The sequence below is a fragment of the Pezoporus flaviventris genome, unplaced genomic scaffold (assembly GCF_033815535.1).
Source record: "Pezoporus flaviventris isolate CSIRO_AGI_PZ_B2104156 unplaced genomic scaffold, CSIRO_AGI_Pfla_v1 ptg000029l, whole genome shotgun sequence".
In the NCBI taxonomy this organism is placed as follows: Eukaryota; Metazoa; Chordata; class Aves; order Psittaciformes; family Psittacidae; genus Pezoporus; species Pezoporus flaviventris.
In genome coordinates, this window is record NW_026892577.1 from 2,179,014 (window position 1) to 2,249,981 (window position 70,968).

Below are 70,968 nucleotides of genomic sequence, written 5' to 3' on the forward strand. Positions count from 1 at the left end.
GAGGGGAAGTTTAGATTGGATATAAGGAGGAAATTCTTTCCTGTTAGGGTGGTGAGGCACTGGAATGGGTTGCCCAGGGAAGTTGTGAATGCTCCATCCCTGGCAGTGTTCAAGACCAGGTTTGACAAGGCCTTGGGTGGCATGGTTTAGTGTGAGGTGTCCCTGCTCATGGTAGGGGGGTTGGAACTTGATGATCTTAAGGTCCTTTCCAACCCTAACTATTCTATGAGTCTATTCTATGATTCTATGATTTGAAGAATTAAGATTCTTTTGACTAGTTTCTCATGGGAAACAGGAAAACAGTCTGGAAGTACATGAAAATTGCTGGAAAGAGGACAAAAATAATTTGTTTCTTTGTTCACTGTCGCTGAATCATAGAATGGTTGAGGTTGAAAGGAACCTGTGGTACAACCTTTCTGCTCACTGCAGGCTCAATTACATCCGGTTGCTCAGGATTATGTCCAGTGGGATTTTGTCTGTCTCCAAAGATGATGACTCCACAGCCACTCTGGGCAGCCTGTGCCAGTATTTGACCTCCCTCACAGTGAAAAAGTTTTTTCTTAACTTCAAGTGGATTTCCTTTATTTCTGTTTGTGCCCATTTCCTCTTGTCCTGTCACTGAATACTACTGAGAAGAGTCTGGCCCCATCTTGTTTTCATCCTCCCATCAGGCGTTTACACACACTGATAAGATTTCCCCTTAGCCTTTTCTTTTTGAGGCTAAACAATCCCAGGTCTTATCCCACATAAGACATAGTGAGCATAATTGACAGCAACTAAGAATTTGGATAAATAAGCATGGGAATAGACTGCTCACTGACATTAGCTGGCCAATATCCACTAGTGATTTTTAAGAAGAGGTTAAGCAAGGCCCGAATGAGGTAATGTTATCTCTTCCTAGTCACAATTTGTGGCACCCTTATTTCTTTGAATTTCAGTCTCTTTGCCCATCTCCACATTGCCTTAACTTTTTTTCCATCCATCACACTCTGTCTTCTCTTGTGCATGTGTCAGTGTCAGTGCATGTGTCATCAAGCAGTGTCAGAAGCTCCTGTCAAGGCATCACACCACCACAGAACTACAAACACTTCCTAGGGAATCAGAAATTGCAAGATTCATCCTGCTTACCTCCCTTTGCTTGCTGCCCTTCCAGCTGGGTTCTGAGTCTTCAGAGTGATGGCCTTAGTGTCATGTCCTGTGCTCAGGTCTTGTGAGGTTATTCAGTTTAAACCTGCCTCATTGTAAATAACAAACTGAACTTAAGCTCCAGATCCACCTGAGAAGCAGTAGGATCCATAGTGTCCCAATTTCTTGTTTTAATTAAGAAAAACAACCTCCTTCACAGGAATTTTGTTTCTTTCTGTGCTGTTTACTGATGATTTTTTCCTTTGTATCTGTTGCCCAAATGTACTTTCAAACTTGAGGAAGTTATTGTCAATTTTTACCCAAAAAAGGCAATGAAAGAGCAAAGTAAAGAAAAAGGTTCACACACAGAACAGGATAAAAGAGAAAAAAGGCTGGCATTCCATTTTTCCCCACTCAGCCATGCTTACTTCTTTACAGAAGCTGTAACTTTGAATGTGCCAAAAAACTCCAAACCCCTAAAAAATCATAGAATCACAGGATGGTTTAGGTTGGAAAGGACCTTAAGATCATCCAGTTCTAACCCCTTGCCATGGGCAGGGACGCCTCACCCTAGACCATGTCACCCAAGGCTCTGCCCAACCTGGCCTTGAACACTGCCAGGGATGGAGCATTTACCACGTTTATGGACAACCCATTCCAGTGCCTCATCACCCTCACAGTAAAGAACTTCTTCCTCATATCTAACCTGAACTTCCCCTGTTTAAGTCTGAACCCATCACCCCTTGCCCTGTCACTACAGTCTCTGATAAAGAGTCCCTCTCTGGCATCATTGTAGGTGCCCTTCAGATACCAGAAGGCTGCTCTGAGGTCCTCACACAGCTTCTCCAGGCTGAACAGCTCCAACTTTCTCAGCCTGTCTCCATATGGGAGGTGCTCCAGCCCCTGATCATCCTCATGGCCCCCTCTGGACTTCGCCAACAGCTCTATGTCCTTCTTATGTTGAGGGCACTATTATTTCAAAAATAAGAAAACAAATGTGAGCAAGACCCCTTTCCTGCTCAACTAAAATGGTTTGAAATCAGGTTTCTGAGACCAGCTAGTGCATTATGCATGGGGTTGTTCTGTTTGGCTGATTTGATTTGCCTCAAGCCTCAATGTTAATTACAGTGAAAAGCTAAATACAGACTCGATTTAAATTTGCTAACAATCTTAAAAATAGATGCTTCTGCCCTACTCTGAATCCAGCACAGCATCCACAGGCAAATGCAATTTAACACTACCAAACCCAGCTGTGGTCACAGATTTCATTCTCAGTTGGAGTATGTCATTTTAAGTGTCATGTAACATTCAGTTTTCTTCAATGTATTTGGATTCAGCTTATGGGAGATAAAAATTGATCTCCTGTCACAGCAGTATAAAGCCTATGGGAAAATGATTTGGGAAGGACTGGGAATTAAAACTCATGGACTGTGTTACTGATACTGGAAATAATTTACCGTACCACTTGTAAACTGAAATAGTAGGTGTATGAACTATCCCTGTGGAGTATTTTATGACTGGAAAGCACTTTGGTATCATATAATTGAAATATTAGATAAGTACACGTAAGAGCGAATTTCCTTGAGATGGAAACTAGGTGAAAAATAATCCCCAACCATTGTGATAATAGGAGGAATCTATGTGGATGGTGCTCCATTATGCAAAGACCACTTTTCACTCTGTGCTTTACATGATCTCTTCTTACAGCCCTATGTGTTAAAGATAAGGCTGCATTAGCTATTGGATCAAAAAGGTTGGAGCAATTCTTACAGTCAGATGGTTGTTCATTTCTTGACAGCTTGTGTTGCTCATCGTTCCATGCACAAACCTCTGTCCCTCATCAGAAGTATACTTCACCTGGGTGTTGGGGCAATCCCAAGGACAAACACAGCCTGGGCAGAGACTGGATTGAGAACAGCCCTGAGGAGAAGGTCTTGGGGGTGTTGGTTCATCTGTGTGCACTTGAGCCCAGAACCTCCCTCCTCCTCCCCCCATGTGCTGGGCTGCATCCCCAGAGCGTGAGCAGCAGTCGAGGGAAGGGATCCTGCCCCTCTGCTGCGCTCTGGGGAGACCCCCCCCTGCAGCCCTGATCCAGCTCTGGGGCAACAGCACAAGAGGGACGTGGAGCTGTTGGAGCGAGTGCAGAGGAGACCATGGAGATGCTGCGAGGGCTGGAGCAGCTCTGCTCTGGAGCCAGGCTGAGAGAGCTGGGCTGGGGCAGCCTGGAGACGAGAAGGCTTCTTAAGAAGCCTTAGGAACCTTAGCGCAGCTCCAGTGCCCAAAGGGGCTGACAAGAAATCTTCCTTGTGAGGGTGCTGAGGCGCTGGCGCAGGTTGCCCGGAGAAGCTGTGGCTGCCCCATCCCTGGCAGAGTTTAAGGTCAGGTTGGATGGGGTTGGAGCAACCTGCTCTAGTGGAAGGTGTCCCTGCCCGGCATGAGCTTTAATGTCCCTTCCAGTACAAGCCGTTCGATGATTCTATGACTCAAAGCAGCTGCTTTAGAAAGACGCCGGGTCCCTGAGGCCCCCCGGCCCCAGGTCCAGCGGCAGGACCCGGCAGCGAGCCCCCGGCTTTGCCCCAGGCGGGATCCGGCGGCAGCAGCCCCATCCCCGGCGCTCTGCTGCCCTCTGCTGCTCGACAGGGACCCTGCTCGTCCCTTGTTCGACACCACGTTGGTATTAACGTCATAAATGAAGCTGTATCGGCGACATTCGGGCGGAATGAGCAGTTGGGCCTTATTTGCCACTTGTAGTAATGCAAGTGCATCAGAACGATAATTTGTGACCTTATAAAATTACACAATATATGCCAGTTTTAATACTAATGCTGTTAAACAGCCCATTTTCTGTAGGTTCCTGTTGGCTGTACCATGAATCCTAAATTACCGCTTACTGCCATTGTCATTTTCTTCCACTGACTGGATTTTGCCTTTACCAGAGCACCATGTAGCAAATAAACTTAATTACAATCATGTTTCTTGGCTCAAACCCAAGTAACTTTTGGATTTTTAGGGTTTTAGATTCTAAATTTGAAAGATTCTCAGAGGTTGGTTGTGCCAAGATGCCCCTTCTGCACATGACCTGCTCGAATCACACCTGAAATATCCATATGAACTCATAAAAAATTGTTCTTTTCTTCCTCCATCATTTACATAAATGTACTCAGATTTTGATCCAACTTCTGGCAACAACAGAAGCTTCGGTTGTGCAATCCATGGGACAGAAAATCCACCAGGGAGAACAGAGAAAATTACAAGCACACAGAGCTCCCTGACATTCCTGCCTCTGGATGCAGGAGAAAGAATGCTTCAGGAGTAGATTAGGCTGATGGATCAGGCTCTGTCAACAACTACTGGAGACTCACACATAGTTCCCAGTGGAAAACTTACGGATGAAAAGCAAAAATATCACCAGGGGTCACTGGAAGAATGACACTGGAACATCCCTCTTGGATGGTGCAAAATCTGAATCAGTGAATCTGATACCATCCATTTTAAAATAAGTGCTTTGACCTTCCCTGTAAGAATCTGAGAATATTTGAATGGAATTACAACAATCTAAGGTGATTTCTTAGAGTGGTGAGCATACGGAACACATCATTCTCTAAGCAACCAGGACCAGCATCATGTTTTCTTCTTCCATAACCCTTCTCTGCATGCCATTTACATACAGATCCTAAAGGTCAGTGTGTCCTAAAGGTAACAAAGCACAGGCAGAAGAGAGGCAGTTTGTACCTCCCAGCTGAGCCAAGAATCTAAAACACCCTTGTGAGTTATGCAGTAGTGCATCTTTCAAAAACTACCAAAAAAAAAAAAGTACTGGTTTATCATAGGAAAGCTGAAATGATTTACAAATAATAAAGACATGGCTAAATTCCATGTTGCTCATTGAATAAAAGCACAAATTCAAGTGAATGAGTAAAAGCTGTCAGCCTTTTCTAGATGAACATAGGGCCTGCTTTTATAATGGGCTGACTCATTCCCTCCTATTGAAAAGCCAGACCTACCATACAAAAACAAACCTGTTAAATCTCAAAAGTAGGTGTTGCTGAGGAGAAGGTACTCGAAACTGCACCTTTGCTCAGTGTTTTTTCCACTTTAATTTAGCACCTTTACCCTTAGCTGGGTTGTGTTCAGCTCTAAGCCTGCAGGAGCTGAAGAACTGCTGCTAGTGTTCAGCCCAGTGCTGCTGGAAGCATCCAAGGCTTGTGCTGCCCGGGGCTACAGGCTTGTATTTCTTTTGAGGCAGGTAGAGATTGATGGATTGTTGTTAGTATTCAGATTTGGAATGAGAATTAGAGTTGTGGATATGGAATAAAGAGGTGTAGGTATGAGCCAACGGTTTTCTATTTGGTTTACAAACAGAAAACCAAACTCTAACCCCTCTGCTAAGAGGCTGATGTCTTCAGCACTCGGCACTGGTAAGGCTGCACCTGGAATCCTGTGTTCAGTTCTGGGCCCCTCACTATAAGACACTGAGGTGCTGGAGAGGGGCCAGAGAAGGGCAATGGAGCTGGTGCAGGGCCTGGAGCACAAGTGTGATGGGGAACGGCTGAGGGACGTGGGGGGTTCAGTCTGGAGAAGAGGGACCTTAGTCTGGCTCAGGGGGGACCTTATTGCTTTCTACAACTGCCTGACAGGAGGTTGTAGAGAGGTGGGGGTCGGTCTCTGCTCCCAGGTATCAAGTGATAGCACAAGAGGAAACAGCCTTAAGCTGTGCCAGGGGAGGTTTAGGTTGGATAGCAGGACCAATTTCTTCATGGAGAGTTTGGTCAGGCACTGGAATAGGCTGCCCAGAGCAATGGTGGAGTCACTGTCCCTGGAAGTGTTCACAAACCATGTAGTTCAGGCCCTCAGTGATCGGCTTTAGTGGTGGATTTGGTAAGCCTGGGGTAATGGTTGGACTCAATGATCTTAAAGGTCTTTTCCAACCGAGTTGATTCTATGATACATGTAGGTCCCAGACTGGAAAAGGTTGTCGGTTTTATGCAAAGCTTGAGAGCACTGTGTGTAAGGGAGCTTCTACAAAATCTAGTTTGGCAGTCAAATCTGAAAGTACCTCAGGTTTTAAAAAGCTGGATACGCCAGTGTTGTTTGTTACAAGTAGGACTGCAGGAAGCCAGGGCCTCCAACACCCTGCAAACCTGCATTAACCTGACACCTTTTATAAGCTTGGAAAAAAAATCATAGGAATGTCGGCATCTACTAAAGCCTGCCACCACAGCATGTAAGCATCCTGCCAACATGGTTATTCACTGCTGTAATGAACACATGCATGATTAGAAAGTTTGTTTAACTATTACTGGAAACCATTTTCCATCACAGTCCTTTCAGCTGTTTTACAGCTACTGCAGGAGGAAATTCTGCCTTTGGGCTCATAGGCTTGGAACGTGCCATGGTGGGGCAGGAAGAATTAGGGGGAGCTCCTGATGGGAGTGCACTGTAAGTCACTGTAAGAGTGACATACACGAGTATTAAGTGACATGAGCAATGTCAAGGGAAGTCAGACTCACAGCCTATCCTGGTTCTCCTGTCAAACGTCATGTAATGTACCTTTGCCATGGCATAACTACATTCTGATCGCAAGCACCGTAACAGGAATGTGTGGACATGAGTGAGTTGATAAATCAGAGGCAGAGGAGGAACTAGAACTCAAGTGATGCAGAGAGCCAGTTTCTCAGCTCTATCAAATGCGTATCCTGTAATTCATAGCCTCATATTGTTTCTTAGGGTAGTCAAGCATAAACTATTTAAGGCAGGGATCCCTATGCATGTTAATTGTGTGTTATGTAACAAGAGTGGTGTGTCTAATTGTTACTGCACAAAAAGAAGCATAATAATAATGATGATTGCTCTGATTTCTGCCTTCCCTCATGGTACATATTTTCCTTGAAGTAATCAGGGACTTGTTGCTAGGTAGTTAATATTTAAGGTACCTTAAATATTTTAATGTGTCTGTGCCTGTCGTTTCTAGGCAGCAATATTTGTTTATGATATTGTTATACAACCCTTTCTACCTTATAGCCTTTATTCAGTGTAATCTAATATAATAACCCATACAGTTAAATTTCAGTCCTGAGACTTGTTTTTCTCACAGAGTAGCATATTGAAGTATTGAAGCTACTGTTAAGAATGATAAAGTATCTCTGACATAAAAGATTTATTCTTTGTCAGGACGTACTGCTAGCATTCTTTTTGTTCTTGATACACTTCAAAAGTGAACAGGATACTTAAATAAGGCCATTTACTAGTTGGTAACGCTTCTGTGCATTTTCAGCACCTATTGCAAATGCTTGCATGTTCCAAAAGCAGAAAATTCCAGAGTTTTAAAGTAAATCATCAGTGGTTTGGGTGGAGAGAAGCCCAGTCTGAACTGAATTACAGTTACCTTCATCTTCGTCCTCATGCTTCCAGGCATGTTGCATCTCTACAGCTGGCTTTCTACCTAGTCTGCAGGCATGCAGGAATTGTGATAAATGGTTGAATTTAATGGCTGAGGATCAAGATTACCTCTAGCTGGAGAGAAATCTTCACATGCAAATCTGTTCTATTGCACTCTTTCCTAAGAGACCAAGAGAAGGAAAGAGGTTTCATGGTAGTTGGAAAGGCAGTTAAATGGAGAAGGAGTGGAGATGAGACAAGGGCTCAACAGAAATAGTGACTCTTAGGGAATGTCCTGAAGACCAAGTGATCACCTACACCTACTGAAATGTTTAACCAGGGGTATGCATTATCATTTCATCAGTCCTTTGGAAGTAAAAATCAACATATTTTTGTCTGCTGGGCAACACTGCTGTAGGTTTTCCTTGGTGTAATCTCAATTTTATTTAAATAGAAAAACTCTAAAACATTTAACTTGGGATTAATGTTGTATCTCTTGCTAACGGGTTTTGTCCTCTGAGCTTGCACTTGGAGAGGCAAGAGACTCTGCTGACTCCTCATGTTCTTTGCCACAGATCTATATGGGCTGCAGAAAACATACATCATCTACCTGCCGAGCCTGTGGGAAACACAGAAGAGAATTACTCCAGACAGTGCTCATGTCTGCAAATGAAAGCTGAGCTTTCCTGACAAGACACAAATGGATGGGAACTCAGAAGTTCACCAAATGCTGAAAAGCAGAAATCAGGGCTCCAGGTAACCCATGCTGATGGTTTTGCAAATCTAATCTGTTCACTGTCAGGTGCTGCAGCAATACAGTAAAGCCAGGCAAAGTCCCAGAGCCATTGCTGCTAAATTCAGTGTATTTCTCTTAGTGTTTTAAAACTAAGATAACCTCCATTTCTTAAAATTAATCTTGTATTTGTGAAGGCAGCTGAACAGCCCTGCAAACACATCCTCTATCTGCAGTAGATACAACAGAAGTTCAGAGTTTGTTAGAACAAGTACCATTACTCATTAGGAGAAGCTACTTATTTTCATGTCTCTTCAAGTCTCCAGCCTTTTTACTGAGACCTCCAATAACATTATCAGTTAGTGCAAATTCTAACAGTGATTTCTGTATTTGTTGCAGAACACATCACAGAACACTGCATGGTCCTTGTGTAACAGCACAGTTCAAATATAATGGACCAGAGATTAAGGACTCCATATACCATGTTCAGCTCCGAAACATGAGGTGTGTCTTTGCCAGTTGGTGCCCTTTGGAATCCTTTCCTGAAATATGTGTGCCAAATGCACTTTTCTTTTTCTTTTTCTAATCTGAAATTCACCATGAGATCCTCTACTCCTGCTTATCCTGCAGTTTGCTGGTGCAGGGGCATATAAAAACTGAAGGCTAGACCTGTTCCTTCCTTTCATGTAGACTCTCAGCTTCTGGGGACAGCAGTGACAATTCTGGTAGGTAACAACTGAACTAACGTCTGATTTTTACCCTCTTTTAAAGCTTAGTTATAAATTCTGGAAAGGTATTTGACTGAGAATTGGTATGTTCCACTGCTTTGTAACCAGCTTCTTGCCCATCTTAAAATAACTCTTGCTTTGGATTACACTGTCTGGCATACAATTACATTTGTATCTAGTATTACAAAGAGTGGACAGACCGTTTGAGTTCACTTGGTGTTTCACAGGGGTGTAGACTGATGCCATCCACAATCCTACGAATGCGAATTGGGAAATCCCAATTATCCAGTATAAAAGGCTCTTTCTTTGTGCCCGAAGGTTAGTGTAGCTTAGTGTCATCAGTTTATCTGTAGGCAAATGCTTTATCTTAAGAGCAAAGTGGTTTCAAACAGACTGGTTGATTTGGATCTCCAGTACTGTTATGAGATACCCTACCTGCATAAATAGATGAAAGTGCCAATAAGATCATTGTCTCTATTGCTAAAATGACTGCATTCATATTTCATTAATGAAAATATCATATATCCAGAGAAATTTAGATTTTTCATTTTAGGATTTACATTAAAGCTCCAGGAAATCGTATTTTGTATGGCTAACTTGTGGCTTCGATCTGTATTCTACAGCCAGCACTACTGAGCTCAGATGAGCATGTTCTAAAGGCCTCCTTTACCAAAGTGGTCCAAAGGGACTGGATTTGTTTCTGTCAGAAAAACGTTATTGATCAATAACAGCTTTTGTAACAAAACCAGAGCTTGATCTGATATTAAATGTTTACAGTTAATGATTTACTTTAGTTTCATAACACATCTGCATGTCATTACTTGGACACAACAGGACCGAAAGCACAGTTACTGCCCATAACTAGTCCTTTAGTCTGAGCCTGTTTTACTCTCATGTTTGTGTGTGTCACATTTAAGTTCATGATGCAGAAGTGTCTTTTATTTGGTTACCTGCATATTTTAAAAGATCAATACATACACATCTAAAGAGGGAGATTGAAAACCTAGCAAACACAAACCTCATAAGCATACCTTGATTAACCTTTGTCCTCTTCAGCAGCTACATGCCAGCTACCAGCAGCTTTATTATAATTCCAACTATCATTTTATAATGTAAGAAGTGTGACATGATATCCTCACTGAGAATACTGAGACTAAAGCTTTCCTAGGCTGGCTTACATTGCTACTGCAGTGCAGGGGTATGACCTGCCTCTACAAACTGCGCTGTGTCACCTTCCTGCCTTCTGGGTGGAGTTTCACTTGTACTTCTTTCCTTCCCCAACCTGTCTGCAAACACAGCTAAGCTAACATGAAGTTGGAAGTCAAACATATCCCAGATAACAGGGATACGTACCTCCCACTGGAGAGAGGGTGAAACCACACACCAGAGTGCCACAGTCCTGTCTTGGCATGTTCTTGGGGGCAATGGAACTATCCCCTGCCTCTTCCTCAGGATATGATTTGGTTGTGCGTAAATAGTCAAAATGCTGTATTTATAGGAAACACAATGCCTCGCTGCTGTGATAAGTTTAAATATAGAGAACAGGCCACTACTGGCATTTAAAATATCACTAGCTGGACAAGATAGTGCAATCAGAAAATAGCCTAAGCTTTTACTGTGGTTCTGTGTACAGGCTTTTCATATCCCTCTTACTGCTTTTAAATGAATTGAAATGGGATTATTTGCTTCTTGAACAAATTAAATGCTTGACATTTACTCAAAGTGAGTATCAGGCAGCTTTATCTTTTCCTTAATATAAATCTTTGGATATTTTCCTCTTTTAAAGGGGCTACTGCAAATGCAGTGTGTGCATTTGAACACCATGTATTCCACAGCGCATCTGCCATTTGTTGTGCACGGCTATATTTGAACAGTAATGCAATAATAATGTCATTCTTATTGTTAGTATTAAAACTATAATTACTTTCTACCTGAGTTTCAAAGCCAAGTTCCCAGTGAGTTACTCACTCAGGGTCAAGCCAGAGACCAGCTAGTACTTGCATTGCAGAAGAGCAAGTTAATGAAGAATCCTTTCCCTCTCTTCTGCCAGTTACCCACATCATTGGTACCAACGCAAGGCAGCAAGCAGGCCCTGAGAGTAGGTAGGTCATAAGCTTACAGGGAAGGGGTGGGAATCTTCATCCACTTCCTCCTTTGCTACTCCCTCCTCTGAGCCCATATGCAGAATTGGTAGCTGTGCTGATGTGTCAAGACATATATGCTGGGCTGGGTGTAGTGTATTCTTGAGCAAGAGAGGAAACAAAGAGAGGCTATGACTCAGAGCAGCCGTCTTCCAGCCAGGCAGCTAAATGCACTTTCCCTTATTAGGCCAGATCATGAAACCTTGCTTCATTTTGAATGGTACCTAATTCTGCAGTAGTATCATTCCCTTCAAGAATCAACTCTTCAAATCCCGCTTAGCGGAGTGAAGCTCCACCTGCAGCTTTAATTCTTAAAACAGACCAAAAAAAACCAACAAACACTTGTCATTAAACTTGACTCCACCTCCTCTGCCCAACATTGAATAGTGTAACATGAATCAGGCTCCATTAGCAGCAGATGACAGGTTTGAAAAGGATAGCACCTGCTTAACTTCCTGTAAATGCTATGTTTTTATGACTGTAATCTGAATTGCCACATTGCCACCTCAGCTAATGAGGTGGGTTTGATCTGAGTTACTTTAGCAGGCTACTAAGAGAAACCAGAAAGAGATCGGGCCTCATGCCTCCCACAGACCTCGCTTATAGCTTAACTGAAAGGACCCATAGCTGATTTTCCCTGATTTAGGTATTTTTGTTACATGATGTCAAGAACTGTGTCCTCGACTGAAATGTAATCCTGCAGGAGGGATGTGTCACTGAAGTGAGTTCATATGAGAATTATGCAGGCAGATGAACTTTCATACCTCTTCTGCTAGAATGCCTACGATGCTGCTCCAAAAGCTGGAGTAACCAAATGGTTACAAGACATTGTGTCTTCTTACAAGGTGGTGTTGACTATCAAAATGAAACTAAAAGCAGCATCAACCTTCTACCTACAACTAAGCAGACATTTCAGCTGTTATTTCAAAACACTTGTTGCATTATAATTTACATGCTATATTGATATTTATAATAAAGAGTGACAGCTCTAAATGACCACTTTCAACCTGCTTTTTAAAACCAGGTTTTCAGACAGGTCTAAACTTCATTTCCCAACTAATCTCATGAGTCAAGAGTGTATGTAATTCAATATGTAATCGATTGCCTTGAGCATCTATTTTCCTCATAAACATGCTGTCAGGTTAAGAAAAGATTTGTTCATTTTACAAATGCAAGTCAAAGTTAACTTCTGGAGTTTGGTTGCGCATCCCCCTTCATCCCTTGCACTCACTGGGCTGACTCTGCTGCTTTCATTTTACATGGACGTAGCCGAAATATGTTTTATGTCCCTTGCTTAAGTGTAAGTAAGTTGCTAATCACTTCAAACAACCATGAAGTATTACCTAAGTGGTTCACAGGCAGCTCTAGCACCTTTCATCATACTGGCTCTATGAATAAAAGTGTGTTTAGCTGGAAATTCAGAAGTAGTTGTTAATAAAAGACATTGCAGAACAAGTCAAGATCATAGAATAGTTAGGGTTGGAAAGGACCTTAAGATCATCCAGTTCCAACCCCCTGCCATGGGCAGGGACACCTCACACTTGACCACGTCACCCAAGGCTCTGTCCAACCTGGCCCTGAACACTGTCAGGGATGGAGCATTTACCACTGCTTTGGGCAACCTGTGCCAGGGCCTCACCACCCTCACAGTAAAGAGCTTCTTCCTTATATCTAACCTGATCTTTCCCTGTTTTAAGTTTAAACCCATCACCTCTTGTCCTATTGCTACAGCCCCTGATGAAGAGTCCCAGTCCAGCATCCTTGCAGATGCTTTAAAGTAAGTTTCTGTGGACAACAGCAGTAGAAACCAACTCCTTCATGTTGGCAACGTTTCTGTTAAATGGTGACTCCCAGGGCAGAGGGAGGGGGAACAAAAAACTAATGAGGAAATGCTAAGCCAAGTTCTTTCCTCAATCCACCTATGTGATACAGCAACAACATTAGAAGGGAGCAAGTGAATGGAGAAGGGCACATTTTGGTCCTGATGAGAAAGCAGCTGTCAGACTACAGCAGTGTCCTAAAAGAAACCTGTGTTTAGAGGAGTGCATTTGAAACCCGTGACTGCCCTTCCATTTCCAGCTTATAAAATCACAAGACTAAATTAGGCTTCTATATTATTTTATTTCCCTCTTAAAATATAGCATTGAAGTCCTGCACACATATAAATATCCCTACAGTTTCTTACACACTTTCTATTCATCATTACTTAAAGTGCCCAACTGTGAACATTAGAAATAAAAACATTACTGTTAAGAGTGGCTATGCTTAGAGAAGGACAGGTATTCTGACAGTGCAGGCCTCTGATTTTACAAAAATCACCTGCAGAAGAATACACCCTCAACAACACGCATCAAGATTAACCCTGAAGTACTTGCTTTGGGTTTTTTTACTCTGCTCTGAAAGTGATTAACATACAGGGTTTAATTTTGATGTCTTTTACATAGTGTAAGAATAAAGGATAAATGCATTACTTTCTTTCTAGCTCCCTCCTTCCCCCACAAAGTGTTTACTGTGTCCCAAGCTGCTATGTTGATTAAAAACCAGTTGAAAAGAGCTCTGGAAATGCATGCAACTTAAAATTCACTTAAACACACTTTCAGTTATAAAGTCTGAGAGATTTTCAGTTCAGCACATGGCTATGGTTCAGTTGGGTTATTAGATGTGTTTGTCGTAGTGGTGAGATTGGTAAACACTTCTTCCTTAGTTTCAGGCTGGTGTCTTTCCATTTTGCTTTCCTCTTTAGCATCTTTATTACTGGTATCTCCCTTGCTCTTGACTACCACAGGTTCAATCTCCATGATTTCCTGTGGTGGCTTAGGCTCTGGCAAATTTGGCTGAAGTCCATCAACTTGAACAGGTTCTGGGACATCTTCTGCTTTCTGTTCAAGTCTTTCCAAAATATTCTGGACCTTCCTTACACCATCTCTCCTGGCCTGGCGCACATCCGGACGACCCTCAGGGTCCACTGAGTCTAGGGCTAGCAACTCTTTGGTCAAATACTCTTCAATCATCAAGTATTTTTTGTCATTTTTCTTGCCTTCAAAGGAGTTGACTGCCTGCTCAAGCATCTGTACTTTCTCCAGAATTGCCTCCACTTTCAACACACCAGGATGCTTTTGAGGTTCTCCTGATTCCATCGTCTTCGGTGCTGCCACCTCTTCAGGAGGAGGAGGCCTTTCCTGCGGGGGAACCATCTTAGGTGGGGCAGGAACCCTTTTATCAGCTTTCTCTGCCATGGCTGGAGGCTTCTGGGCGGGTAGTTTAGTATCCGGCTCTTGGTGGGTGATCTGGATTGGGATATATGATGATGGTGCCTCAGCTGGGGGTGGTGGGACTACCTTGTTCTCAGGTTTGATTTCAGGGGATGGTCTTGGTGGCTCTTGAGGTGGGATTTGTTGTTGCTGAGAAACCTGGTGAGCAAAGCAAGTTTGTGTTGAGACACAATGAACAATGCTCCTTATTTCCTTCTGAAGAAGGAACCTAACTTCCATTTTCTGTGCTTCTAGAAGTGCAATTTTCACACCCCCCAGATGACTCATCTTTCCTGTGCACTGCTGAATTTTACCATTCTAACATTAAAAAAGCACTGTGCTGAAGAGTTCTCTTACTGTTTTCAAGCTATTGCAGATCATAAGCACCAGTGAACTCTCAAAGACCAATCTGCCCATGCTCACTGGAATCATCCCTACAAGCAGTTTTGTAAGACCCTAGGGGCAAAGCTCTCACCTGATGCAGTCAGTAGGATTTGCTGTAACTGCCTGCAGCACAGTCCAGATTTCATCCTCACCGACAGCTGGTGCTTCTTGAAAAGCCAACTGCTTTGCTGAGTTCTAACCACATTTTGAGCTATTCTCATCCCATTTCTGTTTTCAGGACATTCCTTTTGTTGTTTGTGCTTATTTTTACTGATTTTATCTTTAGAGTATTTACACACAGAGGTTACTATGTCAATCTTACTACACTGTAGCGGCTGGAGACAATGCCTGGGATTACTACAGCTCTAAGAGTCATCAAATCAGGAATCTCTTGCAATTGAGATTAGCTTGGAAATCTTAGCAGAAAACTGCAATTCATGAGATCTGTATTTTCCATCTGCCACCCTGTTCACTTACTCTTGCACATATACAGTGATTTTGGAAAGGTATATTTAAAAGGCTTAAGTAAAATACCTACATTTATACTTAAACCAAGTAAGTAAATGCCCTACATTGACAATCTGTTACTGCTTTACCCACCGAAAATAAAGTTTGATCAGAGAGCTCCAATTCTCACCCATAAAAATATATTAGTATTATAACCTAGAATGTGCCATTAAATCTGAAGGCTTCATTGTTCCGTACTACCTCCTGGGTTTTCAAAACTATTAACCTAGTTCTGCTGTCAGTTTAATGTGAAATCTCTCCAGAGAGGAAATCAAGGCTTGTTTTTATAACACATCCTTACACACACACACTTGTCAAATTCCCAGTAGGTTTAGTAGTTTTAGTAACAATTTTAACATGGATAAACTCTTCAGTGAGCAACAGGGTCTATGAGCAAGAGCACGCTTCATATGGGAAGAATAAAAAGCTCTAAGACTAGGTTTTGCTGATCCCTTCTTCAGAACTAAAATTACTCTGTGCACCTGATGCTATCCTAAATGGTTCCGAGACATCAATGAAGTCTATTTACATAGATGCCACAAATCCCACGGACCTGATTTTCTTCTTAGAAAGATAATGCAACATCAGCTACCTCAGTGTCGTTACACCACATTATACCCTGACGAGAGGAAAATCAAACTGTGTGCTAAATCCTATTTCAGTGATCCACAGAACCCACATTCCTGATGGATGGAAAAGCCACTTGCTGCCAGTATCATCTCAGTGTCTCCCAGCTTGTTTAAATCCAGAATAGAGACTGCTTTACATCAAGTACAAGCTGATTTCTCAGCTCTACACTGAACGAACTACCTGGACTGTAAGTCTCTTCCGTGCTCTACATACCTGGGGTCTGTCTACAACTGTTTGCACTCTGATGGGTGCCGGGGGCTGTATCTGGGTGGTAACTCTGGCCGGTGAACTGTCACGGCTCGATGAGCCTCTCTGGGCCATCCTGAACGGAGACTGCGCTCGTGTTGTCTTCGGCTCCCTCTCATCTGGTTGGATTTTGTGGAACACTGGTTGGTGGGCTTGGAATTCGCTCTGCTGGGCAGGGTAGTGTGTCTTCTGTGCCTGGTGGTACACCTGCGCTGGTTGCCGCTGGATGTTTTCATGGATCACAGGAATTGGAATATAACCGCGAGGAAGCTGATGGCTCCCTGCGTTGGGTCTGCCAGAGGACTGAGGGGAAGAGGTTGCAGAATCAGGAGCTCCAGGACATTGAGGCTGCCACGAAAACAAAATCCATTAGTAAACTCTGTGCTCACAGTACTTTCCATTTCCAAAGAGAAAAGGAGACGGTAACAGAAACAGAACTCTTGTTTCCGGCATGCACTTCCTTGTTTTTTTAGTGAAAGACCTCTCTAGACAAACCGCAGAAGTTGTGAGAGCATCATTATAACAAGTAGAAACCTGAGCTACAGCATTCCCAGCCCTCAAATGAGCAGGGAGTGGATGCTCAGTCAGAATGGTTGCTGCTTTTGCATGGCTGTTCCTGTCTAAACCTGTTAAATTTGAGGTAAGCTAAAGTTAAGCAAACAAATTATACGCTGGAAACAAAAACAACCCCCTACCAGAGGCACACAGCATTTAGACTTCTGATTCCAGCCACACTAGCAGATTTGGTTTGGTTTGGGGTTTTTTAGAAGCATGTAATTAACTCAGTAGCAGGCAATGGCAATGCATATACGGATCATGCTCCCTTTTTCCCCCTAGGACCTTGCAACACCTTAGCCCCTTGGCAGCGAGTGAGCTGCACTAGCTCAGACCTGCTGTTAGCAGAAGCAAGCTGCAGAATCCAGCTTCCAGCGTGTTCTAGGCTGTGGGTCTGCACTTTGCTCACAGCTCTCTCCCACCTCCTGCTATGGCCAATCCATCACCCCAAATACTGTGCACCAACTCCAGCAGCTGTCAGGCTATTTTCTGACCAGTTTCACTCTCTAAGTAAGAGGAACAAAATCATTTCCTGATGGGTTTGTTACACGTCTCAGTGAAAGGCCAGGTCAGCCTGGAGCTGGCAGAGGAGAGAGCAGGACAACACAGCCAGAAAGCAAGAGAAGGATGGGCAAGAAGAGGAAGGGGTGCAAAACCCCTCATTTGGTGCTGGTGAGCTGCTCAGCTGCCCATGAAAGAGCAACCTTGAATAAGTAAGTTAAATGCTGGTTTGTATTATGGTATCCATCACTGCCATGATTCGTGCTTTTAAACCCCATGTCAACGAGGCCACCACCACAGGCTCTGGTCAGTTGATACCCACACCATGCTCCCTAAGTCTGTAACAGCAAGTTCTGAGGTCCTCACTAGTTTTGTTGGAGGACTTCAGGAAGAGGCACAGAAGGCATGCTCCTAAAGGCACTCTGCGTACAAGACAAAGCTGAACAGTGTGGGGAGAAGGAAAAGCTGAGCCTCTTGCCCTGATATTGCATGGAGATGGCATCGTTAGCCAAGACAGCTGAGAAACCTGCTAACAGACTTCTAATTACATTGTTCAGACTCCACCACTGCTGAATTACAGACCTGATGATACATTTTCAGCCTGGTCAAGGCTGCGTTTCCTGCTCATCTTACTTTGAATAAAGATGAGGTTGGTATTTCCATGTACTACAGGAGCACCAATTCTGCTCATTCTCCAGAGAGAACAGGCAAACCAAAATCCTACCTCCTGACACACAAAGCAAGCAGGGTGACTCTTTTGTTCAATGAAGTCCATAGCTTGAAAATACTCTTAACACACCTCTGAAGAACCAAATTCCTTTACAATTCACTTTTAAAGCTATATGTATGCAAATCCATATGCTTAATACAACTGAAGTATTAAATTGGCAAGCAAAGATCACAGCAGTAGCACTTCTGAAGTGGCCTGGCTTGTTAGCTGCCTGGCCACTTTTATTTCTGTCTCTCCCACTTTTGTTCACTTCACTTTCTGAGTCATGGTGCAGAACACAGGAACCTGTCTGTGTCCTCCACTTATGCTGGAAGCAGAATAAACCCCAGAACAACCCTCCCCTGCTGCAGGGCCTCACAGCTCAGAGGCTGTCCTTCTGCAGAAGCCATCTCCATGCATTTATTTCTGCAGAATCACTGCAGACCAAAAGCAGGCCACGCTAGGAAAAAAACCTCACATATTTATGCTGCCCTGACTGTGCACTTTTGCATTTGAATACTCTTGGGAAGTATTGGGAAAATGTAATCCTGTGGCAAGTCTGGCTTTCTGAAGGATCAACTACCCGTGTGACATTCAGGTCATACATGCTGCGAAGACCAATGCAAACACACCCCAGCAACACTGACAAGTTACCTCGGGTCCGTGCGCGGCCGGCGCTGGGGCTGCTGCAGCTGCCGGTGTCTGTCCACATTGTTTATCCGCTTGAGAAGCCTCCACCGGTCCCCTTGGAGGGGACTCGGGGCCAGCATAGGCTCCCCTCAGAGGTGGCTGTGCCTGCACCGTGGTAGGGACAGCTTCTGTCTTGTACCGCTGCACACCGGGCTGCGGAGCAGAGAAGCACGGGTGCTGCTGTCTGCCGTCGATGCCTTCATGGATAACAGGAATAGGGATATAGCCGGCCCGGAGCTTGGGATATCCTATGTTTACTTCTCTTGCTGGTGCCTGCTTGGGGCTATCACGAGATGGACCATTTGCTGATGACTGGCTTTCCTAGAAGTTAAAAACATCACATTGCGCTTGTTGGTAGCTCAATACAATGCTAAAGGTCTGTCCTAAAAGTGGCATCAGCTCTATAGGAGAAGTTCAGGCACTTTTGCGTCTGTGCAGCTAATAGCAGGTGCTCACACCCCAGGTCTGCATGCAAAAGAAGAAAGGAAGCTAGTAAGTCTGCTTATGTATGAGGCTTTCACCCCCCCCACCCCCCCCCGAATACCAACTTAGGCTTTAAAATACCTGCCTAATTACAACAGCATTTCTTATTTATCATGCATTACTTGTGCTTAGCCACCAGCCCACCCCCTTCAGATGGAGCTCCTCCAATTCAAACAAGTGCCCACAGGACCAGAGGCATTTCTTTAACACCTCTCAGAAGCCAGCCTATAGATAACATCTGAAAAGATACTTTGATGGGAGCCTAACCCCATCAGAAGCACAATGTTTGTTGGCATTGTTCTTCCCACTGGCTATATAAAGAGTTACTGCTGCTGCATACTGCACAATATACTCCCTTTCAGCGAGGGGAGGATCCGGTTCAGTAAATACTGAGGGAGAAGGGAAGACAGGATAATGAAGAGGAAAATGCTGAAAAGCAAGATAAAATAACCCCTGTATTGTCTGCATATGCTCACTGGACAATGTCAAAGCTCTGGCAAGGGTGGAAGTGGTTTGTACTAAGAGCCCTCACAAGTCCTCTAGTAAGTTCTTCCTGCATCGGTCATTCTATTTTGAGGCCCTGCGAGGGCTAAGTTCCAGATGTATCTGTAAGTCAGATCATGTAACAAGCACCTCTGTCATTCAGAGGGTAATGTCATTATTCAGTAAGAGGAGAATTTAATAAGGGGACATATGGTGCAAGTGTTGGAAACCCTATTTTTAAAGGGGTGTTTAAGCTGCAGAAATATTTAGTGTTGCTTCTGGACTGGACTCATTAACATACTAATTCATGAGGAATTAACCCTTTCACCAACCAGATTTTGAGTGCTCTTCCCATATGAATGTCCCCTTAAAACGCGATTCCTGAGAATTCCTGTGAGCAATAAACTGCAGAGAATAAAGGCTCTTACTTAGGTAAGCTAATAAAATAAAGATAAGAGTACTAAAAGGAACAAGATCAAAGTCAGAGCCCGGATGTTGCATTTCCTTTTACTCACTAAAAAGGAAAACATTCTGCAAGGGGCACAGAGGAGATCCAGGCCTAGAAACTTCACACAGAGAAGTAACTTGAAGTTGGCTTTTCCAGTTGCAGAACAAGGATGATCTCATGCCAAGGTCTGCACCAGGATCCACCGCCGACAGTGAGTCATTTTAAATCCACCCTGCAGGGAAGCCACGTTCCTCTGCCCAACACACACCGTCTGGGGAAGGGTTTCAGGACCCCCATCACCAACAACCCTTTGCCAGTTTACCTTCCACTATCACAACCCCAGATCCACAGCATTCCCGGCAGCCACCTCTCCCGGGATCCGGAGGGAAGCGCGGTGATGCCAGCAAATTGCATTTGCCGGAAAAATAGATGTGAGGTGCTCTCAGCTAACAACAATGCAGGGCTGTGTCCCTGCCAAATGTCTGCTGGGAGAGCGGAGCCGAGCAGGGAGGGAAAACTGATGATTCCAGAGTGGGAAGCAGCACCTTGCTGCCGCTGAGCACCGACTCGATGCATTCTGCGCCCCGCATGCACCAGCTGCTCCCCGGCACAGGCTCCCTTGACAGAGGGAGCAGGCGGCGGGTGAAACCTGAGCGTTCACAGCCAGCCACCCACAGCTATAAAAAGGAGATTCACTCACTTCCAGTGCTGTCCAAACTCCCCATGGGAAGGGTCGGGGCTGGGAAGGGGTTAGGAGCTGGGTGGGCACAGCAGTACCCACAGATGCCCCAACAGGAGAAGGGTTTCAGCCACTCCTGCTCTGCTCCACCGGGCTGTACAGCAGATCTGCCCTAGGGGATTAGTTGCCAGCTCCTCTCTCTTGGCATTTGAGGGGTCTGCCATGGTTTGAACTGCTCCATTTGGGGATAAAACCTTCAGTCTTTTGGAGTAGCCCGCAATGATTGCAGGGGGGTTGGACTGGAGGACCTCTGAGCATCCTTTCCAATCCAAACTGTTCTATGATAAATCACTGCCAAGGCTTCAACATGGGCAGTCTCCTCTCTTAGGAGTCTGCCCATGGGCTTCATTTTCAGACCCTTGTGGCTACCCTTGTTTTGAACCATTTAACAGTCTGAGAGATTTGCCTCTGCAACTTAAGCCCTGGTAAGAAATACAGAAGCAGCAGCCCAAAACCAAAGGAAAAAATCAGGTTGGACTGCTTTCTCAAACCATTCAGTTTGTGTCCGAAGTGAAACTTCTGGCAAACTTAATACTTTTAAATGGAAACACTGACCCCTCCTTAAGAGCCACAACATAAACTATACTCTCATCATTTGTTATTTATTCTTACAGCTTCAGACAACCTGTGCTGATCCTGTGGAAAGTCAGTATTTCAAGTCGATCCTTTGTTCCAAGCTTTTTTCCCCTGTAGTCCGGTCTGCTAACCACAGAGGAATTTCTGCTTGTGTCTCTCTGCAGTGCCATCGTACTGGAGCAGTCCTCAGTGGAGGAACAAATGCAGTGTCCCCTTTCTTTTCTCCATGGTCAGCAGGTCTGAGGCAGAAAGATCAGATGCTCTCATCACAACTGCTCTTCCTGACCCACACTGGTCTCTTCAACACTTAGTAGTAGCTTGGGTTTGTTCTTAGTGATGTGGATCCCGGTTGTTGATGTTGTTCTTGGTGCATGTGGATCCCAGTACCCCTGCAGTCAGGCTTGTGGCCAGAGCCAGTCTGTTTTGTGCAAGGGAGCCTGGACTAACAGGTTCTGGAAGACTTCAGGAGAAGCTCGGGTGTGCCTGGGGACACTGCAGCAAGGGGGAGGAAGGGAATCCAGCTCTGGAAACCTCTCATCCTAATGCTGCAGAGATTGTGGACTCCCTTTGAATGGTTTAATTCCTGTTTCACAGGTCAGGCAGCCAGGAGATCAAACATGGCCATTTTTTGGCTTTATTTGCCTGCTATCAAATGTATCTGCCTTCATCCAAGGAAATCAAGTTCTTTCTTTGACAATAAAACTGAGAATAATTATAAGCAACAGAGTATCGATGGATTTTCTCCTAGTAGCAGGACTGACCATCAGCACTGCAGGAATCCTGGCTGTGATCACACGCTTGGTTTACATGTAACAGGCAGAATCCCCAAACAGAGATTTGAGGTAGCAGCTCAGAAACATTGACACCAGTTGTGGGCTACATTTCTGGTAGCCTGGACCACCAATGGAAACTCTAGACCTGATCCACCATTTCAGGACTCATCATAGACAATCAAACAAGAGCAAAAAGCATCGCTGCACTGTGGCCAAGCCGTGCTGGAGATCTGCTCAGGAGGAATGACAGGGGACGAGGACATATGCTTGTGTTGTGAGGCCATCACCACGATAAATAAAGGTGCAGCCAGCACAAGTTGTGCAACTGGAAAAAACACTTCATCCCCCCACATCCTCCTGTTGGCGTCCCATGGGAAGGGCACGGTCAGGAGTGATGCTGAAATCCTCCAACTTGCTCCAATTTGAAGCGAGTTCTTGCACTGCGTGCCAGTGGAATGGCAAAGTGACAGCAAGAGAAACAGACAACCTTGCAACAAAACTGCCAGGACAGCTGTACTATCCATCCGGAGCGGATAATGGCATGCGCGACTCCTGATGTGCCCAGCGACTGCTTAAGTGTTATTCCAGACGGAAACAAAAGAAACCTGCAAATTCAGTCACTGCTGATGCCAGCAAATTGCCACTGAGTCATCCAGATGGCTGTACCAAGAGAGTGAAATCTCAAGAGTATTCTGTGCGCACGCTAGGGCAGTTGCACCTGACTCAGAATCTCCCTTCTGAGACTCCTTGCATGAGACGTTTTTCATTCCTCTCCTACTAAAATGGTCTACAGGAAAAAAAATTAAAAAGCAAGTCTGATATTATTTGTAGTGCAGTAAATGCAGCTCTCTAAAGCATGTTATGTATTGTACACACATGTAGCGCCTCTGGAGCTCTTGCAGAGCAACGATGCAAATACTTAAACTGTACTCGTTTTGTTAACTATGATCTAGCAAAGGATCACAGATTTCACCAGCATTACCAAGAAATGAATTCTCTCTGATTGCAAATAGAAACTCTACTGTTTTCAGTACAGCTCTATATTTTTAAGCTGCTTCTGTAAAGAGCATCACGCAAATAAAGGAATTCTAGCTGCTCAAATGACTGCAAAAATCCCAGGATCTGACAAAATCTGACATGAGAGCACACTTCTCATGAGTTTAAGCCCAGATCCATTATCTAGGGAGAAAGGAGTAAAATGATTCTGTTCTTTCACAACACAATGTAACTAAAATAAGTGACTGAAATACAACAAGTTCTCTTTGCATATATCTTTCTTTGCATACTCAAATCTATTTTATCAGAAATTGTCATGAATAACCAAAAAAGCCAGTAGCACCTAATATTCAAATCTAAGGTTGATGCACCAACTCTATTTATTTAAAAAGAAATACCACTTTATGTCATGGAAAGGCAATAGTTTAACCATCAGAACTGCATTCCATATCCCCCTGTATTTTCTTTTTTGCCGCACTTTTCCCCCTACCCTTTTCTCTTGCACTAACTAGATGAATCAAAACCACTACGCTAGCTTTGCTACCAACAGAAATCAGCATGTCCAAGTATTTCTAAGGAGTTTCTCAACAATGCTTTGTGTTTAAACACATTCATAGTACAATATTAGCATGAAATACATTTCATTTATATACATATAGTATTTTATTTAAATATATATATTTATTTTCATTTATATACATATAGTTCCCAGGGAACTATACAAGTGGGAAGGTGGAAGGGATTTGCTCTCAGTGCTGACCCCAAGCCTCCCACTGCTGTGCTTTAGCCACTGAGGAGTTTTACATTCTCACTCTTCTACTCACAATTTGTGCTTAAATATACACACTGAGCACACAGGCATTAGAGCAAGATATCATTAGCTAATGACTGAAGGAATCCATGAATAAGCTTAGTCGCATGAGCTGTCTCAGTAGAACTTGGTCACATCATGTAACCCATTTATCCGCCAAGCCGCTTTTGATGTTTTACTTGTTGAATGCTGAGTTTTATTTCCTAACAAATACATGTGTAGGCAAACAGGCCTTTTGTTCTCTCTTGTAATTATCATGTCGTATTAGACAAGCATTACATTAGCACAGGCTCTATCTGATGAAGCACAATGATGTCATTAGAAATAAAGAACCAAAAATTGAAGGAGAACTCTAATCCTAAGCTTTCCAGAGCAGAAAGCCTTACTGGAGCAAATATGTTGGCTATCTTACAGCCCAATTTTGTTTCACAAACTAAAACTGTTCTTATTTGATCACCAGGATGATTCTTTCTTAGGCTAAAATGCCTTGGTACAGACATGACAACACTTGCCCTTCATGCCCATGAGTTGGCCCATGCACAGAAGGCATCCAACAGGCCAAACCGAACATGTTCAGAGCAAGAAGCAATGACTGACTGCTACAGAAAGCAGAACACTCTTGAAGAGAGAACCGGGATCACCACCCATTCTGTCAGCTTTAAAGGACGAGGTTAAAGAAAAGCTCTTTAGAGCACTCACAGAAGTATCCTTGTCAAGGGCAATGAGAACAACACACTTTATACAGTTATTTCTGTTCACTGCCTGCTTACCTAAGAAGCAGGTGTTCAACCTGGTGCTCTCCTGCTATTAGAGGAGCCAGAAATTTGGAACACAGAAAAAAGCACAAGCCTCAAGAATTTGCAAACCAATGCCCCTTGACAACCAGGAGAATAAGTAGCTAACAACTGAAAGTCACAGGTTATAGCCCGGGTTTACATCTCATTGGGATTCATTTTGCACACAGCACTTCTCTGACTTCACTTCCTCAAACAGCGATTTTCCAACACCATAAAAACACTGGCTACACTGCACCCTATTTATCAATTATAAGGCCTTGTCACCAGCCATAAAAATGCACTTTCATGCTGCCCAACCTGCTGGGTGATGCTAGACAAGTCGCTTCACCACCCCATGTCTCATTTTCCTGTCTGTAAAGCTAAGTGAGAATCAAAAGAAACCAACAGCTTCTACAACATAATTGAAGAGACAGGGGTTTTCAATTATAACCAATGCAATTTGTGTGAACAAGCCATTTCTTCCATTTTTGTATCTCCATTTAATTTGGCACAACCAGAGGGCATAGCTGCCACAGAAGAAGGAGACAGAGCCTACCTATGAAGTGATACTGTCTATATACCACAACGTGTATTGGATTGTTACCTGCCTTATCACGGTTCAAGTGGGAGCAAATCTATTTTTGCCGTGTGGTTATGGAAAAGTCCTGCCTGTGTATGTGTGTTAAAAATGTGATTCCTAGATAATGCTGCCACCTGGCACGAGTATTCTTCCCGTCTCCTTTAGATAAGGGGTGTGCTGCGTCAGGACTTACACAGAACCATGCAAGACCGTCCGTCCTTGCTTCTCCTCTTGCATGCCTGCACAGAGATCGCCACGTTGTTTCCAGCGTCATTTCTTTCTGCTCCTTTCTCTTATATCAGATTTGATCCACCCCTTGTTTTCCCATCAACTGGCATCTCCATAAATTAACTCTATGCTTACCACGTTCTATTAAAGGGGCCCTTAAATAACTACTCAAAGCAGCTTCAGGGGGTCCAGACAAAGCCGCAAAATCCCCTGATGATAATTTTCTCACTCTTGCATATATCACAGACTGGTTTGTGTTGGAAGGGACCTTAAAGCTCATCCAGCTCCAACCCCTGCCACGGGCAGGGACACCTTCCACTAGAGCAGCTTGCTCCAAGCCCCTGTGTCCAACCTGGCCTTGAACACTGCCAGGGATGGGGCAGCCACAGCTTCTCTGGGCACCCTGTGCCAGCGCCTCAGCACCCTCACAGGGAAGAGCTTCTGCCTGATGTCTAATCTCAATCTCCCCTCATATACTTTTCTGTGTATACAGTACCTTTTTAATCCAGTAACTTGTGACAATGTGTATCAGCAAAGTAATGTAAAAACCACTGCAGGCAAAAGAGGCCTAAGTTGTTACCTAGTCTAGCATCCCCTTCCACTGATGCGAACCACGGCCGAGTTTCGGAAGTATTGAACTTCCACTGAAATTTCTAATTTGGTCTTCCAAGAACTTTTCAGTCAACTTGAACGTGAGAAGTCAGCGCTCAAAAATAAGTTCACTGCTAAAGAGATGGGAATTGAGTGACTTAAGTCTTATTTGGGGAAGCGGAGAGAAAAGAGATGTATCAGTCATGAAGGGCAAGGATGGAAACTTAGGTGTAGTCCCCCAAATACCAATGAAGCCATCAGTTAGAGGGTGACATGGCTTCTTCCATTGTTTAGGCCTGTGCAGTCCCTGTTGCACCCAATAAATATATCCCTATTAGGACTGCTCCCAGACTTTGTGGCTGGTAGAGCTTTTATCTCAAACCCAAAGCATTAGTGAGCTATCGATCACTGCAGTAGTAGTTCGGTGAAGCTCAGTACAGTCAATTCCTTTGGTCTATTTTTAGTTGCAGTATTCCCCACTGGGTTTACTGCATGTGGAAACAACATATGGGAGCGACATCAATAAATACTTAAAGCCTTGTTTTCTTCTTTAATCGTAAGCTATTTTTATCAACACTTTGGGGAATACCAAGTAAGCAATTAAACACTATGAATCTTGCAGAAAGTATGCTGAGCTGTGATGGCATAAGTTAATACCAACAACAGATAAGCATAGGAAATCAATAATTCTACCAAAGAAAAGATAAGAAGAGTGACATTGCTAGGGAAGACTTTTAGTAGAAGTCTGCATATTCATGCTTCATGATATCGACTGTACCTTATTCTTTGAATGTCTTGCTATTAACTCCTTGGACACTTGGAAGAAAAACATTAGTCTACAGGAGGTGTTGTTAATAGATGTTTTTCAGCCATTTGCAGAGTCATGGCTGGTTTCTCACTGGAGATTTTCTGTTCTTTCTCAGGAACGTCTCCCTGGTCCAGCCTTATACTGCAGCAAACAAAGCTAAACGCGCAGAGGAAGGACACTCATCCTTCAGGTGGGTAAAAGAAGGCCAGACTGCCTGAGAAAATAACAGGGAGCCATCTGAATTGAGGGATGTGTCTAAAACACGTAGTTAAATGCAAAACCAAAATCTGCTGACATAAAGTGGCTCTGTCATGGGTTACAATTTTAAAAGAGCCATGTCTTATTTTACCTGATCATCTACCTGGTACAGTTTACTGCAGTCAGTGTAGTTACACTGATGTCAAGTCTAGGGTAAATGAGAAGACCAAGGTCAGCCACTTAGGAAAAATGGGGTTTCACAGAATCATAGAATACTTAGGGTTGGAAAGGACCTTACCATCGTCTAGTTCCAACCCCCTGCCATGGACTTACTAATACTGTCTCAGCTATATTACTTAGATAGAAAAGCTCCGGTAGCTTTAGCCCTGTGCTCCATTCATTCTCCACTTACAGTGTAATCACAGAATCCTAGAATGGTTTGTATTGGAAGGGAGCTTAAAGCTGATCCAGTTCCAACCCCCTGCCACGGGCAGGGACACCTTCCACTAGAGCAGCTTGCTCCAAGCCCCTGTGTCCAACCTGGCCTTGAACACTGCCACGGATGGGGCAGCCACAGCTTCTCTGGGCACCCTGTGCCAGCGCCTCAGCACCCTCACAGGGAAGAGCTTCTGCCTAAGAGCTCATCTCAGTCTCCCCTCTGGCAGGTTAAAGCCATTCCCCCTTGTCCTCTGCTTCATTTTGTTGGCTACATCTCTTCAGAAATGGGAACAAATATTCAGAAAGAGAACATCAATAGATATAGTGCAAGGGTTAATTAAACACCACCATAAAGGTGATTAAAAAATGCTAGTTTCACTGGCTAACTGCAATGAAAGCAAGGCCAAGATAAAAGTCAGAACAGGTTTGATATTTGTATAATCATTCCTGAAAAGGTGCATGAAGTCTGACACACACAGCCAGCTTTTGCAGTTCTCAGATCACTTCTAAAACCCCCAAGTTCTCATCTGAGCTAGGCGGAGAACAAGGGAAATCAGAAAGCTGTTCATATCCAGTCTCTCTTTCTGCCTACATCTGTGACTTTGGCTTTCCTACCTGTTTGGGTTAAAAGAAAAGAAATTATACCTTCAGAAATCACTGCTGGATTTGAAATGCAGCGTTAGTGGTTAATCTTGTGCTCTTTGGCATTGTCTAGAGAAGAAAACAGTACTTAGGAAAAAGAATACTTTGCTTAGGCCTTTGCTTAGATCCTTCTGCTTAATTGTACCTGTCCTTGTGAAATGCACTGGGTACCACTGTGTGGTACTAAATGATTTCAGAAGCTGTCCATTAATTCCAGCAGACATTCTTAACTCAAGGCTCTGACAAGTGACTCTATGAGATCAGTTAAGCACTGCACCTACCACCAGGAACTGGAGGGGGTTTTTCTTTGAACTCGCTAAACCCAACAATTTTCCGTATTCATCTCTGGAAGCATTTCTCTCCCTCTCTCCCAATGAGAGATCCCAAAGCGCACCCACATTCCTGCCTACAGGGAGCAGGAACAGATTTTCCTGCTTGGAAAAACGTGTATCCCACAAGAGCTGTTCAAAAGCAGGTGCAGCTTTTGCTGTGTATAATAACCCTCCTCCCAGGCTGGCACAAGCAGAGGCGCTTTTCATTACCACAGATTCCAGGTCAGATAGGGGTGAAAACTTGTTTTGTCTCGGGCACCCACTCCTGCAGAGCACTCACCCATCAGCCTACTTCAAACTCTGTTTTCACCCCATTAACGAAAGCAGTTTAAATGGGGCTTTTCTGTTAAATGGGTTTCTAGTCCCACAACACAAGCCTTTGAGTAAACAGACGCTGTTTTATGGTTCCAAACCCCGTCCTATTTGTTAGTTTTATTGCCTTAAGAGCCACTGTTAGTGGGTGCCTCATGACAGCAGGAAGACGGTGCCTCCAAAAGGGAGCTGAAGCACTTTTTCCAATGCCGGTGTCAATATTCCTACTCTCAAATCACATTTTGCTAAGACTTCTTTGTATTACTACTAAAACTATGTCGTCAATGTCTAGAGCAAATGCACCAGCCCCTCACAAGTTGAAAGGGGGGTTGATTTGTGATAGAAAAGCACATCCCTTTCCTTTCTTTCCCACACCGGGCTGCTCTCACACCGAGCTTCTCCCTCGGGAAATTCTAAGACCTATTAAGTTCTTAAAATAAGCGCATTTACTGAGCGGTTTGAGCCGTGTGTTGCATGCGAGGCCAAGGAGAAGGGGGGCAGGAGACACTCTGCGGCTCCCGTTGAGGACCGCACCGGGGGCTCCGCACCCAGCAAGCCCCCGGTCCTGTCCTGTCCTCCCTCGGTGCCTCCTCCCCGAGTCAGCCCGCCCGGGCTCCGGGCCAGCCGGGGGGCCCAGCACAGCCCCAACCCTTGGAAGGACCAGGGGGGCCGGTAACCCCGGCGTGCCCGGGGCGAAGCGGTGCTGCGCGCTGAGGAGCTCAAGGGGATCCCGAGGGAGTCGCTTTCCCACCGGGCTCAAGTTTCCAGCACTTTCTGCCCACGGTCACTGCTCTGGATTGCTCCAAACCGGGAGAACCGGACCCGAACGGGCCGTTCCTGAGGGCCCCAGACGGAATCACGGCAGCTCCCCCCCACCGCGCCTCTCCTTCCATGGACATATTTGGACTAAGATAGGGCTTTTCTCGGAGCACGCTGGAGAATCAAAGCAGAGCAGACAGCTACCGAGACAGTTTGTGCTCAGGAAAACAACGAGAAATAAGGGGAGGGGAAAAAAAAAAGGAATGAAAAGAGAAGGGAAACAAGTTGACAAGTGAAGTCCTGGCCGGGTTTCTCCTTTTATAAAGGACGTTCGTGACCTGGGCTGCTCACAGCTGAAAAGTAAAGCAAGGTTCGCGTCTTCCCCGGCAGGCCGGGCGGGCAGAACCAACTTTAAATAACCACCACGGCCGAGGGATCGGGTGATTGAATGCACAAAAAAGGGACTGCAGTGCGTCAGGGACAAAAGGCAGCTCCTGCCCTCCCCACCGCAGCGCCATGACCCCCACAACCCTTCCTCCGGTGCCCCCCGCGGGCCGGCCCCCGTCCCAGGCACGGACCCGGTTGGGTGCCACCCGCCGTACCTGCGCCGGCGCCCGCTGGCGCGGGTCGTTCCATGTCGTGGTGCGGCTGTTGTGATCCACGAAGAAGGGCCAGCCCGTCTGCGGGTCGATCTTGATCTCCCAACCCGGGGGCAGCGGCTCGGCGCTACCCTCCATCTGCGGCGGTGGCGGCGGGGACTGCGCGGCGGCGCTCATGGCCGGGGACCAGGACCGGCCGGGTCCGAAGGGAACAGCCAACGCCGCGGCCGAGCCGTGCGCCCAATGCCGGGCGGGGGCGCCGGACCGGCGGCTTTATCCGCCGCGGGGCGCGGGGGGCGGAGGCGCGGGGCTGGAAGTGTCTGGAAGCGGCGGAGGAGGGACAAGGGACGGGGGAGGGACGCGGAGGAGGAGGAGGGACGCGGAGGAGCTGCCCGGCTGGAAACTTCTGGTTGTCTCCAGCGCGGCGCGGCCGACCCGCGGGTGACCGGACACTGGTTCCGTGGTAGCGCTTGGTGTGGGCTCCGGAGCAGGCGTGGGTACCCAGCACAGGGCTGCTTTATGCTCTGGCCGGTTCCTGCTGCACCCGGTAGCCTGTATGTTGAGCAGGAAGTGTCCCTGGGGAGCCTGCAGACCTCAGCGCGTCGTTTGGCAGGGTCCCGATCGCACCGTACAGAGAGCAAAACCCCAAAGCTCCTCCCAAAAGCTCTTTGCCCGTGACTGGTAATTCAAGGTTCTAGTTAACAAGTAACGTACTGTTTTTCCCCAGATGAGGGGCTGTCTCGCTTTATTCTTCATATTCAACTACGTTTGAATTTTCTCAGCTCTTTGAAAGTATGTATCTCAGTCCCCAGTTTCACTTAGAAATACAGCTCTTTAGCAGGGAACGTGTCTGTGAGCTTTAAATCATCTCTTTCTCCTTGGGTGCTGTATCAGCGTGTCATGCACTCTGTGTTTAGCTTGAGGTAACTGTACTTCACAATTAGACCACTGGTAGTCATCTGACAGTCACAGGAACAGCCACAGATGCCTGTTGATAGCTACTAAGTAGACGAGTGAATGGATAGTGTCCCTCAAGTGCAGAAGTCACCTGCTGCAAAACTGTTCCCTTCAAGGAATTCCAGGTATTCATTCCTCAGAGGTAGATGCTCATTACAAAGTATCTCTGACAGAGAAACCTGCCTGTTCTCACCAGGACAGTCAGGATCTGCTCCTGCTTGGGGCAGGAGCAGAGGTCTCTTCATACTGCTTGACACCGATAGTCACTCGTCTTTTGCCAGAGTGGGTTTTGTTTATCACAGTGACAAACCTAGTAACTGCTCAAACGTGCTTCATTCCTGCAGCTCTCCCATCCTGCACATCCCTCACCTTCAGAACCATGCTGTGGTCCACCATGGACCAGGGTTTCTGTCCTTGTGTGCCTCTAAGTATTGTAAATGGATCGTTTATTATGCTCTCAGGTATTGCCATCACCGTTACTGACTTCCCTATTTCCTACAGCAACACGTCCCATACCTTGCACATCTCATCATCGGTCCTGTGGTGCCTGTCCCTGCACGTATCTCCTGCCTGTCAGTGACATGAGACCTCTGCTCAGCCTCACTGGTGCCAGCAGTTGCCTCAAAAGACGTAATAGCAGAGATTTATTCTGCTCCCAATCAGTAGAGATCTGCAGAGGAATTTCACTCTCTGTCTTGTCACAGAAAGGCATGCTTGGACCATATGTTCTCTGTAACATATTGCCAGAGTCTTTGCCAAAGCAACAAAGGCAGCTGATTCAGACACAGGGGACACAGATGTTAAAAGGTCTTGCAGGAAAATTACTCCTGTAGGTTGAGGAAGCGATGCAGATGGGGTTTGTAGCTGATAAGAGTGTACAAAGAGATGTGAAGAATGGGGCTGCTTTGTTTTGCTCAGCTGACAGCTGACCATATACTCAGCAGAGGTAGTGAATAAGGTCAGCAAATAGCCAACAGCATAACAAAAGGAGTAGGCAAAGGGGTGGCTAACTAGGTAGCAGTTTTTGTGAGGCACTCCCTGCTAAGAACCACGAGGGTTCTATGTCACAGGAATTAGCACAGGCTGGGGGCTCAGGGAGCTGCTGCAGGAACAAAACCCAGAGGTGGAAAAGCATCCAGCTGGAGAGAGAGCAGTCTGGGCTGTGAAGGAAAAGCACTTCAGTGATTGAATTTAGCTGGCTGGACATCATGCTTTTCTGTTAATTAAATTGTCTTCCTGGACAGGGAGGTTTTAGCCTGTTTTCTTGTGAAGGTGAAAGGACTCCCAGCTGGGTATGTTATACCTATAGGATAGCAGTACAGGGATTCACTTTCTGTTCTCTTGCACTCTGCTCTCTCTGGCCTGTAACTGCAACCTGGAGGCAACATGGCTTCTGGTTTATATTGCCATTAGCCGTATTTCAGATCAGACTGATTTATGGATACATTCATATAAAGAGCACTGCCAAGTGAAAACCTTGGGTTCAGGAAAATTGGTTCTTAAGATAAGCAAGTCTCTGTAGTGTCTGGCTAATCTCAGCTGGGACTCCAGGCTCCAAGTCTAAGTATTCCATTTCAGAAGGGAACTGAGAAGTGTTTGCTAATTTTTGTCTTCTTCCTCTAGGTGCAAGCAGAGCTCTCCCGATTTCTCCAGGTGTCTGTCTGCACACCCAGGAGTACTGATCCAAGCTTTACTCCAGGGTGTTCCAATGCAACTAGAAACTGTGTAATTGTAGTTACCCAGAAGTAGTAAGCTCTAAAGGGTCTTCATGTGTGTCTTTGTCTTGAAAATGGACTGACTGTAGGTAAACCAGCTGGAAAACTATGAGCCTTGCATGAATAACTGAATAACCCAGGAGCCCGAATCAAAGCCAAGCAATTCCTTCCCCAAGCCATCAGTTGCATCATTTCTCAGTTTTGACCTTAGTACTATGAGAGAGTTGGCCTCAGTTTCTGAGTTATCCTGTGGTTACTTGTGGCTGTAGGTATGGCTGCTCTGCAGGAACCTCAGGACAGCTAGAGAGAGTAGCGAGCACCCTGGGGAGCCACTGCACGCTGGCACATCTTCCTGATGCATCAGTAAATGTCTGCTGTGGTGATCTGCTTCATCTGTGGGTCACACGAGGTCTCTGGTTACAGAGCTCTCTGTAATGAGATGGTCGGGCATGTTTGTGTGCAGTGTCCTGCTGCAGAGAGCTCCCTCCTCAATGCACTCCAGCTTTAGCTCAGGTTGTACCAAGCAGCACCCTCATAACAATAAAATCATTATTTGTTGTATAAAGAAGTAGGTATCTCTGGTGTGTCAGGTAAGAACATGTCTTGCAGTAAGCTCTAAATGTGCTTTCTATCCATGGCAGTTTAGCAGATCACCTGAACAGAAAAGGCACTGTTAATCAGGACTGGGTATTAAAATGCTTGTTCTGGATCAGGTACTGTAGAAAGCTGTTGTTGATGAACCTGTGGCTATGGCATGTGTCTAGTGCTGGATTTCTAAGCAGGCGCCAGTCCAAGTTCTCTGCTGGATGTGTTTAAGATTGAGTCATATGAAAGCTCTGTTAATAAATGCTGCAAGAACACAGAGTTTCTCAATCTTCAGATTCAAGATTGCATTCCAGCGTGATTTCCATCACCTGATGTTTCATCCAAATCCAGAGCATCAATACTGAATAGTCCAGAACTTCACTGGCTTCATTCTGAATATCCTGCTCCGGGTGAATGAATCATTTCAGCTAGAAGCAAAAGGTCTCAAGTACAGATTCCCTGCTAACTATGACCAGAGAAGTGGAGATGTTTGGCTTCATGGCTTGTTCAGAACTGTGGACTTGTTTGTATCAACAGTATAAAAAAGAGCCACTAATACAATTGGGCCCTGTATTTCAGAAAATTAAAGATGCAAAATGATTGATAATCTTGTACTAATCTGCCACTTATGCTACTGACCGCCTTTGACTTGATTTTCTGTGTTTGTTTAGTACATAATTTAGTGCAAGTGCTGATGAAAGTAGGGTAGGTTGAGATTAGACATTAGGCAGAAGTTCTTCCCAGTGAGGCGCTGGCGCAGGGTGCCCTGAGGAGCTGTGGCTGCCCCATCCCTGGCAGTGTTCAAGGCCAGGTTGGACACAGGGGCTTGGAGCAAGCTGCTCTACTGGAAGGTGTCCCTGCCCGTGGCAGGGGTTGGAAATGGGTGAGCTTTAAAGTCCCTTCCAACACAAACCAGTCTGGGATTCTATGGCAGCCCTCCACAAATGGTCTGATCTCACGGAGTGCTGTACTGCTGCGGGCATTGTATGGTTCACACAGCTGGATCGTATCAGCTGCTTATTGGACTCAGAGTAATAATATGCACTGTTTTTGATAGATAAATACAGTTCCTATGAACTTTGATAAGAAAACAGAGTGCTAAATGTACTGTCTACATGGACAGTACCTGTTCCAGTCACAGTGCAACTACATGAAATCTGGGCATTCACAAAGCACATACTCAGATTACCAAATTTTGTATTTTTTTTCAACCTGAAAAGGCCTCCAGAAGCTAATTCCAGTACAAGAATATTTTTTCCTTTCTTTTGCCTTTTTATTTCCAGCTGGAACACAACCTGCCTTAAATCAGGGCGTGAATCTGGCTGCGAACACAGCAAAACCAGCTTTAATTTCTGTCATCTGTATGCACAGAAAGCAAAATTCAATCCAGAACATGGGCAGCAGAAGACAAGTTGGATTTTTAGAGCTCCTCGTTTTCCTAATATGTTAGGAGTGGTGTATGGAAGCTAAATGAGTATGTACAAAACAGGCATTGGGGGTTGACTGTTCCCTGCTCTTCCTAAGTCAGTCAGACTGAAACATGAGGAGACAGCTCTTTGGTGTGAGAGGTGTCTGGGTCTACCCAGGGAGCAGGAGAACCTTATCTTACTTCGTTAGGAGGGTGAATTAGAACCAATTTTTGCCGGCTTTTTCAGTTGCTGCGGGGTCACCATCCATTGGTATTTACAGGCCTCCACCTAGTGGATAAAGGGCTCCTCTGTACCCAAACCTGCAGTGACCCAAATGAGCATTGGGACATCTGAGGGGCTTTTCCAAGGCCAAAAAAGAACCATTTCCAGAGGTGAGTGTGCCCACAGCAGGCAGGGTACAGAGGGTGGGAAAAACAACAGGAAAGGGAACTTGAAAACCCTCTTCTATGAGTAAATGAATCCTTTTATAAGCAATAGCAGAGAATGGCACATGTGGAAGCAGAAGTATTTCTCCAGTTTCTGGGGGATACTGCAACTGATTTAGTGTCAGTGCTCTGTTCCTAATCATCCCTTCAAAGTGTTTTTATCCCCTTGAACTGAAGAAGCAGCTGCAGAGCTGATAGCATCTCTGTCTCTCTCCCTGGCGCTCTGGACTCTCAAAGGAGGCAGCAGCAGACTACGAGGGAAAGAGAAACAAACGCATGTCCTTTAGTCTCTGCTCCTCCTGGCTCTCCTCCTTGGAGCAGTGTCTCTCTGGGAATTCAGCTTTGGAAGTGCTAGCATTTCCTAGCCATCCAAAGAGCTTTTTGGGTCCATGCCAGGAATGCAACCCCTCCACTTCTAAGAGTGTAGTTGGCTGCTCAAGGCTGGCTCACTGATAAGAGCAGTTGAGAAGAGTTGGAAGAAGCATTAGTGCCTCCCCCGCTTCTTTCGGGAGCTGCTTCCAGCTGAGCTCTCACTCCAGGCCCTCCCAAATCTGCGCAGTGGCTGCACTACCACTGTTGCTGTTTATCTACATAGGAAATCCATCATTCAGAGGTTCAGCAGTGTTATCAGCACGATGGGCAGATGCAAGGTGGGGAGTTTCTGGACGGTGTTACTGCCGACATCAGCTATCTGATCAGTGTAGACAGTTACACAATGCTGCAAACAAGTGAACAGGTAAAACTAAAACTCCCGGGTAGCACAGAGCATACATGTTATCTTAATGAAGAGTGTTGCCTTGTCTGTGCTGAGCTTTAAACCAGCCAAGAAGTCAGGACAAATGTTCACTTTCACAATAACCTTCAGAAGAGGAAATTATACACTAAACCAGGCTTATAATAGGTATGCTTATGAAGAAGTGAGTTTTGCCAGGGTGAGTTTTGAGACTCTGGTTTCAGCAGCAAGGAAATCCAAGCAGAAAATCTTTGCCTGCATCCTCCTGGAAAAACCAAAGCAACATCCAGAGGAGGCATTTACACAATTCTCCTGGCCAGAGGAGTGAATCCTACTCATTAAAATCATTTTCCTCTCATTTCCCTGCTAATGTTGGGTAAACATCCCATCTGCAGCAGTGGCTCCAACTCATGTTGACAAGTGAATCTGGATGGGGTGGCTCAGTGATTACTGCTTATACTCATCAGCTTTGTCTCCTCCAGCATCCTGCCCCTGCACGAGGGACACAGAATGAAACATCACTACACTGCAGCACACAACCTGCAGATTAATCTGAACTGTCACTAAATTCCTTCCTAAATTAGAACAGAGGACTGTAATCTGGAGCTCTGGATCACATATTATCTTCTCCTGCTCGAGGGTCAGTAATGCATGGCAGGACAGAGAGGTGGGAAACATGGGGCTCCACTTCTGCTCCACTGGCTGAGTTGCATCTCCAGAGTTCAGGGGAAGGCTGAAACCTGGATAATGCATGAACCCTGGAGTTCATTGCAGCTGTAGGAGAATACTTTCCAAACTCAGTTTCTGAAACAGAGGGTTAGATGATGCTTATCTTGGTTTGCAGAACCACTATTGTTATAAAGTGATAACAATCTTTTTTCCCCCTAAATTCTTGTCGTAGTAGCTAAAAAGATTGTTTCCAGCCTTTAGCTAGTTTTAACCAGAATAAGGCTGTTTTCCTTTCCCAGTGTTTATATTTCTAAACACTCCAGAGCACTGCAAAACTAGGGTTTTGTTTCTAAGAGCATATGGCAAATTTTCTCCTGTCTGTCTATATTCTCATATATTATTTTACTTCCTTTTTTTGGATGAAGATCATCTATTCTGTGGTTTAAATATCACCTCCATTAAAAACCAAAATACATATGGTGCAAAACACAAAACCAGTGGATCTGATTTCCAAAGGGTGTCATGGACACATCCTCACTAAGCTTTAGGTCAGCACAGACCTCCTCCTGATGCATTCCTGCTGGGAATGTGGCCCGGCAGTTGGAGTAGATCCCTTTTGCAGTTCAAGTCTCTTGGCTCTTACCCCAGTCAGAGACCTTAACCTTTGTTTCTTACAGCCCAGTTGAGGTCTGTAATACAAGATCATTGCATGTGCTTTGTCTTTCTTTTCTCTTGCCTGTAAATTTTACTATCAGAGCTCATAGTCCTGAGAAAAGTTTGGCTTTAAGGAGTGAGCAGGTTCTAATGAGGAGGTTGTTTGGGGGTTTTAATTGTTTGGGGGGGGGGGGGGGAGGGTAATTCCCTGGACCCTTTTGAACAGCTGCTTTAACTTTTTTAGCCTGGTCCCAATGAAAAGGTGTTCATGCATTCCTGCTGCCTGCCTGTCATCCTTTGTGCCCACAGCCACTTTCCCATAAGCCTAAGCAGGAAGAACATTTCAAAAGCAATTTCACCCCAGTACACTCCATAGGAATCAGCAGCTGGGCAGAAGAGAGAAACCAATAGAACATCTCTTAGGAAGGAAAGATGAGTAAAAGACAGCTGCTCATAGCTGGTCACTGGTTCATAGAATCACAGAATGGTTTGGGTTGGAAAGGATCTTCACATCATTCAGTTCAAACCCCTCACCATGGGCAGGGATGCCTCACACTAGACGCGTGCCCAAGGCTCTGTCCAACCTGTCCTTGAACACTGCCAGGGATGGAGCATTTACCACTTCTTAGGGTAGCCTGTTCCAGTGCCTCACCACCCTCACAGTAAAGAACTTCTTCCGTATATCCAACCTGAACTTCCCGTTTCAGCTTGAACTCATCACCCCTTGTCCTATCATTACAGCCTCAGCATGGGAATAGCCCTGCTACACATCAGTGTAGATGTTAACAGGAGCTTGGGAGAGGGCCTAGAAGTGACCAAATAATCCTTCTGGTGATAAACTCAGCCACAGCCGTAGTGTTAATGGTGTTTGTAAAGGTTATCCCCTGTGAGAAGGTGACTGTGCTCCATCTGTCTGTGTTTAATGAGCTTCTTTTCAAGACATCAAAACATGGAATTACATGCAAAACAGTAGCTCCATATCTGTGTTAGCTGAAGTCCATCCTGAACTAGGTACAAACTTTTGCTTTGAAAATGATGTATTAAGCCTTTACCCTCCACTGCTTTAACCAACAGGAGGAGAATCTGAGACTGAAGTTCTGCAGGTTTCATTGTGCTTTTTAGCTCCATCATCTTCACTGGGAGCAAAGCCAAGTCTGAACATCCCGGAAGGATTTTCAGGAGAGTCTGCAGTAATATCAAGCAGGCAGTAGTACTCAGTAGAGAAATATGCAGCTTGAGAGGTAGACTCTTGTATCTGAGCCTTTTTACTCACTTAGTGTGGGATACTGTAGTTTACTAGCATCTAGACAACTGTACCTTACATAGTTTTCTTCCTCCTCTAACATGACTGCAGCTAGGTTTCCCAAAAGAGAATACAGTAAGAGAATTGCAGGTTGCAGGTTTACACGCTCACGAGTCAAGGAACATCCAGGTGAATACTGCACAGAATCCCTGTTTTTATAATGAAGGACTAACAAAATCTTTGTGAGAGTTTTTGATGCAAGGCTGTACATTCATAGCTCAGTGTATTCCTGTGACAGGAAATTACATTTTAACTGCACAATCAATGACAGCATAAAGAAATTAATCATTTATCATCATTAACCAAAATGATGAGTGATTATGCATAATGGACACAAATGCATGAAAAAAATTAGGTCATGTCAGCAGTTTGGACTAAGATCTCTTCTGGTTCTGAAGAGGCAAATAAAGGTGTTTTTTTTACCCAGTTCTGCATCATGGTTTTGGTACAATAAACTCTTGAACTGGAGTAACTGTGATAAGCAGACTTAAGAAAATAATTATGTAGTCCCAGTGGTGGGAGGTTTTCAACAGATCGAATTTAGAGCAACTATGTGATTTCTGGGTTGGTTTGGAAAATAATACAGCAGTTGTCAGTACATCCGGCAAGAATCTGTTGAAACTAAAGTCCTGTAACTTCATGTTCAGTGGAGTATGAGTGAAAAAGAGAATTGGAATTTACTTCCCTGGTTAAGGTGACCCAAGCTGCAGACAAACAAAAGGGATACTGGGACCTGATCCATCTTCCCTTCACTGCTCATCAAGCAGATGTCTTGTGTTAAGATGGCCGGGGCCTCATGTTCTCCCAGGTTATTTTTGCTCAGTTTAATGACAGAAATGAAGAGGCTGTGAATATCCCTGCTTTTGAAAGCAGCTCTGGTTAAGACAGAGATACGGTCTTCAAAGTGTCTTTTTGTAGCTTCAGGAAAGCAAAGCTGCACCAGGCTATTTGTGTGTTTCACTCACTGATGTGTCAGATCACATTTTGCTCCTGTTAGCCCTGTGGGATCACATCCAATGTTTTTTCAGAGTTTAGACTATGATCAAATAGGAGCAGTGTGACATAACAGAAGATTTTATTTTATTTTGGGATACGCGTGTGTTTTCTCGTTGCAAACGAAGAGTTGACAAATAGATGACAAATTCTGGATGGCATTTGAAGTAAACTTTCACTAAGCTGGCAGCCTCTTTATGTTTATTTTTGGTGGAATGACCTTTTGATGCGTAAAGGCCCTAGATGCTTCCTGATTAAGTTGTACTTCCATGTGAGAAACGCTTTCAGCTCAGAGGAGTTACGTGGGAACCACTGATGAAGGTGTCTTCTGCTTTCTCACAGCTCAAACTGTAAGATAAATGGAGAGACACATTTACCTGAAGCATAAAGCTGAAATGGAGTTTGCTTTTTTCTTAGTTGCACCTCCTGGTGCAGTCTTTACAACCAGATGTTTTAGAAGAGCTGATGGGGTGGATGAGCTGCATGAAAATACAGAACTGACTCTTCTGGGTTTGACCTGAAGGTAAGAGCTCTTCTTTGAGAAAGGTAACTAGTGTTAAAATAAAAGAACATTTCAATGCAGCAAATGAGCCTTCTTTGTGCCTTATTTTTTTTAATAATTTTAATCATTTGAATATTCTTTTTTTTTCAAATTCCTGATGACTGAAAATTCCTGACCCTTTTTCAGCCTGGAGAAGAGAAGGCTCCTTAAGGGGAGACGTGAGAGCAGCTCCAGTGCCTGAAGGGGCTGCAGGAAAGCTGGAGAGGGGCTTTGGACATGGGCCTGGAGGGACAGGCCGAGAGGAATGGCTTTAACCTGCCAGAGGGGAGACTGAGATGAGCTCTTAGGCAGAAGCTCTTCCCTGTGAGGGTGCTGAGGCGCTGGCACAGGGTGCCCAGAGAAGCTGTGTCTGCCCCATCCCTGGCAGTGTTCAAGGCCAGGTTGGACACAGGGGCTTGGAGCAAGCTGCTCTAGTGGAAGGTGTCCCTGCCCGTGGCAGGGGTTGGAACTGGATGAGCTTTAAGGTCCCTTCCAACCCAAACCAGTCTGGGGTTCTGTGATTTACTTATGCACTACTGTTGATTAGTTTACACTGCTCAGCTCCCATCCTGACCTAGCTCTCATCTCCTGCCTGTGTGGTGTGAGGAAAGAGGTTTGCGTATGCTTGTATGTGTGTGCTTCGGAGTTGCAAAATTCAAATAGCTCACACTATTAGCCCTGCCTCCTTGTAAATGTCAACCTTTCAGCTAAGTCAGAACTTAAATACATTTGATTTAGATGAAGCATTAGGGTTTTGAGGGTGGAATAAAAATAAATAATAAAAATCACACACACAGGGAGTGCAAAGTATATTCTCAGGATATCAGGCTCCTTTCCTGGTTGCAATCCATAAACCCGTGCTAAATCCCAGTTAGTTCACAGGAGTCTGACCAAGGGCTTGGCAACAGTCATGAGGAGACCTCTTAATTTTGCCCACAGGTGTTTCTATTACACATCGGAGAGTTTCCATACTATGTAAGAATTATTTGAAGTCTCTGTGCATTCTGCTTGTCTTTGGAGGCATAATTTGATCAGTAAAGGAAGGCAAATTAGATTTAAAAGAGGCTGGATATCAAGACTATAACCCTCTTGCTCTTGACGTAAGGATGCCAGAGAGCAAGAAAAGACTGTATTTAAGTCCTGTTTCCTTTCCCCTGCTTCTCAGCAGGGCTCTGACCTGGCTGTCCTGGATCTTGCAGCATCACTGCTGCTCTGTACAATGCAGGTTCTGTAGAATAAAAAATGGAATAATAGTAATTAAAAACGTGTTTTGATTTAGAGCTGAGGTGAACACAAGTCAGCAAACCATCCCTGCAAAACGTCACTGCCACGGCACAGCTTCCAGGCTTGCCCTGTGTAATTAAGAATAAGGTATGCCAGCTAACAAGTTGTATTAGATAAGCTGCTCTGACAGATAAATCAAGAGGCTAGTCCAAAGCAGTTCCTCTGCTGGGGTCTATAGATAATGAGAACTGTGTGCAGGGAGTGTTGTTGCACCACCAGCTGCCCACTGGGGAACTCTTTGGGATCAGCCATGCAGCCAGTTTACCCACGGAAGAGTGCACTCATGCAAGCCATTAGCAGCCAGTTTCTGCAGGAGAACATTCTGGGAAATGGTGTCAAAGGCTTTACTAAAGTCCAGGTCAACAACATCCACAGCCTTTCCCTCATCCAGTAAGGAGGTCATCCTGTCACAGCAGGAGATCAGGTTAGTCAAGCAGGACCTGCCTTTCATAACCCATGCTGACTGGGCCTGATCACCTGGTTGTCCTGTGTGTATATGCAGCAGGGACACCTTCCACTAGAGCAGCTTGCTCCAAGCCCGTGTCCAACCTGGCCTTGAACACTGCCAGGGATGGGGCAGCCACAGCTTCTCTGGGCACCCTGTGCCAGCGCCTCAGCACCCTCACAGGGAAGAGCTTCTGCCTAAGAGCTCATCTCAGTCTCCCCTCTGGCAGGTTAAAGCCATTCCCCTTGGCCTGTCCCTACAGCCCCTCTCCAGGTTTCCTGCAGCCCCTTTAGGCACTGGAGCTGCTCTCAGGTCTCCCCTTCAGGAGCCTTCTCTTCTCCAGGCTGCCCCAGCCCAGCTCTCTCAGCCTGGCTCCAGAGCAGAGCTGCTCCAGCCCTCGCAGCATCTCCGTGCCCTCCTCTGCCCATTCAACACATTCTAGCACAAATCAACTCCCCTCAGGCAAGCACACGACAACAACTGTTTACAGGATGAGCCCCCGAGCAGTACCAGACCGCTTTATCCCTCATTTATGCACAAACCACCACAACACTTCTGCCTTTGAGCGCCAGAAACCGGACCGAAACCCCGGCGGTCTGTGGCTCAAACCGGGCTTTACCCGGCTCCTGACGCCCGGCGTTAGCGGCTCCCCGCAGCCTGAGGCCGGGCCCGGCGCCGTGGGGAGGCAGCGGCCCGCACAAGCGAATCTTCCCGGGCTGATGGCGGCCAATCGGCACCGCCCGGGCTCGGCCCCCGCGGCGGGAGGGCCCGGTGTCCGCCTTCCGGCCCGGGCCGCCTTCCGGCCCGCTGCCGCCAGGCCTGCCGGGAGCGGTAGTTCCGTCCCGGCTCCCCGTCCCTGTGCCGGCGGGGCGGTGCTCGGCCGCAGGACTACAGCCCCCAGAGGGCGGGCGGGCCCCGCGGGCCGTCCCGCCGCTTTATCCCCGCCAGCGCCTACGATCCCCATCGCGCTCCGCGGCGCGGCGGTGGGGACCGGGAAAGAGAATCCGTCCCGAGAGGGAGCGGGGCCGGCGGGGCGCGGCTGCGCAGAGTGCGGCTTCCTGAGTGTCTGGTGGCGGGCGGCCATTTTGTGGTGTTTCTTGCCTCTCAGGTTCGGGGCTGCCGGATCGGGACCTGGCGAGGGGTCGAGACGGAGCGGGGGGAGCCGGGGCCCTCACCCTTACCTTCCCTTCGCCTCCCTGCGCGGCGGAGCCCCCCTCTCGGGCGCTGCCCCCGGCTGCGGCTGAGAGCGGCGCTCGCCCACCATTATGGAAGACGACGGGCAACCCAGGACCCTGTGAGTGGGGAGGGGACCGCGGGCGAGCCGCGGGGGCTCGGGGAGTGGGGAGGGAGCCCCTGCGGGCCTGGTGCGGAGGGGGCCGGGCCGGCGGCGGGGCGAGGTGAGGCGGGCAGGGGGATGCGCTCCCGGAGGCGTGCGTGGCAGGGCCGCGGTGGGGGCGGGGAGGCGCGGGCCGGGCGGGTGTGTGGAGAGGAGCGGGGCCGGGCGGCGCGGGGGTCCCGAGGCGGTGGGGAGCGGGGCCGGGGAGCACAGGCCCGGAGAGCGGGGAGGAGAGGGCGCGGGTTCGCGTTGCACCGATTGAGGGCGAAAACGGCGGGGAGCGGAGGTGCCGCCGCCGCGGTGGAGGCCGAGGGGACTCCGGGTTTAACCGGTTCCGTGCCCGATGCGGGGGGGACCCTGCCTGGCTGTGGGTATGAGCTTCTCACGGGGCCGGGCCGCCTGTCCTCTGGTCCCCCGTTCGCAGCGGTCCAGGCGATAGGAAAGTTCTTTGTGTTCTCCGTGCGGTGGGTGGGATGGGGAGCGCCGTGAAACGAGACTCTCCATGGCGGGCAGATAGGAAGAACTGCTTTTCCGTCCGGTGTTTGATGGTGTGGTTCTGTAGCAGCCTCTTGGGCCCTGGCAGCAGGAATAACTGGATGTTGGCCGTGTCTCCCTAGGCAGAGTTTGATCATTTAGTAGCTGTCATCTGTTTTCTGTTTCAAACTATACATTTGAGGGGTTTTTCTGGTCGCTGTTCAGCTCTTTTCAACTCTGCAGGTATGGGTTTGACGAGTTTTCTTTGTCCTGTTGACTTATAGCAGGGGAGCTTTTATGTGTGGTCAGGCGCTTGAGAGCACTTAATTCTGTTGTTGGCCATTTTAAGGAGTTCATAGAGCCTCAGTTGCCAGAGGATGTTATGTGCTTTGAGCAGCTGTGGTAGCTCAGGCTGTCCATGTCAGGCAGCCCCAACAGTACAATGTTCAGGCTGCCCGTAAGAGAAACACAGTTCAGGGCAGTGCAGATGAAACCTTTGTCTATTTAGTTTTGGGGACAGTAGCCTTCAGGAAGGCTTCCAAAGATAGTTTGGATTGAAGGCCACTTTAAAGGAACTACGGAAGCAGAGTGAAATATCCCTGTAGTTTGTTCCTACTTCCAAAATGATGACTTGGCATTTAAGACTTTTCGAGGCGATTTGTGTGTTTTCTCCTTCCTGTGTCTGCAGAAGTTACTTTAACTTGTTTACAGTGTAGTATAAGTACTTAATTAGCCCTTGCTGCCCGAGGTTCGTAGTTTAAATAAGCATATGTTAAATGCTTTTTGCATTAACTACCCAAATGCTTGGCCTTGATAGTGGATGTAGTTTTCAGTGTTGCTTTAGAATAAGAAGAGATAAAAGGACAAAGTTTTACTGTTTTTTTTCTTTTGCTTTCATGTTCTTTTCCTGACAGGCTTTCCCCCTTGTTTTTTAAGTAAGTGCTATATCTAGACTAAGTTTTAAATGTTCTTCTCTATCTAGACTAAGTAGTAGAATGCTCTTTCACTGCTAGCAAGTTTTGGTGCTACACTGGGAGTAGGTTCGATGACCTGACTTAGCCCACTTAGTCACTGATAAGGGAAGAATCCCATCTGTACTAAGATGCATGAAATAATATCTCCCCATCTGCCCAAGATATTTTATTGCACAGTGTGAGACTGTTTAATTTGTCAAACTAATAAACAGCCATGCATTCGTTTCCTAGTAGTTTTGTAGTAACCGCACTCATGCAGGGTTCCTTTCCTGTCATTATTTGAGGGCTTTTTTTTTCATAGAACACAAAGATTCCTCTGTAGCGTTTCTTACATCTTCCTCTTGTCCCTGCTTTTATGTGGAATACCTTTAAATGCAGAACTGCAAGTTGTGTTTTAAAGATTATTATCCTGGGTAATACTTTTCAGGTAGAGGAGTTGCAATCTCTGATATGAATACAACTCACTAGCCCCCATGACCAGCGAATAATGTTGTAAGTTGAACTCCTTGGTTTTGTTTGTGTTTTTATGAGGTGGGAATTAAGTGAAGAGCAGAGTGTTTCAGTAGCTGTTTGACCATATGCATAAGGGCTTGGTTGATAGTTTAAGTGATACTTTATGAGTGTCTTCAGTGTTTCCTTTATTCCCTCAAGAAAGAAAAAGTAAACTTGTAGGTTATAAAGGAATTTTCTTTTTGAATACATAAGGGTGTCCCTGCCCGTGGCAGGGGGATTGGAACTAGATGATCTTAAGGTCCTTTCCAACCCTAACTGTTCTGTGATTTTAAAAGAACAAAGGCCTCACCCAACTACTGTTCACTGAACATTTATACCCATCTTCAATACCTCAGGAACAATAATTGTTTCCATTTGTGGTACTTGCAGGACTGTTATGTTGGTTTCCATCATGATGGGTCAGTCATGAACCTCTAAGAATTCAAAATATTTTCTGAAGCTTAATATAGAAAACAGGCATAATTTGCATGTTTATTTCCCACATTTCATAACTAGCAGCCCTGTGTAGAAATGTGAGAATAACATTCAGCATCTTCTGCCCAAAAGTTTTCCTTACTGCTCTGAACAACTTGAAGATAACTTGAGAAAGGGGGAGGCCTTTTTGTAGGATTTGTCACAGCCCTTGATTTGTATGGGATATAGAACATTCACAACATGTATTTTTTCAGCTGGTCCTAAAATGAACTGTGGGTGTTTGATTTTTTTCAGAGGTTTTTTTTTTTTATCTAGGACACTTAAACTCTGTTTTCTGTGAGTACCGTTCCATCACAAGCTGTATCAAAGTCCTGTTCTACTTTTAAGGTGGAAACCAAGCCACCAGAAGCCTTGTGTGTTGCTGATGTTACCAGCTCTTGCTGATAACTGGAGTAAAAGTTCCAAATCTGTGTGTTCTTCTTACTAATGGTTTTAGGAAAGCTTCATGAACAGGCCCAGAGTACCTGTAAGTTGTTGTATCATTAGTGGCGTATTTGAAGTGTTGCGGGATGTGAAGAGGGTGCAGAAGTAAGACTTCAGTTGTGAACCAGGAGCAGGATTCCTTTCTCTTGGTCTTTTCAGCTCAGTTCTGTTGTAGAGGAACATAGTCTGCTAGTAGAGTCTACAGAGTGGATTTTTCTTGGTATCGTTTTGTTTCTAGCAGCTCAGTAGCACTAGACAGAGATGCTATTTCTATGGGCTTTTCACCACATCAGTTACTGCATTGCTTATCATACTTTCTTCATTTAAATACGGAATCTGTCTCTTCTTTCATGTTGTCTGTGTGAATATGAAAACATATTTACTATCTTTCCACTAAATAGTATGTAGGGGAAGTTTTGTGGACCTAAACTAGTGGCTGCAAATCATAGAATCATAGAACAGCTTGGGTTGGAAAGGACCTTAAGATCATTCAGTTCCAACCCCCCTGCCATGGGCAGGGACACCTCACACTAAACCATGGCACCCAAGGCTTCGTCCAGCCTGGCCTTGAACACTGCCAGGGATGGAGCATTCACAATGGGACGTTTAAATGTCCCTTTCTTCCCTACCTAAAATACAATAAAATCCTGTTTACCTTCACAAAGAGGACTTTTCTGTTCAAGCCAGAATTTAATTTGAAAACTCATTACTTGCTGATACGTGCTTCATTTATTCTTTAGATAATTCTGCAAGATCTCTGAATTTCAAATACAGTTTTATTCTTTGTGTTGTTAGCAGCATTCAATAGTGTAATATCAGGAGATCTATATATAGAGAGAGAGATACATATATGGTTTGGGTTTTATTTTGTATTTGCTTATTAATTGGTATTTAAGTGCTTCAGACTTGCAGAGGGAAACAAACCGTATTGCCTGTATGCAAAAAGCCACAACTTTTGCTGCCCTGTCCCATTAAGCAAGACAACAGCCTAGAAAAGTATATAGTAAGTGTTTCTTCTCTGTTGGGTTTTGCCATTTTTAAAAGTTCGAGTAATACATCCTCTAGAATGTTAAGGAAAAGATTAAGTTACTGCACACAAGCATGTTCAAAGGCAATGTGTTTTCTTCAGGTGTGCTGCTGTTTACTTTGATTTTGTGAAGTAGAATAGAAAATATTGTGTTGTTATATATAATGTCTAAACTGAGCTAGAAAGGGGAAAACTGGGTGCATAAATAGGCTGGCCATGGGTAGTTGGTGATTAGCATCAGCTGGGGGGAGTTTTGTGTTTCCAGAATGGCAAGCTTTCTGTTCCTAGTGTGTTGAATCTATTTCTTATTTATGTAGTATTCAGACATTATGCACTGAAGATGTTTGTATGTTTTTAAGTCTCCTTTAACTGTACTCAAGGAGGTGACATTACTGCAACCTGCTTTACTTCAAGACGTGAAAGTAGTCGTCAAACCTTACCTTTTAGTGTATTGTTCCCAATTTGTCAAGTTTTGTATTCCCATAGTTTAAATGCAGTTCAAGGGATCTGGGGCTCTGTGGATGTTGTCCTTGTTACAGGAACCTTTTATTATGTATTACTCAAGTTTCAGAATATTAGCAACTTGTGAAAGGTATTAATGCCTTCTGACTGTGGTAATACTAAACATCAAGGCTGTATTTATCATATGTATTTAGAGCATTACTGGACCAGTAGGACTTTCCATCCCGTTTGAATCTGGTAATCAGGTGATGCAGAATTACATTGCTGATTTTTATGAAGAGGTGACTTGGTTTATAGCCAAGGTTTATGATGCAGTGTTCTCACAGCTATCTTAATGAAAACATAGTGGTATTGGAAGTCCACCTAGGATTTCTTCTAGCAGGTAGTGGCATTTGGTTAGTTGAATAGATTTCTGAGGAATGGCTTTTCCTTTTTTTATTGTCAGACCAAGAGGAATATTTCAGCTTGCTTTTCAGGGGTTTTGCATTTCCAAAGTACATAGTAGTATTATGCAGAAGAGGCTGAGATTTTGGGTTTCTGGGGTGTTAACTGTGTTCCACATCTGAGTTTGCACTAGAAATAATGTTAGTAGGACTTCACTGTACTTAATTTCATGTCACTGCTACTGTACAGGTGCTTATATCGGTATGTTAAGGTGTGGTGTTAACTAATACTATTCTACAACATACAAATTAAAATAGCGCCTAGTGATAAGTTCACAGCAGTCCTGACATTTTATGTGGGAATTCCTGCTGGTAGTTGTATTTTCCCTCTGATTTTAGTAGCATCTTCAGAGGTTAATGTTTCCATTTAAAACTAATAGTGATTTACGATTTGATCTTGGTGAATGATTAACAAAAAATGAGTTAAGGTTTTGGAACAAAGGTGTAGATAAATATTTAACTGCTAAGATTTCAGAATAGAGAATTGAAAAGTCAGTGAGATGGGCAGTTTGTTCTGTAATGGGTCTTAGAAATCTGTAGGTTTTAGTTTCTTTACTGAAATCCTTCATAACAACACAGGCTGAGAATGCATCTTCTGTTAATGACTCCTATAATTCAAATGTATTTAGTAAGTAATGAGTACATGAAAGTTTTTAATGGCTGTTTCTAATATTCGGATGATGTGATGCATGAGAAACTCACTCTGGATCTTGTGTAGCATTTAAGTTCTGGCTGAGGAAGTGCAGAACTGTTTCATAGCTGTTGAAATAATTACAACATAGAGAAAACCCTGTTGATATCATTCTGTAGTATTCACATAGGGTCCATTTGGATTTTGCCAAAGCTAGATGAAAGTCCAGTTGTCAAGCCTAGAATTGGCTTTTCAGAAATGGGAAAGGGATACCCATGAAGGAAAAGCATGCACTTACATGTCTTTACCCAAAAGAAATTGGCTTATGCATAGGCTAAGAAATGCTAGTTTACGTTTATATTCCCTGAAGTGTATTAACAGCTCAGACTGACTTTAGTTTATTGTATTGTGACATTCAGAGTAAAATGAATAAAATGTATATTGTTTCAACAGCTGAATCATTAAAGTTCTGCTCATGTTACTGATTGCATTTGAATCCTTGGTGTCTTGACAGGTTTACTTGTAAAGATAATGAATGTCCCTGTGCTGTGACTCTGAGTTCTGGTGCTTTGACAAGCCTTTCTCTTAACTGATCGCTTTGCTTACAGTTTGATTACAAATTACTCACTTAAAAGTAGTTCAATTTTGCATTCATGACTCTTCTCAGCCATCCCTATGACCTCATTTTACTTCTTGCTAGTGTAAAACATAGCAGAGTATCTAGAAGTAGTTTTCGAGCTCTGCTATTGGGTTTCTCGCTATCTGGATAAATATAGGGCTCTGTGTAAACTAGACAGGTATTTTAAAACTTGAGTTGTTTCTAAGGTTTTATAAATAAATCAGGAAGTATGGGTGATGTTAAGATAACACTGCCAAAACTTTGGGGTGTTTTACAGAGTGGTAGCTGTGGAGATAAACTCTGTGCAGAGTATTCCTATGGCACAGTGTTGCATGAATTGCCTGTTGGCAAGTGGGCTGCTTTCCCAAATGCTCAGGAAAACAAAGTTGGAGCTGGAAGGCAGCACAGTTCTGTCTGATAGCTATTACAGGAGTAATAGGAGTTCGGTGTGGGTTTGTACCCAAATTCAGAAGTAGTCTGGATTAGATGCTCTGTGGGAAGTGAAACTTAAAACGTCTTTTCCTAGTTGTTTGCTTGTTCTTGAGCAATGTTCTTCATGCTTCTGATATTTCTGATACTGGCACTAGATATCTATGTCCACTATTATGTCTGAATCAAGCTTCATGTTCCCAGTTGTGTGGGCAACTTCAGAAACCACAGGAGTGCTGAATTAAAACTGTATCATGACATAATTTGTAAATAGTATCTTTAAGATACGTAGGATGTTTAAAGGGAGATGTTTCATAGTCATTTAAGAGTTTAAAATCATAATGACATGTGAAAAAGATGAAAACATGTGGTTTAAAATCCTGTTTTATTTGTTTCCTTGTGTAGCTATGTAGGAAACCTCTCCAGAGATGTGACTGAAGTTCTTATACTTCAGTTATTCAGCCAGATTGGACCATGCAAAAGCTGTAAAATGATAACAGAGGTAAGGCCACTTCCAGGGGGGTAGCAAATATAATGTAAGTGATGATAAGTTATGCACATAAATGGAGTTGGGGCTTCTTTTGCCATTCCTGATAGTGGGGTTTTAGGTTGATTGCTCTTGGCTTTGGGGATAACTTTTTGCAGAAGAGACCTGTTGTTGTGCAGAGTCCTGTACTTCTCCCTGTAGCCCTGACATACCCTTCACCAGCTGATGATGAGATTCCACCTTCTTTAGAAGGTTGTAACCCCTTCTTTTCAGAATCCCATTGTGATGATCAGAAACCTCATTGTTTCAAGTGTTATTCATGGCTATTTTGTACATTTTTTTACTTTATTTGAACATGAGCCTCAGTAATTCTTTTTCCTCTTGACTAAATGCTGCTTCAATATGGATGAAAAGTCCAAAATCCTTCAAAACAAGCTGTGCTCTTCCTGAGTCACTTCTGTGCCAGTGCAAACAGCTTTTGTCTGCATTGCTCTGTTCTTAAATGATTTTTTTCTTGAAACAAAGTGACAGAATTCCCATAGTATCCCAGACAAGGTCTTTTGTACAAAATAGCGGTAAGTATTAATACTTTCTTCTGACCGTTGCAAATGCTCCGATACCTTTAGGATTGGTTCCATTTCCACAATCTCGTTGACACATCCTAAGCAATTTCTTTATCCCTAATATTTTTCCTTCCTTGTGCATTTATAACTGATAAACTTCTGGCAAAGACTGATCAGAACTTTTGCTGGGTTCAGTCTTTGGTTCGTCAGCTCTGGTTTTCTCTATGCTCTTCCTACTTCTGCTTATGCTTGTTACTAACCTGTGATTACAGATTTCCTGAGTACAGTCGCATTACTTTTTTTGGCCAGGATTGTTAATGAAGGTGTTAAAAGGCAAGTCTGGAAAGCAGACTTGTTTAGGGACACTCCTAGGAACTCCTCTGTGGTCTTCTTTTCCTCTCAATGTGACACACTGCTTTTTTGGGGGGTGGTTTTAGTGGCTTCTTATCCATCTGATGCTTGTTTAGTCTCTCTCTTGTCTTCACTGATCATTCCCCATTAATTAAAACCTTCTAGTGGAGATAGGAGCCACATACTCTACAGGTTTATTGAAGGAAGGTGACTAAACAGAATAGAGCACAATTGTTTGTTTTTTTTCTCTGAAGAAACAGCTTTGATTGTCATAGGCTCATTAGAAATAAGGTACTGCAGCTCCAGCCTTCATCGATTGAGAGATGTTAGCATTAGTGTGACTTCTTGAGAACAAGATGAGAAGTTCCAACACTCTTTTTCCTTGATTTAGACTTTATGGTTTTAGGATTTTACATAACCATACAAATAACAAGTGAGGCATCTTTCTGAACTGAGGAGCTAAACAAAAAGCTACTCACAGCTATATTCAGTCATCTGGAGGTGAACACATTGAGCTGACCTAATCCCCTGTCACTGAGCAGTCAGCAAGTGCGAGTTGGATTTTAGACTGGAACTGGCCTGCAGCTACAGCACTTCTGTCAAAGTACCTGTCCATGCTGTCCATCCTCCTAATCAGTGTTGTCACCTTCTCATAGGCACCGAGTTGCGTTTAAGTGGTTCTTACCTGTCTTGTTACTGCCACCATCAGTCAAGTTTATACCTGAATGCTTTAAAAACTTCTGTGATTTTGTTTCCTTCCTCTCTTCAGCCAGATGTATCAACTGTTTGATCACTGTCTCTTAAATTTGTACAGTATATGACATGAACATGTCAAGTGTTTAGAGATTTGAAGTGGTTATTTTGGAGGTATATAATACCTCTTCATGCTACTTACGCCACCCTGGGTATCTCAAACTCCTCAGGATCTGGGTATCTGCGAAAGAGGATCTTTTCATGTTCAGACAACTTCTTAGTGGTAGAGAAGGCCTCTCCACAGTCTAAAAGTAAATTCTACTTCAGCTGAAGCACAGACTGCACTCATCTGCTAAGTCCTCATCTTGTTTTCATTGTAGCAGGAAGGTAGTATGGGGAGAGGAGTGAATTAAGGATCACTGTTTTGAGGCATCTGGGGTGAATGTGCTCTTAAAGCATTTCGTGGCTGTTGTGACTTAAAGTTTTTTACGATCTCAGGCATATTTTCTTTGTCTGCTCATTTTGCATCATTTAGAGACTCCTTGTACTGACTGTTTAGAAGGATGCCTTCAGACTGCTTGGTCATTTTGAGTATAAAAAGGCCTTGTGATCAGTTCAGCTGTGAGATCTTAACTTCCTTGTTCAGGTGTGGACAGAACTACTGAAGATGTACAATCCAGTTTAATGGGGCAGAATTAGATTTTTTTTGTCTATATAAGTATGTGTGAATTTCCAGAAGTTAAATAATAAAACTGTCAAAGGCCTGCTCCCAACTTGAGTTAGAGCCCTCTACCTAACCCTGAGGGGTGTTGTCATGCAAGAATACTGGTGCCAAAGCAGTTTCTTTACATGCTAGACCCTTCCCTGTCCATGCAAGAAATAATTGGTTTAATTCAGTAGTGTTTGTCATCTCCTGGTCTGTGCACATGCAGAGCACTTAGTGTAGATAAGTACTAAGAGTAGTTAGTGTAGATATTCTGGTGCAAGGCTATAGGTTTTGTACTCATTACATCCTTTAGGCAAATTAAATCCAATGGCATTCTAATCATCATTTCTACTTGATCAGTTTTATGTTCTTTGCTCTTAATAGTTTGGTACATTTAATACTTCAGTGAGTTTTGTTTGTCAATTACTATGTTTAAAGGTGTTTTTTTAGGCCATCTTACAAAACCAGGTTGTACCCCAGATTTAAGAGTAACAATCAATTGATATCTTTCCCCCCTCCCCCAGTCAGACTGTTTTGAGTTCTTTTAAACGGATGTTTCCCCATTGCTGGGTATAACATTTTTCATATGAGACTGAGAAGATGCAACTCCTCGGTTGCATTCTGGCTGTGATTTTTAGGCAAATACAAGGAAAGACTTCTTAAGTAGGAGGAGAGAGAAAATTGGCCATAACGTATCTGGGGAACAAACCTTTTAAGCTTTGAGTGTATGTATGAGTCAGAAGACCGTATTTGTTCTTCTTTCCATTCTTCCCTTTCCCACCTCCCCTTTCATCCAGTCTGCAGATCACATTTCTGGTTAGTTGAATTATTCTTAGTGTAAGAAACCTGAAGTACTGAGCCCTCACAGAAAATACACTATACTTCAGACATTACTAGACCTTTAATAAAAGTCCATCTTAATAATTCTTGCATTTAAGTGTAATGTCAAAGGCTATTTCATAAATCTAATGCAAATCATTTTTAAAGTTTCTAACTATAAGTAATATATTTTCCTGGATTTTCTTCTCAGCAACCCGATAGCAGAAGGGTCAACTCTTCTGTTGGATTTTCTGTTTTGCAGCATACAAGCAATGACCCTTATTGCTTTGTGGAATTTTATGAACACAGAGATGCAGCTGCTGCATTAGCTGCTATGAATGGGAGAAAAATTTTGGGGAAGGTAAGTTGCTTACATTGGAATCTTAGATTTAAGGACTCTTAAATCTTAGATTTAAGGTTTGTGTAAAAGCTGTTCATAAAACTGTGGGATGTTCATTTTCTTGAAGTTGTTTCTCAAGTTTAATATTTTAGATTAATGAAATACTGATTTGGAAAAGTCAGTCCTGTTTAGGAAACATACTGTTTGTGATGTTCTGACTAGGACAGTGTTTTATACTGAGTGATGACTTGTAGACATTGTTGTAACCCACCCTTGAATGAACTTATAAAAATGTAAGGATTTTGTGAATTCATACTAAATCTTATGCTTATTTTCAGGAGGTCAAAGTAAACTGGGCAACAACACCAAGTAGCCAGAAAAAGGATACATCCAGTAAGTAAAGTAATGCCACAGTATCACTTCTACACAAATTCTTCACATTGTGGTAATAATTTGTCATAAATACATTTAAACATAACTTTTCTCCTTCCCATCTTGTGTTTAATAGAAGTTTGCAAACTAATTCTTCTGTTTCTGCTTTACAACTGGGGAAACTGGAGTGGACAGATTAAATTGCTGCTGCTCATCCAATGGAATCGTGGTTCCCAGTGCTGTGTGCAGAGCATCACTTTCTCAGGAGTTGACACTGTAGATAGCAGTTAAATATTTGATAAGTAAATTATTTATTTTCAGATCACTTCCATGTGTTCGTTGGGGATTTAAGTCCAGAAATAACAACAGAAGACATCAAGTCAGCATTTGCTCCCTTTGGTAAAATATCGTAAGTATCATCATAAACATTTCCAATATCGGTTAGAAAATGACAGTGAAAATATGTTTGAGTTGAAATGTTAGTTCTTGTTTTTAGATGATTTTCTGATGTTGATTTCCTTATGTTGGGTGGGCAGTAAAGAAGGGGTTATTGTTTCATCTTAATATCTATCATGATTGCAAATACAGTAATGTAATTGTGCTCTGGTTTTGCTGAAAGCAGTGTGCTTTTAACCTAATTTATATGCTAATGTCCTTCAGCTTCTTATTAATTCTTAATTACTGTTCCTAAGTGTGACTTTTTGTTGTTTAGAATGTGTACAGAGTAGTGACTTGATAACTGGTATATGTTGCATCTTTGGTGTATTGTGTATGCATTCATACTGCGTTTCATAGGCAGTAAACTGGGTAATTGGAATATAACTTAATGAAGCAGCTAATTGAATAACTTGTGATGAACATGTTAAAAAAAGCTAATAATGAAAATGAAATCTGCTTTTGGGGGATGATAACGGGTTGAATTAAGATTATAATATTGAAATGAAAAAATGGTGGATTTACAATATGTGCATATTTCTGCCAGTTAAGAGAAGGTTACTTTAAACTTCTCATAGATAATTGAGGTGATCCTAAATCACCTGGTGTTTTAATGGAACACATTAAACATGACAAGCATCCTTGTGAGTGCTAAAGTATGTGTGTCCTTAAGAGTACATGAAGTTGCACATGAAGGTTTGCAGGGCTATAGTTCTAAGAGCAAAATGCTGAGTTTTCTCTTGTTCTGTACATTTTGAAATGAAATCATAAATCTTATTTCTTACCTCTTGCTATTTTGTTTACTTTGCTTTTTGTCTCTTAATGTGGTAAGTAAGTACTGTTTTAAAAATGGGGTTTTAAAGAGAATAATTCAGGTTTCTGTTTTCTCAATCTATATTTATACCTGAGACCTGCAGTTTTTCTTAAGTCCAAGTCACAATTAAAAGTAATAGCATTCTGGTTATTTTGCAGAATTGCTCATAAGAATGGACAGGATCTTGAAGGCTAACTGCAAGGAACTGTGCACACTGGAACTCAGTTGTAGATTTTTTCTCATTTCTATTTATTCTTATTATACATTATTTATATATACATATTTTAGTATTTACATTTTAACATTCTATATTCAGTGCAGTTCTATATTTCCAATCATTTTAACTTACTCACTAAAATTTCTGTGTAAATTTGTTGTTTTCGTACTGGTGTGCTTAGCATTGTTGTTAGTTTTATTCTCCTTTTCTTTAAATATCTGAAAATGTCAATTTTTCAAAATTTACAGCTCCCCAAACTCCAAAATGATGCTAGAGAATTGACCAAGAAAAATAAAGAAATCTGTTAACAGGCCATGTATGCCTTTTAATTCCTATTTTTTCCTCTTTTTCCATTTTTTTAATATTTCATATATTTGGTATCGGTAGGCAGAAGACCTTTAACTATTTAGAGAATGCATGGTAACTTAGCTAGAATTGTTACAGTAATTTCTAGAACAGTAAACCTTAGAGGACCCTAGCCAATAGAATACTAGAAAAGGAAACGTTGTCTCTCTTTATGCTGCCCAATTTGAGCATTCTAGTCCTAGCCAGCATAGGTTATGTGGTTAGGTTGCATGTTTATTACATGTTATTTTTTTTTGTCCTACTGCTTTTTTCTAACAGGTAAAGAAGCAATAGGGAGAGTTCAGGAATGAATTGTAGTTGTAGGGCTAACTGAATTGCTAAGACAAAATTATGCTCACGATACAGTGTGTGTGGTTCCTTTTAGTTTTTATTTTGCAGGTTATTAATATTGCCCTCATATAGCTGTGCTTCTCTTCACAGGGATGCACGGGTAGTTAAAGATATGGCAACTGGAAAGTCAAAAGGCTATGGTTTTGTATCTTTTTATAACAAACTGGTGAGTAAGCACAGTGTCCACTGAAAATCATTGCCTGTTTTCTCCTTGTAGCTTTGCCTTTTTGTTTATATGTTCACTGTGTATCAGGCTTTCCCAAGGGAAATAAATTTGCATGTACGGGAAAAACGTACTTTAGTCAAAAGGTTTTGTTATCTGTGGTTAAGGATTGAAACAACTCAGATGACAGCAATGCCGTGAGAACATTATGAAAGATTCCTTGATGTAGCAAGCTTGTTTGGGTGAGTTAGGGTAGGTCAGCTCAGCCTGTGGAACTGTCTCTCCTACAGCGAGCTGGGTGCCTGGTCTGATCAGCAGTGCTTTGGGCCTCTTAGCTGAGGCACCACGCCAGGTGCCTGTGTTAAGGTAGGAGCTCCCCTGCAGAATGATGTCTTAGAGCTGTCAGCAGCACAGTGCCATGCTACATGGCAGGGTTTGGTCACCGTGAGGGTGCTGAGGCGCTGGCACAGGATGCCCAGAGAAGCTGTGGCTGCCCCTTCCCTGGCAGTGTTCAAGGCCAGGTTGGACACAGGGGCTTGGAGCAAGCTGCTCTAGTGGAAGGTGTCCCTGCCTGTGACAGGGGGTTGGAACTGGATCAGCTTTAGGGTCCCTTCCAGTCCAAAGCATTCTGTGATTTGCCAGGTTTAGGTTTGTGCCAAAGCTCAGTCTTTGTACTGTACTGTACTGTAAAGTACAGCCAGGTTTACTTCCTTGAGCTCTGCATCTTCATAAAGCTGTTGGTTGGTCCTTCACTTTAGTTCTTATTTTGGACTCTTAAAATGGGTCTTTGTATTGAGTGATTCTCAGCTAAGAGCTGATTCTGTACTACTAGAGCATTTGCTTCTGCATATTGTAAAACTGAAGGTTGTTCTTGGTTTTGTGTTGGATGGTCTTACGTGACGGATGGACTTACATGATGGATGATGTTATGCATGCTTAGGAAGAAATACTTTTAACAAGGGACTAGTCCCCCTTACTGATACTGATGTTAAAGGTGTTATTTGTAGAGTTTAATCAACGTAGTAGTGATAAAAATAGTGCTATTATCTATAAACAACAAATCTGTTTTCTGTTAACAACAAATCTATCTATTGACTTGACAAGTAATCCTTAGTAATTTGGAAATTAAATGTCAAACAGCATGAGAAACTTGTGAAAATTGATAGGAGAATTGAGCTGTGTGTATTCAGAGGTACATATGGGCAATGTGTGGAAACTATAAACCATTTTCCTTAAATACTTTGCTTAGGAAAACCACACACAGTTAAGGATTTGGGGTGTATAAGCCTGTTTGTGTGGTCAGAAGTCCTATGTGTTAAGATGACTTCTATCTTCTGTCACAGTTATCTGGAGATGAATCAGAGGATAAGTTGGAATTTCTTGTCTTCAGATTTGCAAACGCCAGAAGACATTATGATTGAATGCCTTTATTTAGTGTATTTTTCCACTTGGGCTTGGTTTATTTTGTGTTGCAGCTGGAATAGACAAGAGAAATCTTATTTCCTTGTACCCCTCTTCCCTTATCGTATGATTGTGCTTGGTTTCTGTGACTGTAGGGCAAATGTAACAGTCATATGGAATGCAAGTTGCTGAGTTCTTTTCAGTCTGAGCCATAAAACCTGCAAATTAAAATCTGTATTAATTCTGCAAAATTAATCATAGAATCCCAGAATGGTTTGGGTTGGAAAGGACCTTAAGCTTATCCAGTTCCAACCCCCCTGCCACGCTAAACCATGTCACCCAAGGCTCTGTCTAGCCTGGCCTTGAACACTGCCAGGGATGGAGCATTTGCTGCTTCTCTGGGCATCCTGTTCCAGTGCCTCATCACCCTCACAGTAAAGAACTTCTTCCTTACATTTAACCTAAATGGCTAAATTCTAAATGTCATACTAAAAAGTGCCTGTAAAACTTGTCCTGATTGCTGTTCATTCAAACTGCAGCCGTACCTCGGTGGTTGTGGCACCATCATCCTGAGCTGGCAGTTGAAGGCCTATTTTTCAGACTGTATTGATGTCCTGCTAGGTTTGGGGAAGTGGGATGTGTTCCCAGATTGCAGGTCTCTAGCCTGAGGTCCAAGTGCACGCCACATGGTGAACTGGAGCAGTTACAGTATGGGCTCGTTCCATTTGTGTCATTGCAGTGACCCTCAAGGCTGGCAGCAAGGTTCATTAGAGGTAGTTGTCTTTCCTAGTCAGTTTGTAATTTAATCATGTTTTGGGAGTGAGGGTGTTTGAGTGAGGTTTTTGTTTATTGTCTAGTGGTTTTAGTCTTATCAGTCATTTTGTAACTTCTTTATTCTGTTTATGTATTGTCTTAAAAATGAGCACCCTCTGTAATTAATACTTAGGAGGATTGAGGTTCTGAGTGACGAGTTACAGATGAAAGCTATAGCTGGGAGCCTTCAGTGTGAGGCAGGACAGTGCTAGCTGCTCCCTGTTACCTCGTCCATGTGTTCTCTTTCTTCCATGTACTTGGTGTTCTCTTTCTTAAGCTTTGTGCCCTTGGGAAAGCATTTCAAACATATGTACCATTTGCTCTGCCTCTCTTCTTTCAGAGCAAGTGGAGAAAAAATTGCTATGTGGAAGTGTTAGCAAAGTTACCCCATGCTTACTAAATGCTTCTGCTTACAGTGTGAACTTTAAAGATTGTCTTCTAATTCATGCTCGAGATAGAAGTTAAGCCATGTGGGCCCTGGACTCACTTTTATGTCTGTTCATGACCTTACAAAGCAGTCTGAGCTCAGACATGTCTTGCGTGTCTCCAGAGGGCAGAAGAGAGGATGGGACAGGGGGTGTGTGTGCAAGTAATAAATAAAAGCAATGTGCTCAATCTGTTTTGTATCTCAGCGTTACAGACTCTGAAAAACCACATGCAGATTGTGCTGTACAATGTCTTTTGCAGACACGTACTTCAGGGTATAAATGGTACTTGAGCTACAGCAGAGAAACTTTTCACTAAGTGATTCTGACAATTTTAAATGTCTTGCCTTTCTTTTGATCATTAAATATACTTTTGTGTGTTGTATTTTTAATAGTCATTGGCAAAACAAGTTGATTTTTCAATAGTTAAATGATAGTTGTTTTATTTTAGTAATTGCTTCTGGCATCTATATGACCTTTGTGCTTTTTGAGGTAGCCTTCAGATATTCTAATACAGATGGAGGTTGTGTACAGGTAGTATATGTATGACTGTAGTTGGCTTCTAACCTATGTGTAGAAAATGAGGATGGGAGGAAGGTTTTACCAGCTCACTTGAGGACCTTCTCTGATGGGCCTCAAGTTATTTTATTTTTGTCTGCTTGCTGTGGTTGCTCAGAATTTCATATGCTTTTTAGTACTGTTACTGTTGTCAACAGAATTAACTGCCAACCAAGTCTGTCTTGGAAGTAGACTTGTATGTACTACTTGTTTGGGTGTGTTACAGTCTCCATTTTAATCTCTTTAGGATGCAGAAAATGCTATTGTACACATGGGAGGCCAGTGGTTGGGAGGCCGTCAGATCAGAACTAACTGGGCAACGCGGAAACCACCAGCCCCCAAAAATACACAAGAAAGTAAGACTCTGCTCTGTTGTGTTTGCTATCTTGCGTGGCACTGTTCAGTGGAGGAATGAAACATAGTGTTGCCAAAATCATGTCAATTATGTATCTAGGTTGGCTTCCAGATCTCAAAGGATAGTGTTTTTCTTGTATATTAGAGTAATAGCAGTGCTGGTCTGTCATAAAATATTGAATGTGTGTGTTTAAATGTGTAATTCATCCTTGTGTATGAGGTAAGTATCTGAGGCTCTGGTTACTGATAGCCTACTGCTTAAAACCAGTCTTCTCTCTTTATAGATAATACAAAACAGTTGAGATTTGAAGATGTAGTAAATCAGTCAAGTCCAAAAAATTGTACTGTGTACTGTGGAGGAATCGCCTCTGGGCTAACAGGTAGGATTTGTTCTGTTGCTGTTGGTATTACTGAAGCTTTCTGGCCACCAGGATGGTTACTAACCCAAAAATGTTGTGTGTTGTAGATCAACTTATGAGACAGACTTTTTCCCCATTCGGACAGATAATGGAAATAAGGGTGTTTCCAGAAAAAGGTTACTCATTTGTCAGGTATGGAGAGAGAAAAACAAAATCTGTTGTTTTATTTGTGTAATAATGTATCATCTTTATGTAATTTTGCTTGGCTGAGCTTCTGCTGCTACATTTAAAGCTCTCACCATATGTTCATTGAAAAATTTGGAACCTTAAAAAGTGGCCACCAATCTTCCTACCTGGAAAGATGAATATCTGTGAAAGCAGATCTTTTTCTCTGGATATCCTGGATGTATGGATGGAGGCACTGCTTTTTAACAAGGTGAAAGTACTGTGAAGCGTAACATGAGTTTGTTTTTACATCCTTCAGATTTTCAACCCATGAAAGTGCAGCACACGCTATTGTTTCAGTTAATGGAACCACAATTGAAGGACATGTTGTTAAATGTTATTGGGGTAAAGAATCCCCTGATATGACTAAAAACTTCCAACAGGTAACTGCACTTTTACCTTTTCATTGTATTACAAAAGCAATCGTATATATACCTGTCATACCTTCCCAGCTATGATAGCTGAATTTTGTGCTGGAGTTCTTATGAAATTCAATGTTCTGTCTCAGTTATGTTCCAGTTGTTCATCAAATTGGGCTAGTGATTTTGATGGAATATCTGTTACTGTCTTCTGGATATGATTCAAGATAGGGAGAAACTTTGAGGTAATTCTGATTCTTGCTAGTTCACTAACTGCAGCCAAGGCGACTATCCATCCAAATATTCGTTTGGTATTTCAAACACACAAAGACGTGTTTCAGTCACAGTGATGTCTTATTTTGCTGATCTCCATTGCTCCTTTTAGTCCTGCAATTGATAGCACCCAAAATTTTGCCTTCAGCAGCACAAAGGGAACATAATCCATCTCTAGAACCTTAAGTACTGTGAATTATTCTCTCCTTAGGTGGATTACAGCCAGTGGGGGCAATGGAGCCAAGTATATGGAAATCCACAGCAGTATGGGCAATATATGGCTAACGGGTGGCAAGTACCATCATATGGAATGTATGGCCAAGCATGGAATCAACAGGGTTTTGGAGTAGAGTGAGTAATTGTATTTAATTCTTTTAGACTATTCCAAGAATGTTAGGTCTGAGTTTCAGATTTAGTTGTTTCAAGGACTGAACAAGGTTTCAAGCCTTAGGTGGACTCTTGGGTGCTTAAAGCTGATGTTTAATGATTTCCATGGACCAAATAAAGGGGTGAGTCACTCTGACTTGCACTCACTCACATGCTTTATGTGTATAAGTGTTTTGAGACGGAAGGCACAGAGACCTTCTCCAGCAGCAGTGTCGGGTAGCGGTCTTGTCTGATGCCTGAACATCTTCTGGACTCTGACTTAAGGTGGTGAATACTGGAGGGTCTGAGATAGGGAGCCCAGGTATTGCCTAAAGGGTTCACAGCCCTGGAGAGCAGCAGCTACCTGTGGACATTTTAACTTCTTTCAGATTCAGAATTTGTTCTTAAAAAGGTTATGACACTTTCAAGAATCACATGTTGTAGCACTTAACCTGCATTTTTCGTTAAAGATAGGAAGAAATTGGTGTGTTTTGGTATGAATAGTTCATTCATTCATTGAACGGTATGAGTGTTCAATGTGGAGAAGAGAAGGCTCAGAGGAGACCTCAGAGCAGCCCCTAATGTCTAAAGGGGCTACAAGAAACCTGGAGAGGGGCTTTGGACAAGGGCCTGTAGGAACAGGCCAAGGGGAATGGCTTTAACCTGCCAGAGGGGAGACTGAGATGAGCTCTTAGGCAGAAGCTCTTCCCTGTGAGGGTGCTGAGGCGCTGGCACAGGGTGCCCAGAGAAGCTGTGGCTGCCCCATCCCTGGCAGTGTTGAAGGCCAGGTTGGACACAGGGGCTTGGAGCAAGCTGCTCTAGTGGAAGGTGTCCCTGCCTGTGTCAGGGGGCTGGAACTGGATGAGCTTTAAGGTCCCTTCCAACACACACCATTCCATGATTCTGTGAATAGTAGTATAGGAAGTGTGATATAGGTTTTTTTTTTTCTTGGTCTCTTGCCTTGTAGATAACTTGACTAGCTTGCATGATGAAGTTTTTCCCTTTCCTGTTTTTAACCATCCTGTTTCTTTTTAAGCCAATCTCCATCTGCTGCCTGGATGGGTGGATTTGGTGCTCAGCCTCCCCAGGGACAAGGTGCTCCTGTAATACCTAACCAAGCTGGATATGGTATGGCAAGCTACCAAACACAGTGAGCTGGGACTCTGTTTAAAAGTGTGTATTTCATGATAGGCTGCAGTTTCCAGTGACATTCTGAAGACTGGAATGTAGACAATGGAAAAAAGAAAAAAGAAAATATTTATTTTAAAAATGGAAATGTTTGGAACCTTTAGCACAGCTTTGCTTTGGTGAAGGACACAAATGTCTTCTAGTTCTGCCTTTTAAAGTTTTTTGTTCATGATGGAGATGAACATGTTTTTCTTTGTGTACAAAAATGAAAAATAAAGTCAATAAAGACAATTCTGACTACAAATTTTGATATAGTAGGGGAGATGGCTAATGGATCTGATCTTTTAGGTTACCATTCCATTCTATCTTTTTTTTTCTTGTGTGTGTTCTGTCTTCAGTGTTTTACATCACTGTGCTTTTTAAGAGAGAGGACGTTGCAAAACGGCGAGTTGCTTTTAGTCGAACACGCCTCCTGAAATAAACTGTGGACCAGTCATTCCAGCCAAGAAGACAGTATTGATTTTCCCAGTACCTATGGGCAGAGCTCAGAAAGGATGTGTAGGGCTTGAAGGAACTTTTTAAAAGATACGTTTAATTTTTCTAAGTTCATAAAGAGTCTGATACAAAGAATAGGTCAGCCTAAAGTGAAAACCAGTACTGTCTGAGGAACGTCACATCACTTTTACAGTCCACATTCAGGCCCACGTGAAACCTTTTCAGGGCTGGTTTTCTTCTTAAGACTGTAGGAATTTGCTTTTAATTTTGAGAAGTAAAAGGCTTTTGCAAGTATGTTGTTTGTATCAAAGCAGACACTCGTACTTGGGCTTTTCCATCAAGTTTGAAGGCTGCACATTGTAAATATTTCATAATGACAGTGTTTCAAAAGCATGCTCAAACATAGAAGTAGCAATGTAATTATTCAAAGTAATACTTAATATACTCTACTGCTTTCAAGGCAGTAGATTGACAAGAATGTGCAAGACTGACATTTCCAAAGTTGGCTATTATGTAAAGTTACATAAAGAACTATAACAAAGAGCCTTAATTTTAATTTCATAAATCTTTAATGCATCACCTTTTTTGTCATTAGAAATACCAGTTTTTTGCTTTACATTATTTGGTATGTAAATACCTTGGTTAACAACCTTGTAAAACCTATTTCAAGGTTCTTCTAAGTTGTATAGTATCTTGAGTGTTTTGAAAAAACCTGGATGTTTTTTAAGTCTAGAAATATTTTGCCCAAGAATTTTTTAACAAGATTGTTAAAAACATCTTATTTTAGAGACTATTCAATGTGCCATTTTGGTAAATGGAGATGCAGTTGAACCAGTACACTGAGTTGTGACTTATTTTTAATTCCAGTTTTTTGTCTTGCTGGGTGGTTTGCATGTGATGAACCTGTACAGAGGCTGGGTTGTTTGTGTACCGAGTGTGTAAATGGATAAATCATGAAGATGTTTAAATGGTATACTTGGGTTCTTTCTGAATTATTTTCTGGATACATTGATATAAACTGCCTCAATAAATTTGAAGTTGAAAATGAATGTAAGTTAGATACAAGTACTGTGTCTTACCTGTGACAGCTAGGGGGTGCAGATGGTCCAGCTGTGTACCAGCTGCAGAGGCAGGCACAGTTCAAAAAGCAACTCTAGGATTTGCAGTGGTAGTTCAGTGAAACCAACCTGCATTTTAACAGGGGCAGAATGTTTGGTTTTAGAGGTGATAGTTGTAAATGAGTGTCTGAGGAGCTGTACATTGTTTCTTGCCATGCAGGTGGTAGAATAGGTTTTTGAAATGGAAACTTGCAGTTTTGTTAAACCCGGCCAGGTTGTGCAAATAACTACACTTGATGCTGTAGCAAATCACATGAGGCTTGGTTTTTATTCCCTCCTCTTCTACTTGACATGCTAAGTAGTACCTTGACTTCTAGATCAGGTTGAAAGTGAGATGTATTGAAAGAGTAATTTAGTCAGTTGGCTCAACTGTACCCAGAGATACATATAACTCTGGGTATCTAGTGCATGCAACGACTGAAGTTAGTGTGGAACCAGAAGTGCTTGTGATGACAGAATTGGCCCTTTATCTCTGTTTGTCCCTTACAGTATCTGTAATGTTTTTCTGCCTAAGTTAGGAATCTTGCTACAGGACTTTGAGTTTTCTATGGATTTTGTATATATGTGTATATCTATGCGAGGATCGGCCTATACATTGCAGTTTGGGGAAAAAAGAATCACAAGTAAGTCTGCAGTTTTGTTACATTTATCAGGTTTAAAAAGAAATCACAAGTCAGTAGAGATAGGAACTTTTAAGTTACTGTAGGGTTTCTTAGCCTTCACTTAAATCTGAGGTTTCTACATAATTCTAGGTGTTTAACATATGACTGTGTGCTGGTATGTAAGCAGTGTGTTCTTTAGGCAGTACTGAAGATCTAGATGATTTAAATACCTTGCCATGTAAATGCCCGTATAAATGGGTGTAAGATTAAGGCAGTGGTCTTTGAGGTCTCAGTGTGTAGATCACCTTAAATCTGTTATTTAATATGCCTGCTGTGGAGCTGGGCTGTACCTGACCTGTGTTTAAGGATGAAAGAGAGTATCTACTTTCTCATTGAAGTCTTTTGTCATTGATTTTTATACGGCTTTTCTTTAATGGTGATATTTCTTCGCAGTCCGCTCAAGATATGGGAGTCTCCAGTGTCCTTTAATGTCCCTCTAGCACTGCGAGGGAGAGTTGTAATTTGGATTGCTGTGTACTCAGTAGCGTTCAGAAATGCATCCCTGACAGTGTTTTTGGCACCAAAGAGCCTCTTGCGCCACACTGCTTTTACGAGTGACTGTTACACCACTGTCATTTCTCTAACTACAGAAATCAACCACTACAAGGCTTTGGATTTCCAAACGCATTGGTTTCTCATGGCTTAAGTTGATGCGTACAACCTGAAGCAAGGTTGGAATCTGCATTTGCAGGAAATGTTCAATAAAAGTGAAACATGATAAAGGGCTTATCCTGTATTGTCATCTGTCAAAAAGCACTGTCCCTCCTGGCTGTAAACCTGACAACAGGCAGACAAAGGATGAACTTGTAAACTATGCACTTGCGCTCGTGTAAAAGATGTTTGATTTAAGGCTTTTCATACAAAATCAGTTTGTATGTTTCAGAGTTGCAGTAGTAAGGTTATAAATCAAAGGGTACATGTAGCTTTTCATAAGTCCTGCCTCCTTGTGTATATTTGTTAGCAGTTTTCAGATAGACTCTTCCTGCAGAACCTTCCTTACTGAGCTAACTTCATGACATAGCTATTCACCGTAGCACAACCATTGCCTACATTTCACTTGCCTAAAGAGGCTCACAGTGAGTAAGGCTTAGTTTTGCAGAAAACTAGTGCTTTGTTTTTCTTGTGTTTGTACACAAGGAAGCAGACTTGAACTGTATGGACATGATTAGTGTCTGATACTACTTACTTACCTGACTGTTTTTGAACAAGGGCACACGTCTTTGTTTTGAATCATGTGGAATTTGTTTCCTAGTCAGCAATAAAAGATTCTGTTGCACTGTTCTTACATTGCAAGATATAGGCAATCTTTTATTCAGTATACTGCAAAAAAAGGGATGGGGTTTGTAAAGAACTGTCTTGTTCCAGCTGGAATCTTCATATATAGATGTGGTTTGGGATCTGGATTGTTGCTGTAATAGCAAAAGGAAGTTGTGCTTTTGAAACTAGAATTGGTTTGTTCTGATCATATGTTCTGTTCAACGCTGGTAGATTGAAGGGTTTCATTGTGTAATAATGTTCCTGTTGATAAAAAGGCAACTGCAAGGCAATAGCTGCTGAGAAGGTCTTTGTTGTGTTTCATTTCAACCAACTTTTGTGAACCCAGTTGACTTAAAAAAGAATTAAAAGATATTTGTGGGTCTTTTTCAGTATCACATGGATAAAATCCCTCCTTCCCCCTTTACCAGCACTTCAAGGAAAATGGTGAAGTGTTTATTGAATATTTTACTTTAAAAAGAAACAGGACATTATGTTGAGGAGAGAACACTGATTGTCATCTTTGACATCTTTACACTGACATGTAAAGGGCAATGACTCAAAAGTTAATTTGACATCTAATGATTATTTGAATACAAGTTATTTTTGCTTAAATACACTGCCACTCGTTCTTTGATCAAAGCTGATCCAAGTCTTACTGGTTAAAGTATCGCTGCTGTGTTGTGGGAAGAAACATTGCTTTACCTTGTATTGTAGTTCTTCAAGCTGTCAGTAAGAGGGTTTGTTTTGTTTAGAAGAAAAACACTTCATGAAGTTGTGTTGGGAACTCCAGTGTAAACTGACTGTGCTGTAGAGATGGGGATAGCACTTGAGTTTTCCCTTGGAAAATACTCAACAAGGGATCAGTTGCTGTTCTTTGTGTGAGCCCAGGTTTTCACTAATCCCAGGTACTCAGGAGCTGTATTTCTCAGCTGCTTGCAGGGAAGGGAAAAAGAGGAAAGGGGAAAACGGAAGGGTAGGTAGTACACATGCACCAGCAGTATCGGTGCCAAGTTGTATTGTCAAACGTGAAAATAGCAACAGGCTTGTGCAGGTACCTCAGCAGTATTGAGGATTGTGGCTGCACAGACACAAGCTTGCTTTAGCTCCTCACTTAAAATAATGTTGCTGTCAAATGACAGAAAACACAGTCTCTGGCCATTTGCTTTTCGGTTTCTGAGAGGATAATACATGATAAAGGGCCAGGTCGTGATACTGAAGTTTACTGAACAAGTATAGAAAACTTAAAGAAGCAAATTGAATTAATCATCTGAATTTGTAGACCTCTGTTTGATTCAGACCTCTTAGCATGTCATTCTGTTATTTGCCTGTATTGACCCTTTTGTTTGTGTAGATGAAGTAGTTTGAGGTATGCACAGCTGCTTGTTGAATGTCGTCCCAGTCTTTAAATGTATAATTTCTGGAGCAGGGGTGGGTAGGAATTAAATAAGAATCACAAGCCTGCCACATGAAACAGTGAGTAACGCATTTCCTAGATGGGAATTGACTTACTGGAGCCAGCTCTGTAGAAGTTTAAATACCATAAGTGATGATGAAAAGCTGCTCTACTCCATTTGAGTAGCTCATTCTTTGACCTTAATAAATGGAGAATTACTACTGGCTTGGTGCTACATGAAGGACACTGTAGTTTCTTTGGCCCTTCCAATGAAGGGGATCATTTTATTCCACAAATGGTTTCCTTAAATGTTGGGTTATCAAGTGTGATGGGAAAGACCAAGTGTAAGTATTGCTTAGTTCACATCTTCAACTCTGATACTGACTGCAGGGAAAATAACCCTCTTGGGTATTAAAAGGACCATTTAATTTTTCAGTATACCTTTAAAGCCATTTCTCCTCGAGGTTTACTTGGACCTGAAAGCACAAGGAGGCAACATGAATACACCTTGGACCGAAAGGATGGAAGCTTGAAGCTGCTGTTGATGTTCTGCAGCTCTGCACTGGATCCCTGTTGTACAGTCACAAGCTGGAGACATTTATGCCTTGCTGCTTGCTTTGTGTTCTGTAGAGGATAAATCTGTGTGGTAGCAGATAGAGAGGGCTGAGGTCTAACAGTATTTTCTGAACTCTTGATATCTTATTATGAATTAGGGCTTTTTTCAGTTACAGGGATATGCTGTGTGTGTGTAGGAGAAGTTTCTCTTATGTTTGTGGCTAATTTCAGACAGACTAAGAAAAATAAAATGAGTATTTCTAGAATACTATTTTTAAATGAACCTTGCCTCCTACTAGGTTTATGTATTCCATGGAATAAGGATATAAAAGTCCATGAAACATCTCTCAAATCACTTGAACCTTTTCAGAAGTGAGCAAATGACTATAAACATGCAGTATCCATGTAACAGGACCTTGTTCTAGAAGTATGACAGCTGATCATATGTATTGCTGATACGTTTTGAAATGGGCAATGCCTGAGGTCAGAGAACCAACATATATTGCTGAATGTATGTTGCATTTTGTAGATTTAAGGCCAGTATACAGGGTGTTCTCATTGATTTCCAAGGGCATTTTTTTCCAGCATCCTTTTGCTTTATGGCCTTCTAAGACACACTGTAGAAGCTGTCCTTCAAGATGTATACCTGGAAAGTTGGACAGGTGTGTGTTATGATGCTTTAAATACATTTTAAAAGGTCACAGCATCCATCAACAAGTGTCTGACAAGCTCCATAGGTTAGAAAACTGATGTCCTACTGAAATGCTTCTATATTAAAATACTGGAAGGTATTGCCAGAGTCTTTCTGTCCGTGCCACTTCTAAATGGAAGAAAGCAAGATGCAAGCTCGGTAGAAGTGTCTTAGTGTGGCCAAATCTTGGTTTACCAAGGCTGTAGAAACAAGCATTGCCTCATATCTATTTTCACTGTAGAAAATGCATATGGGGGTTGCAATATACATATATTGTGTTGCGGTTCAGTTATTGACAAGGCTGTACATCTCTGTACCCTGTTTTGCTGTATTTCTCACTTCAATTATGTGTTTCTAGTCAACAGTTGTGCTTACTTTTCATACATAAGAAGCATTTGCATCTGGTTCTTAGCAGAAACACCCACTGACCTCAGGTATCATTTTTAATATCTCTATTGAAAAAAGCCCTTTTGATTTCTATACTCTAAGCATGTTTTAATACTTGCATGTTGAAAGCATTTGTTAAGTACCTTTTTTGTTTTTTATCTTCAGGTTCATGCCAGCCTGGACATAATTCCCCACACCTGAGATTTCTTTACTGCATTCTCCAGTCAGTCCTAACTGTATGTGGTCCAGAGGGGCTTAGGATGCTTTCAAGGTTTTGATTATGATTTCTCAATTCATATCTATTTGAATACATGAATATTGTTCTAGCAAGTGAAGTTTTTTTTACTGACGTGAAATTAGTTACTGAAAACCATGTTTCTTCATGTCAAGTTTTAGTTCATGGTGCTACTTTATTTCCTGAAAGCTACAGGTATCCTGGTGGGTAAAAAAGGAAACATTTGCCTTTTTCTTGCCTTAACAAAGTTGAAGAAGCTTAAGCAAGATTGCTTTAGCAGTAAGGTTTCTATCCAACTTAAATATGCATTTAATACTAACCTAATGAAACGTTTTTACTTCTTCACATACATAAAGGAGAACATAAAACTTTGTTTTAAAGAAACCCACTTAAATTGAAGCATTGAAACACATAAGTTTTGCTCAGTGCCATTTATGAAGAGATCTGGGTGTAACTAGCAGAAGGTAGGATTGCTATTGTAATTACTTGGCCTGAAACTCAGTTTCTACATGTTCAGATGTCACTGCCGGAGTTTTGCAGCCTGTATTTTGGCAAGCATAAATCTGCTGGAATTGGAGGTATTGAGGAATGTTCCACAAGATTAGGGATAAAAGTTGACCCTGTGAACCTCTTCATACTAGAAAGTATTACAGAAGAGTGAGTCAGAGCCTTCTCGGAGTTCAAAGTGAATGGTGCTGGACAAACTCCCCTGATTTATTTAAGCAAGCCTGAAATAGCATATAGTTTTCTATCAGTTCTCTTCAAAGCTGTTTTACACTGTGTACCTCAGGGGGAGCATTATGTTTATGTTTTCTCTCTGTGTTATTAGAAGATTAAACCCATGGTTTTTTATCTGCTCTTGTGCTCTGGTGTTTGTGAATCTTCAGCTAGTAAATGCGTTTAGCTAAGACTTGCCAAACTGGATTTGAAACTAAAAATGGCTTTGAACTGGAAAAACCCAAACAACCAGATCTTAACAGCATCAAATCATGTTGTTCTCTCCAAAAGGAGTAGGCTTAACCACACTGAAGTATATTCTAGCAGCACGCCTGTCACTGATTTCTTTGTGTTTAAACTGTGAAAACATAGAAGCTAAAATATTTAGATTTAAATATAAATATCTGTGTCTCTCTAGGTCCATGATACTAGAGCCTAGAGCACTGGCTGATGTGGAAGGAAAAGCTTTAAAGGCGTGTTTGCCAACCCATCATGAACACTGAAATGAATGTTCATGAAGTTTGAAACCTGGTTTTACTTACTGAACCTGTAATGCTCTGAACAATTGATGATTATTGTGCACATATTCTTACAGCTTTAAATGTATTCTGGCTAGAATTCACTTTGCAGTGTAGCATCTAGTTGTATTTTCTGCTGTTACTTATAATGTCACATCAGATGAGGCTAGTTTTGCCCAGTTGCAGTGTGTGTATTAACAGATCACTTGCTGCTTAGATTCATATAAAAATGTATTTGGGCAAAATGCTGAACCATCGCTCATACTCAAAAAGTCCTTTGGAAGCTGTAAAATCATAGTAATGTTTGGCATTGCTTTCTGAATCTGACAGAAGC

The 70,968-nt window shown here is 43.1% G+C and overlaps 2 protein-coding genes across 4 annotated transcripts; one reads left to right on the top strand and one right to left on the bottom strand.

Moving 5' to 3' along the window:
- Positions 1-13,206: 13,206 nt before the first annotated feature.
- BAG3 (BAG cochaperone 3) lies at positions 13,207-30,430 on the bottom strand. The gene is made up of 4 exons (XM_061458616.1): positions 30,154-30,430; positions 18,543-18,899; positions 16,091-16,471; positions 13,207-14,515 (listed from the first exon to the last, which is right to left on the bottom strand). Exons 1-4 carry the CDS (start codon positions 30,325-30,327, stop codon positions 13,742-13,744), a joined length of 1,686 nt encoding a protein of 561 aa, XP_061314600.1. The 5' UTR covers positions 30,328-30,430; the 3' UTR covers positions 13,207-13,741.
- A 12,460-nt stretch (positions 30,431-42,890) lies between these two features.
- On the top strand, positions 42,891-64,150 carry TIAL1 (TIA1 cytotoxic granule associated RNA binding protein like 1). Of its 3 annotated transcripts, none has more exons than XM_061458617.1 (12): positions 42,891-43,178; positions 50,095-50,191; positions 53,520-53,669; positions 53,987-54,041; positions 54,342-54,429; positions 56,273-56,348; positions 59,790-59,898; positions 60,181-60,276; positions 60,363-60,447; positions 60,740-60,863; positions 61,324-61,463; positions 62,515-64,150. In XM_061458617.1, the coding sequence occupies exons 1-12, from the start codon at positions 43,150-43,152 to the stop codon at positions 62,630-62,632; spliced, it is 1,167 nt and encodes a 388-aa protein (XP_061314601.1). In that variant the 5' UTR covers positions 42,891-43,149; the 3' UTR covers positions 62,633-64,150. The 3 variants fall into 3 exon arrangements, with proteins under 3 accessions (XP_061314601.1, XP_061314602.1, XP_061314603.1); XM_061458618.1 differs by having other exon boundaries at positions 42,893-43,178; positions 53,571-53,669; XM_061458619.1 differs by lacking the exons at positions 42,891-43,178; positions 50,095-50,191; positions 53,520-53,669; positions 53,987-54,041; positions 54,342-54,429 and adding an exon at positions 55,729-55,802.
- The last annotated feature ends 6,818 nt before the right edge of the window (positions 64,151-70,968 follow it).

What these genes read in the sequence shown, in the direction of transcription:
- BAG3 (XM_061458616.1), bottom strand. Translation starts at nt 30,327, where the DNA reads ATGAGCGCCGCCGCGCAGTCCCCGCCGCCACCGCCGCAGATGGAGGGT. An exon ending in GCCAGCGGGCGCCGGCGCAG is followed by an intron (nt 18,900 to 30,153) that starts GTACGGCGGGTG and finishes TTTAACTTCTAG; the next exon opens with GAAAGCCAGTCATCAGCAAA. An exon ending in CAGTTGTAGACAGACCCCAG is followed by an intron (nt 14,516 to 16,090) that starts GTATGTAGAGCA and finishes TTTGCTCACCAG; the next exon opens with GTTTCTCAGCAACAACAAAT.
- TIAL1 (XM_061458617.1), top strand. Translation starts at nt 43,150, where the DNA reads ATGGAAGACGACGGGCAACCCAGGACCCT. An exon ending in GACGGGCAACCCAGGACCCT is followed by an intron (nt 43,179 to 50,094) that starts GTGAGTGGGGAG and finishes TTCCTTGTGTAG; the next exon opens with CTATGTAGGAAACCTCTCCA. An exon ending in GCTGTAAAATGATAACAGAG is followed by an intron (nt 50,192 to 53,519) that starts GTAAGGCCACTT and finishes TTTTCTTCTCAG; the next exon opens with CAACCCGATAGCAGAAGGGT.